The following is a 69431-nucleotide window of genomic DNA, read 5'->3' on the forward strand; positions in this document are numbered from 1 at the left end:
GGCCCCAAGGGATGCCCACCGCTGCCCTGCCGCCGGTGATCCGTAGCGCGGCACCTGGTCCTAACAAGTCCTGAGGGGGGCAAAAGCTTTGCCATGTTCCACACGGTTACCGTGCTGAGGTTGGAGACACCCCGAGTTATTCCCATTCAGCATTCGCTGCTGTAAGATTAATGCTACAATTCCTATGAAAAAAAAAAAAAAGGGTGAACGCCAAAGCCCTGATCTCGTGAATGCTTGGATCTCTCTGTAATCTCAAGAGCGCAAGCAACCACTTTAAAACTAAGCTCTGAATTTTCCAGCGCTTCTGAGATATTGCACAAGTCAAGGCCAGGAGCTGGCATATACAGCTACAGCCCTAACATTGCTCTCCAGAGATCGTTTAGGGCCCAGTTGGTGGCGCAGAACTGTAATGGAAGCAAGGACAACGCACAGTATTTTTTAAGCTAGTTCTAACCTAACCCACAGAACAGCCTGACTTGTGTATCAGATTGTCTCCATACATACATGTCTTTTCCTTTTAAAGTTTTGCACTGAAATCTATTTCCTCTCAAAATAGTGAAGTAGTTTTGTGGCGATTTCAGCCCCCATTTCAGTCACTGACCAAAAGAGACTCTGCTCCTTAAGCTGATCTTTTACGGTAGCTTAGATATAGTTTTATTGTATGGTTTATTCTATTTAGTGGATATTAAATTGCACAAAGCTCATTTAAGCACTAGCTCAAACCATCCAGGGTGTCCAAAAGTGATTACTTGAGTAATGTGTCTAATGTGATTAAAGGTGAAAATCAGCATATGCAGAAAGTGAAAACACTACTGCAATGACAGTGCCAAAGCATCCCGATGCTGCACCAAAGGGCTTGAGGTACAAGGTTCTTTCAATATCTCTGGTCATTATGGCCAACAGCGAGATTCTTGCAGAGGCCAAGAGCTTTTGGAGAAGGCCCAACATGCCAGAAGGTTTCCTGTAATGTTATTTTACTCTCATCAGGTAGAAAACAAAAAGCAGAGATCCAACTCCCAGCACACACTTAATTCCTCAGAGTTCAGAAAATATGAGGCTCTGGACTGCATTCAACATCTATTCTGGGATCTCAAGAGCCACACAAGAAACAAGACAGAGTGTGGAGAGGCCTTCTACAGCAAATGCATTCAGGAAACTGCCTGGGCCTCTGTCAAAACTACTTAAGGGAATTAAATTTTTAAATTAACCTGAAGCAGAGCTTGTAATACTGTTAGTTCTGTGTAAACAGAGATTATTTTCTCATTAGAGTATTAATTCTCAGAAGTGGAGAGGAAGATAAAAAATAAACCTAACTACAATGAAGGTTTAGTCCTGCAGTGCTTACGCACAAAAACAGTTCTTGTCTGAATGAGTAATCCTACCAATTTTAGTCAGGATTTACACATCATACCCTGAATTAGATATATCTAAATCAGTTCAAGTGTATATCCATAGAGCTAGAGGGAGCTTTGATTGTTTTTCTTTTAGTTTTTAATAAGATTCTATGACTTTCCAACCTGACATACAGTTCCTAATATTTTAGATGATGTCCTAGCTCCATGCAAGTCAGTGGCAATTTTTAAGTTCAATTCAGTGTTATTTGAATTCCCCCTTTTGTACTTTATAAAATACATTTCTGTAGAATATAAAAAGGACTTCAGAAGTGATTTTTTTTGGACTGGGGATTATGTTATTATCTTTCTATAACTATTTCAATCTTTCATGGAATTAGTTTGTGAGATAAGCTATTCAAACTCTACCTTTTTCAAGCATTGCAGCAAATACATTTCCTACAAAGAGAAGAGTTTATCTCATTTTAAAACAGAAATTATGTCTAATTTGGGTGAAGAGTCAGCATCTTCACTTTTCTCCTTTGAGCAAAGAGTATAATTAGCTTGTTTATAACATATCCTACACCAAGCCCCAAAATTGAGATACACTCAATTTTGTATCTCTCCTTAGAGTGACAGTCTTGCAACTTTTAACTTCACAGTACTGCAAACTTTTAACTTTTATAAATTTGCACCTTCAAAACGTTTAGACAAGCTTAATGCTATAGCAAAGGCTTTCTTTCATTTGCTTAGTCTTTTGTGGGACTTTCTGGTTCAAATCACAGAATCACACAGAATCACAGAACTGTAGGGGTTGGAAGGGACCTCAAAAGATCATCGGGTCCAACCCCCTGCCAAAACAGGTTCCTCAGAGCATGTTGCTGTAGAGGTTGGCAATTTACTGCTATCACATACTATCTTTCTTATAAGCTCCGTTCCTCGCTTACTGAAAATTAGTTGAATTGCTCTCATATGAAGAGCACTTTTTATTTTGTTGACTGAATTTCTGCAGAATTTGTAAGTTAGGCCAAGTACTTTACAAATATTAACTGATTTATTCTCGTTATACATTTTTACAATTGGTGTATTTTGCCTGTTTGCAAATAGGAATCTGATGCACAGGAAAAACAAAGGCAAAAGTACCTACTTAATGTGTAATGTGAGATAACAGAGAGAATTTTTGGAATGCTCAGTGTTTTGTAGTACTTGGTGTTTTCCAAATACAGCTCCCACTGATTTCAACTGCAGTTGTGATTATTCAACATTTCAACAGTGCAAGGTTCCTGAAAAATGAGAATGAAATACATCATGAAATATGAAAAGTTAATTGAAGTGAGTTGAAGAACCTCCATTAAACACTGTAGCAGTAGTAATACAATCTGGTTAACACAGGGGAATTCAGTTACGTTATCAGATTTTCTTTCTGTACTTGTAGTATTCTGCCATGTTCACTGTATGTATTTTAAAATGTGTTTGTATATATGCGCACATACATACACATACTCTGTGTGTGTCTATATTCATGTGCCAAATTAAATAGGGCTGTATACACAACAGTTGTCTTGGCTGCACAGCTTGATTCAACTCAAAATTCAATATGCTCAGAAAAAAAAAAAAACCAACATGATCATGTCATTAAATCTCTTTCATAATGAATAACAGGACCATTTTTGTTTGTTTGTTTTAGTTTTGAATCTTTCTTTTCACGGTTCTTTCCTACTTTCTTAAAAAGTCACATTGCTGCTGTTAAAGGCACACCAAGGTCTGCTATTTCAGCTGCCCCCTCAAAAGAGCTGGAATCTTTCCCACCCTCACACAGGACACTACCACTTACAGTGGCAGACCATTAGTGGTAGTTGCCACCCAGCTCATCAGCGCCAGAAGCAATGAAGCTCTGCCTGAAGGCTTCATCCGTTTATCTTCAGTAATTACCGTGAGATTCAAGGATGTGGAGATGAGGGTGAATCTTGAGGGAGGGACGTTTGCTGGTAGAAACGAGTACTTCCATCTGCTCCTCAAATTTGTCTCCATCACCTTCATGTGAGACCTCATCACCTCAACCAGGAGCACCACCACCTCAACCTGAGCCACCACCACCTCAGCGTTGGCGCCATCCCCTCAGCGCTGGCACCATCCCCTCATCGAGCACCCCAGCCGCCTCCCCCATCCCCGGAGGGCTGAGGAAGGAGGGGAGGAACCCGAGAGCCCCCTCCCGGCCCTCGGCTCCCTTCCCTCTCCCTCAAGCACCGCCTCTCCCCGCCCGGCGACGCGAGGGGGCCGGCCCGGGCGGCGCAGGAGGCTCTCAGCGAGACGGCGGCGGAGCGGCGCCGTTCCCCCATTGCCCTGCTCTCTCTCGGCCCGGCCGTGTGAGTACCGCCCCGGCCCCCGCGCCGTTACCACAACGAAGCCGGGGTGGGGGGGAGAAGGCGGCGGTTGCTCGCCCGGGGCTGCCGGCCCGCCGGGGTCCCTGCCGGGGGCCGAGGAAGGAGCCCGGAGAGCGGGTGTGTGGCGTTTCCCTTCCCCCGCCTCTGGTCAGTTTTGCCCTCAAATGCCATCTCGAGCAAGGTGGGGAGCGCGTTTCTGTACTGCTGCTGTTTATTTGTGTGTTATTTTATGAGGGAGTTCGCTGTCTCGCTACTTGGGTCGCCGCCTGAGCGACGCGTATGTGGGTGTCCCTCGGGTGCGTGCTGTATGGGGGGGCTCCTGCTGGCCTGGAGCCGCCGGGGTAGGCACGAAGTCAGCCGAAGCGATTCCTGTAAACAGCTCGTCTCAGAGTGTGGTAAAAATCATCGCGAGTTGCGTCTTTGTCATTTCCTCAGGGCGATGGTATTGTAGCCCAGGGCTGTATTTTTCACTGCTGGGTCCCAGGGTGGGAACCAAGTAGTTTGGAAGAATAACCAGCCAGCAAATAACCAGGCACCCGTACGGATTTGTGTGGAAGCCACAGAAGAGGTAACTGTAAATCCTGGGCCTTCCCTGCCTGTCATTTGTGTGGCCCCTGCAGTTGAGCAGAATAACTGAATCCCTTCCCAAGTCTCTCAGCGAGGTGATACAAACAGCAACCTGTGTCGTGCTTGTGAAGCCCCGTTTGTTCTCAGGTTTCCACAACATATTAAGAAAGTCAGCACTTTAAAATATGTTATGCCTTAAGACATACTAAACTACAACTGAAACTATCTTTAATGCCTTGCTGAAGTGTTTCCAGTGTTGTTCTCTTGAATCCAATTTTTTAGAAGCTGGTTTTTGTTACAGTATGCAAATGCTCTTATTTGTCCCTTCATACTACAAAACGTACAAGAAGTATTTAGTGTTTGCATTTGGACACTTATATATTTACAAACCTTGTGGTTAAAAGTTTGCAACGTTCACGGAAACATAGCAGGCAAGAAAGCTGCAGGTTGGAATGGTTATAACAGAAATAGGAGTGCTAAGTTTCTGTTGGAGCTCTGCATTTGTCTGTTACGAGGTGCTCAATATAGAGCATCAAATGTGTTTTGTGCATTATTGCTTATGTGGAAAAAGTTAATCTCTTTCTCCAGTATAGGAAGCTTCTTGGTAGCGATTGATCACTGGAGTCAACAGTGGAGGGAGAAAAAAGTTGCACAGAAAGTGAAATTCTTCAGAGAAACTGTTTGAAGACTATAATGAAGTCATAGTTACTAGAAAATTAATCACCAGATGTTAGTTGAAGAATGGATTCATAAAATAGTCTTCAAATCGTAGGACTCATTTTTTTGGAATGCTTTGAGCTCTTTCAGTGATTTTTCTTAGTTGTTTTGTTGTGCTTGTGTTGTTCCTTTGTGTTTTCTCAGCCTAGATATTGCTTGTAATAGTGTGAAATGGAGAGCGCAGAAAAGGAGACAACAAGGAATTTGGGGACATAAATCTAGAGACTTGACCCAGCAGTACATAGAAGTACTTCTTCAAGGAGGCTTTCAAAAGCTGCAGTAATATCTCCTCAGATTTATGGGAAATGGCAGGCCGTTATGATAACAGGTGTACCCTCAGTGCTTCCACCAGAGCTGCTCTTTAAAGCATTTTTGTTCTTTGCTTTCCTGGTCTCATGCTCAGCCAAGACTGGTGATAGTAAAGGTCTAAAACAAGCCCTATCTTTCTTGACAGAGGTATTTCCCATCTAGCAGTCTGAACTGATGGTGGTGGTGGGTATTTTGCAGTGGTGGTGATTTGGTGGTGGGCATTTGGCAATCTTGAAGCATTTTATTTTAATAACATACTAAAGAGAATCCCAGGAAGCCCACCCAGATCATGATGCATTTAAAAGACAGCCCTACATTCCAGTATTTTACCTGTTTTTCCATAGTAAGGCTTCTCATCTGAAGAAATGAAGAAGTCATAAAAATATAATGCAAGAGGATCTCGAGAGGCCTGTACCTCATTTGCCCTGCACACAGTCTGAGGCAAAGTGCATGTACTGGGACTGAGCGGTAGTTGTTTAAGCTGTTCTTTGTCTATTGATTTAGAGACTGTACTAATGTACTTCCCTCTGCTCACCTGTACCAGTCAGTGCCTCTTCGTCTTGGATAGAAACATCCTCACTGAGAATACGTGAATTACATCTCATCTTCAGCAGCTGTGGAGAATGTGGTCTGCATCTCTTTAAGTGTGTGTGTATTTCCCCAGTGGTGATAACAGCTGTCACAGGTGTTTTTAACAGGTGTTTGGTGCATTGTGGGCACACCATTTGCATTTAATTGATCCGTGTGGAAGGACAGCGTGTGTATGATGTGGATGGTCAGCACGTGGATGAAAATGTCTTGACCTCTATTTGGGCTTTATTTTTGAGCCCTGGCTGTGGCAGGTGAACGTCTGTATATTCTCAGCATTTTTGGCACACATCTCTACTGTTTGCAGTGAATGAGGCAGGAGCACAGAGCAGGCACAGGTGGTTTGTTACAATGTGGGGATAATGGGGCAGTTATTGCACAAATATTGGTGATTTTTTTTTCTTGTGTTTGAGTGGTGTACTTGCACCTAAAGGAAGAAAGACAGAATCCCTAGGCTGGTGCACCAGGGTGATATCTCGTGTAACCCCAGCCTTTTTGAGGTGGATTTGCTCAAGTTTTGCACTAAAGGAGTTGTTTTTTATTACCTTGCAAGCAGTGGACCCTTGCAGGTAGGGGGAGCAGCGTGTGGCATTCAGCCCACGGGTGTGGGTGGCATCACTTCTCCATGTTCACAAGCAGGGCCAGAAGCTGCTGGTGTTTTTATCAGACAGCATATGATTCCTTGTTGTTTATTTTTATTCTAAGCTGCTTCTGTTCCCTCTGGGTTTGGAGGGTTTGCTGACGATTTTCCTGGGTTTCTCAACAGTAAGCAGTAGCAATGGCCTTGTTGCACAGGCATCATCGCAGTCATCGTTTAAGCTCAGTAGCCTCCAACCCGGGCTTTCCTCTCATGAGAATGAGGATTATTAAGGAGTAAAGCTAAACTAACCACTTCCCACAACATTTGCTAGGATGCACTAAGGAAAAAAAAATATCTTTTTGCTTGTTTCTTCAGCAAGCATGTCCTTGTGGCTGGAGCTGGTGTCTTTCCTTCGCAATCCTGAGTCCTCTTTGGCCTCTAGGAGAGCTCAGGAGAGATCTTCCCAGCAGGAACTGTGGCCTCCTCAGTCATCTGCACTCCTTTTGTTTGGTGGGAACATAACCAAGCAACCTTTGCTGGAGAACAGAATTACAGAATGAAGGACATGTAGCAGCAGGGAGCGTGTGTGAGAGTGAAGTCCTGAAGCTACAGGTCCACATCCCTCAGTATAGTTTGGCTTTTCATAGTAGGGGAATGTTTGTTGTTTTTTTTGTTTGTTTGTTTGTTTTGGTTTGGTTTTTTGATCAAGTAGAACTATTTTTTTTCTTCTCCTTCTTGTACATTAACTTCAAGGCCTTTGCCCTGCGGTCATCCAGGGCTCTGTGGTGGTCATGTGCTCTCGTTTACTCAAACAGATGATGGCAATTGACTCTGGTCCAGGAGCTCCTAGTGCCCACTTGCTGAACTGAATCCTTGCTTGGGATCGGCAGGACACCCAGGACTTTCTGCTGGGATCCTTTTAAAGGATTCAGAGTACTGTGGAGCATCTCCAGTGGGTCTGCCTCTGTTTGTAGACAGTCAGAATGCTCTTGTGAGGGCTGACCTGACACAGGTTTGAGAGTTAATAGACTGTATTTTACAGCCTGCAGAGAAAATGCTTTTCCCTTTGAGTATGCAGTGGAGAAAACCAGGGCAAGGGGTGGGGGGGGGGAAGGAAAAGGGGCAGCAATGGCAAAATTTTCAGTGGGGAATTCCCTCGTGGGAAATAGTTTCCTGTGAGAGATTCTTCCTCCTTTGCATGCTGTGTTGCTCTTGGTAGCAAAAACGAAACCTCACATTCAAGAGGAGGTGAGTAGGGCTGGGTGTGCACAGCGAGGCATGTGGCTGGGGGCAGCTGCACTGCTTGATCTCGAACACATGGTGATTGTATCTGAGAACAAACTAAGTTTTAGTTCAGTCTGTTTTACGTATTTTAAGATTCATACTTTATTCTCTTTTCTCTCTTATAAGCAAAACAAGCCCTAATATGTTGTACTTTTCCAATCTTCTTAGAAATTTTGTTGCATCTTCCTAGATGCTTTCAAATTTGCTCACTTCTTGTTTGTGTCAGCCAAAAACGAAGGAGGAGGGGCAGGAGAAAGAGGGGAAGGGCCAGCTTTGAATTAGCTTGCTTTTACATGGTAACTTGTTCACTGATTATCATTCTGCACATGGAAGTTAGATGACGTGATTAGCGTTTTCACCCTCTCCAGGTACACCATAGAATTCGGCAGTCAGCATTAATGAGGGATTAGGATCCCTGCCAGCGGGGCAACAACTAGAGCCAGAGGATTTGGGAACATCCTAACCAACATCTGCCACTGGCAGTATAAAACTTAAATTAAGACACTTTAACCTTCCAGCCCCTTAGCTCTCAAACACTTGGTTTTGCTGTCTGAGATTGGGAGGGTGGGTCTCTGCTCTGGAAAGCTGGAAACTTCCAGCTGAAAGGGGAAGCAGCGACTGTGCAAGCTGGGAGTAGCTCTCTGGGTTTGTTAGTTCTGTCCAGATCGAGTACCAATAATATTTACGAAGGAAAGTTGATAACCTTCATCCAGAAGGTGTCTTCTTATTGCTTCTGATAGGTTTCATGACAGGAAGCCACAGAGAGCATACATCTTCTGAAAATAATTGCAATGGTTATTAGAATTAGCAGTTAATGAGAAGTGTTTGGTCCTGTTGCCAGTTTACTGGGCTTTCAGGATTTCACTTGTTGGTTCTGTATTTTAATGAGTGTTCCCTTAGCAGAACTCTGTACTTCTCACAGACATAAAATGACATTCTGCCCTGTATAGAAAGGGCTGTGTGTGCACAGTTTGTTTATTAAATTAGACGTGGTTCATCAGCAAAATTGCTTATTCTGTATTGCTGCTGCTTGGCAGATTCCAGCTCCCTTAAAGACCTTCTGGCTGCGTGAGGGGAATAGGAACAAAAAAATACCATCTCTTCATCTGTTTCCTCCCATTTGTTTTTAACAGAAACTACAAAATTAATTAAAGTTTAGCTTGTGAATGATCAGGAGTGTCAGTGAGAGAAAGGGACCGATGTAGCGCATCTGTTTCCCATTAAGAAGAAGGCTGAAGTAGTTGCGGGGCTGTGCCAGAACGTGGAAGGAGCGCTTGGCGCTGAACTGACTGCTGCTCCTCAGGCACAGCAAGGCTGATAACTGCGTTTCTTCTGGTAATGGCAGTCCTTCTCCATTAATCAGTTCTGGCTCAGGCTTCACGGAGAACGCATGGTTCAGCGATTTGTAAGTCCCGTGAAGTGGGAAGATGTGCTCCTTGGCTGGTGCTGGAGGTGGGCAGGAGTTTATGGGCCCCTTGCTGCTTCCTGTCACGTTTTGTCACCTATTCTCTGTCCTCTTGCCACTATCTGGAGTTAAATCCCTTCTTCACTCAAGAGGTTGTGTTCTGCAAAGAAACATCTGAGAAGTCTCGGTGCAACCACTGAGTATCTCGTCACCTGTAATATAATCCTAGTTTACTTACACTTCCTGACAGTGGGTTACACAACAGAGTTTGATATTTCAACCTGTACTGGTGAGTCTGCATCCACCCGCAAACCTGGTGTTGCCTTATCCCCTTACACTTCTGTACGTACAGCAGTGCTAACAGTGGGTCACATCCATGTGCTTGAGACAAGTGAAATATGCCACGTGCCCACTCTTACCTATCAGCCATAACTAAGCAATGTCACGTTACTGTCTTCTGATTCTTCTTCTGTGACGTACATTTTCATATATTCAAATGCATCATCCTTTTAGGAAGCTGCTCCAGGAAACCTTGCAGGAATTGGTATGGCAGTTGGGCATTGCAGGCTGTGCAAACTTGCCTGAAGACAGGGATCCCAGTGAGTGACATGCATTGGAAAAGTTTCCAAATTCCTTGTAGCATTTCAAGTTAAGAGTTCCCAAGTGTTTTATTCCTTTGTTCTGATGATCTGCAAGGCTGTAGGTACTTAAAGAGTTTCTCTTAAGCCACCAAAACTGACATTTGCTTGTTTTTTTCCCTAGCGTTTTCAGGTTTATACAACATCTAACCTTATTAAATCTCTTCAGTTCTTTGTCTTCATGGATTTTAAAACCACAGGAGATTCCGTACCTTCTACTTCTGTACCGGCCTTTTTGTACTTAGGGTGCGTATTTCAAATCCCTGAAGCAGAGCAGTATTTGAGAAGTGGCAAGATAACTGAATGACGGTGACCTTTGAAAAATCTTGTGTTTTGAAATAATTTTAAGTAGAGGCTTTCTTGGGAATAGTCTTGCACTTTCAAAGCAAGCTTAGGAATTCCTTTTTCACCCTTGTTTGCCATGGCAACAAATTGTATGGGTTTAAGGGAGAGCACCTCTTGAAATATTCTTGTTCTCCTGCCTTGCCTAGTTGCTTCTACTGTCTTTGTTCTTGGTTTCCTTGAGTCTGAAGAATTTAAAATGCAATCAATAAATACATCAAATATATATATAACCTGTGACAGTAGGAGAAAAGTGCTTCTAGCTAGCTGGGAACAGCGGTCTGTGTTACTATTTCTGTTTTCATTGTATTTTTTTCTTTTTAGTTCTGTATATATCCTAATAACGAGTGGAAACTGTCATATCCCCCCTACTACACACACAATTTTCATAGGATCTAACGCCGTGTGTTTCCATAAGAAGTATGACACGACAGGAGCAGATCTGTAGAGCATACCAGCACTGAGGACCTGATGCATGAATTATCCTTTTGTTAGGATGAGCTGTTATCCGGTCCTGTGGAGTGACTGGTAACTACTGGTGTGGGTGTGCTAGGTTAGTGCCTGGAGCACACGTTAGAGGTTAGTTTCATCTGAAACGAATCAGGTTTGCTTATTGTGCTACACAGCGCATTGTAGAGGACGGACTGCCAAGAAAAGCAGGCTCCTGATCCAAACTAAAAGATTAAGGCTGACACACCCTGCATCTATTACAGTTTAACCTAGGGAGCCATGGATCTTTGATGTAAATTGAAATTGCACCTCCTTTTCATTCTGAAAGTCCACAGTTTGGACCACTGCCTCAGGCAATGTGAGGACCACTGCACAGACCCAAGGTTTCTAAAACAAAACCCAAAGCAATGATACAGAGAGGTTCTAGCTTAAAGGGACAAAACCCAGACGCTTCAATCACATGCTTGCTGTAGTTAAGGCACTGTACCATCAAAAGTGCTTGACAAATTCCTTGGGGATGAAAGTCTTGAAATCACGATTGTTTTTGTTCGTGTGAAGTAATGCTTACTGGCCTAGTAGAAGTACATAAGCCATGTACAATAAAGCAGAACCAAATTTCGTTATAAAACTAAACTATGGAGCTGTCCCTAGCTATGTAACATAATTAAATGCAGAATTATAAATGACAAGAGCTAAGAGAATAAAGAACAAAACTATTATACTGAAAGTGTGCTTGTATCTTTTCTTATGCTAACCTTTGGAAACCTTTTCTGGTGGTTGCAGGAGACACTTGGTGTTTCAGTATGGATCGCTTTGAAGATGTATCAGATGGTGAAGTGGATCATGCTTTCTTTGACAGTGATTTTGAGGAAGAGAAAAAGAAGAGTGAAGAAAATGGTGAATGTATAGAGAAAGAAAGTACAAAGGAAGTGATTCTTTCAGACCCTGATTTGATTGCTAATACAAAGGATGCAAACTGTTGTGAGGAGGAAAGCAAAGAGAAGCAGGAAGATTTGCAGAGGGATCAGTCCCTAGAAAGCAACACAGACCACCCAGTGGATGCTTCATCTTCCTCACTTTCTCCAGCTTCAGAGAACGCAGGTACATCTGGAACAGGATCTGCAGCAAGTAAGGGAACGCCAGAAAGTGTTCTGGCTGGAATCCCCAAAATAGTTAAAGAAGGTGAAGAAGACTATTATACAGATGAAGAAGACAGTAGTGACGATGGCAGAAAACAGAAGGTTAGACCAAAGTCTGCTAAGCAGTCAAACAACGCAAAAAAGGCTAGTAAAAAATACACTAATATCAGTTCCTCCTCCTCCTCTTCTTCCTCCTCTTCCTCCTCATCTTCATCTTCAAGCTCAGATACGGATTGCTCTGATACAGATTCTGATAGCTGTTTATCGGATTCATCACATTCTTCCTCGAAGAGGAATGCTTGTAGTGTGGCTCTTCTGTCTCCAAAACAAAAATTCAAGTCATCAATAAAAGTAACAGAAGGAAAACCAAAGCTTGGTGATTACCTGGAAGAGTCTGAAGACACGGTGACCGATGTAACACCTCTGTCAACTCCAGACATCAGTCCTATCCAGTCTTTTGAACTTGCAGCTTCAAACGACAAGAAATTAAAAATAAAAAGACAAGAAAACGTGAGCCAAGAACTATATGGTAATTTTGAAGAATTTAAGTACAATATAATTTCTAAAAACTCTGAGGCTGGGAAGTCCAATCTTATATGATTTTTTTTTTTTCCCCATTCAGATTCGGAGTTTGACCGCAGATATAGTCGAAAAGTCTTGCATGATGCCATGGACCTGAATCAGCTTTTGAAAGGTGACTCTTACTTTTTTTCTTTTAAATAAAGTATGACATTTGTATGTTGTTGGGAGTAATACAGAACTGAGTTCTAATAGAAGGGAAGGGTTGGGTTTTGCCAGATGTATTGTAAAAATGTTTAAAGTTAAGCTATGTTGAACTCTTTGAATTCTCATGTATGAAAACAGTATTGCTTGTACAGTGGAAAGAAGAAGCATATGTAGGAGCCCATGTGGGTATGTGTACACATAGAAGTAAGATGTACAGTGAATTCCCAGGTAAGATTTGATTTATTAACAAATTGAATACTAGAACTGTATGTGCATTTTAACAAATCATGGCTTACTAGACAATGCCACAACTTATTATCTAAATTAAAACACTAACCTTCCTGATAAAATGCTGGATTCTCAACCTTCAAAGTTGAAAGGTAGTCCAAAACCACATTATATAATAAAGAGAATTCACATTTAATCAAGTATTTAAACTTCAAGTATCTTTTTGATAGCAAAACAGAATTATTTGAATTTTCTTATAAACTGACAGCCTTTTGAAAAATGATAAAGTTGGGTAAAGATACTTGAAAGAAATAAGATCTTTACTAAAAATTTGAGTGGTTACTTCTTGCTAAAAGAGTTACTTCACATTAAAAATAGACTCTGAGAGAGAGATTTGTATCTCTTTTGCTACATTCATTCCAAACCTTTGTTGTATGGGTTGAAAAAGCGTTGGATAACTTCGTATGTGTATTCTAAGATCTACACGATGGTTTTGCTCTTATTTTCATTGCCCAAAGTTCTCAGTAGTAAGCTCTGTAGAGTAAAAGACTCAGCTCAAGAAATCTGCTGATATCAAATGAGGTAAGAATTTTATAGTCTGGTGCATTTCAACCCTAGTTGCTATATTATGGTAGATCTGGCATGATGAAAGCTGCTTGTCATTTTTCTTTACCTTATACCTTGCTAGACTGAGCCTATAGTGAGGAAGGTTTCAAAATATGTTGCATGCATCATCTGACTTTCCTATGAATAGAGATAAGGATTTCACTTACGTGGAAATTCAGATTGTAAGAACAAAGCTGGCCATCAAGAAAGGTAGAGCTGATTCTTGACTCTGGCAGTCCTTGTGCTGGAGCAACTCCTTCCTGCTAGAAAAGGCTTCAACCACTTGTCAAAATGTGATGTTAGAAGAGGTGTTGCTAGGCAATTGAAATGATGATGTCCTGCATCTTTATTTGTTTCTTGATAGCAAGAAGCTATTTAATGACTGGCGACTATGGAAGGATTCATCACATCCCTAAAACAAATGGGTCTTATAGCTCAGAACAAATATTCTCAGAGATGAACTTGTTTGAAGGAGGGAGGTTTTTTCCCCAGACTGAAAACCGGTTCTAAATAACAATAATAAAGATTGAGTAATGAGAAGCAGAATTCATACAGTCTGGCAGTTAATGTTCCTGATTAACATGCATATTACTCCCAAGTGCCTCTCCAAGTTGGCAAGCACAACATAGCTTAATTACTTTGGGTATTTTGAAGTTTAAATGGGGCAGGATTATTAATGGTGGAAAGTAACTCATCTGGGAAAATAGGAGCTCTGAATTAGTGCTTCCAGGTTTTTCTGTCCTTTTTTTGTGTGTGTAAATCACTTTCCCCCACTCCTTCCTCCTGACAACCTGCATGAAATGTCTGTGCCTATCCAGTTCTGATGAACATGACTTAGACTGTTCTCACTTGAAGCACAGTTCTGAGCGCATGAATCAGTGTTTAAATGATCATCAGGATGGCTCAGATTTGGCTTTAAAGTATAATTATTTTTTTTTTCAGTAATCGATACTGATGGAACAGTTTAAAATTGTTTGTCAAGTGTAGCTGGGTCTAAGGATTTATGGCAGTTGTGTGTCTGATTTCTCAAGGTCCCCAGAAATTTGCAGGATTTCAGTGTCATCTGTTACTGTGATGTTTCTAGGAGATATGCAGTGATGCAGCAATTAATTTTTATACAAATCTGTACATTGGTGGTGTGAACACATGGGAAGACCTGAATCTCTGGTATTAGAAAATAAACATAAGAACAAAGAAAGGGTAGAAATCTATTCAAGGCTAATGATGTTCATACAATGAGTTCTGATCTAGAGCAGCAGTCTGGTTATTAAGCAGAGAGGTGGTTCGTGTATCTTCAAATATCATTCATTAAGTATTTAGATGAAAATTTGCAGCTGAATTAGAAATGAGCTACTATAGCTTTTCTTATACACCCTTGATACATATTTGTGCTCATAAAAATGGAATAGTTTGTAATAAGTGTTTGAAAAAAATCCACATTTAGACTAAAAAAAAAAACCCATGCCCTTCTGTCACCTAAAGCTAAGTTTCTATCTTGATAGATGTTAAATTTTAACTTATGCTATTGTGAATAATTTGAGATCTCACAGATAATATAATTTGTTTGAAATCACATGTTCTCCATGCCGTATATTGCTATTTGAATGCTTTTACTTGGAAAAAAGCTCTACCTGCGGCTCTACCACTGATATTTTAGAAATATTTTTAGTGACAAGAAGTGTGAATGAGAAACTGATAACGGTGAGTGACAATACTTGGTCGCTACATTTAAAAGTTGTCTTTGTGTGTGTGCTGTTACTGAGGTGAGCAGTAGTACTGCAGCTTGCAGCGAGGCCTCGATTCACCCCATGGAAAATAACTGAACTAGTTTTAGTCAAAATGGCAGAAACTTACTTGGTAACTGTAGCTGAGAGTGAACTGAAGATTATGCTTGATAGCTGGAGAGGAGCAGGTTCTGCACATTGCCAGAGACAAATAAAGCAATGAACGTAGTCCCTACGTTTATTGTGCTGGAATCAAGCTCTGTTCCACAGGAAAGGAAGCAGCGAGATGAAACGTGCAGTTTTTGGAGCCTCCTGGTTGTGTGGCTGCATTGCTGTGGCTTTGCAGCAGGCTGATGAAGGCAGAGCATGGGAACAGAGTATTCTTGAGAGCAGATGCAACATGAGGAAAGAGATAAGAAGTCGTAGAGCCCAGGTATCTGTAAGCTGCCATGCCAAGATATGGTGTGCACAGCAACTTTCCCCACGCCATTTCTGTTGTATGGAGCCTGCAGTCTGCAGCAGGAGGAGTCTCAGTAGAAACTGCATGCATGGTGAAAACAGACGCTGTGCAAAGCAGACAGACAAACCTGGAGCGTATTGCATCGATTGCTATGGTTTGTTCCCAAATCAGTCCTGCAGCTTTGTGCCACTCAGCTCAGAGCAGCTTGGAGGTGAGGTGGGAGGGAGAGCCCCTCCACAGCCCCCTCCCTGCCCCACGCATACTGATCCCTGTGACTGCAGAGGTGGGAGTCTTCAAAGCAGCCTGAGTCCTGGTGTAACCTAGGCCTAACTGGGCCATATTGTTCAGGTGACTGGAGTTTGATTGCTTATTAATTATCTCTGCATTGTGCATAAAGATTGTTAGGTGTATCCATGATACTGCTTTGGTAGCTCTGAATCCCTGAAGGGTTTAATTGCTTGTTAGTTGAATGACTGTAGCATTGGAGCTGCGGGGCCACACTGTGCTGGAATTAAAATATCTTATCAACGTGGCCACGCACTATTTCAGTTATTCAGCGTTGATAAGGTTTGTCTTTTACAGACTTCTCACTCTTCTCCCCATCTGTGTGGAAAACATGTAGGTGTGATTCTGATTTTTGAAGTAGAAATGTAGTTCTTTGGTTGCTTCCTGGTTTTACATAGACTTTTTTATATATGCACCATTCTTTTGAGTAAATATTGTTTCCACATTTATTATAAACGTTGGCTATTTTAGAAAATTAGAATAAGAACTGACTTAGCATTATTCAACACCCATAATAATAAATGTTAGTTGTCATCCTCTTTTTTGTACTTGTGTGCAGTCTGAACACAAGGAGGGAATGAAATATGCCAATGTGAAGAAATAGTATCCAAAATTTGTTTTTGGAAGTATTTACTTAAAGCTGCTTGTTAGAAAGATGGGAATAGAAATCTTGAGATTTTTCTGGTGCTCTTTTGCTTGATTCTATGTCTTGAACCAATATCCTGCCTTATTTTAAGGAATTCAGATTTTCATAGAGTCATTAAATGGTTTGGGTTTGGGCTGAAAGGGACCAGTTCCAGGCCCTTGCCATGGGCAGGGACACCTCCCACCAGCCCAGGCTGCCCAAAGCCCCATGCAGCCTGGCCTTGAGCACCTCCAGGGATGGGGCATCCACAGCTTCTCTGGGCAGCCTGTGCCAGCGCCTTACCACCCTCAGAGTGAAAAATTTTTTCCTCATGTCTAGTATAAATCTCTTTTAGTTTAAGACCATTCCCCCTTGTTTCATCATCGTCTGCCCCAGTGAAGAGTCCTCCATCCTTTTTATAAGACCCCTTTAAGTATCAAAAGGCTGTTACGCAGATGAAGAGATGTGTTAGACATGGATTGTGAATTAAGCAATCCTCCATTTTCATTTCATTATGCCGCAGACTTACTCTCAGGCTTTAGACAAGTCTTTTAGTTTCTGGAGTTTAGAATTCAGAGTGGTTGGGCAAAAATGCTGTATGTATCTTTATCTGAATTTACACTGGGTATGAATACAGTAGTAATGGGATTGCAGAAGGTATTTAGAGTACTGAAGATTTAGTACTTTGTGTTTTCTTCTCTGTAGAATGGGGTTGATGCCTGCTTATTTTACAGAAGTGTCTGTAAGAATTAGTTTGTAAATCCATGGTATTAGCTATTATTAACCTGAGGAGGTGGTGTGATAGGGTAAGTAGGACATTGGGCCACAGACTGAAGACTGAATTCTGTCCTTGAAGCTGTCACTGACCTGTATGCTCTCTGATGAATCATTTTGCCTCTTCTGTGCCTTAGATTTTCTATTGTGAAAAAAATTATAGATCACTCGCTGAAAAGCACTGTGATGTAAATATCATTACTGTGAAAGTAAAAGCCCCGTGTTTATGAATAAAGCTATTGTAGAAAATTAAATAGTAGCTTCAACTGAACATGTAGCAATTGCTTTAACTTCTTGGCTATAATTTGTGGAATTTGTCTGTACCTGTATATTTGTTCTTTTTCTTATGACATCAAGAATAAATAGCAGCCCTATTTAAGCATACATTTGTAAATAAGAATGTTTTTACTTGAAAAATCATATTTTCTTTTTTTTCAGAAAGCATCAAACCAGGAATTCTCCAAAATATTATTATTTTTTTTTTTAAATATGCAGCATGAAATAATGGATAGACAAGGAAATATTTGCACAGAAGTACTACAGGGGAATAGATTCAGACTGAACCTATTAGACGTTTCTGAGGAACTGTGATTTAATCCTTTCATATCTTTCAGATTTGTCACAGATACGGTAGTGGAGCAGTATAAAACAAAACACCAGGCAAACTCAAAAGTGTAAGCATTGAAGCAATTTAATGCATTTTCCTGCTGGGATTGCAAGATCGTGAAAGATGCACGTTTTTAATTTTAGCCTTAATGCCATTAGGAGAGCTGTATCAACCTGTCCTAATGCATTTGACTTGCTAATTATCATTTGTATTTCGTGTAAGGTTTGGTCTTTTTTAATCTGCAAGGTTGTTTCAATGCTCACAAATTGAAAGCAATAAACAGCTTGTTTATTGCTTCAAAGAAAGTCAGGTGTCTCTCCATGGAAACCAGCTTTCATAGAAATCCCATGAATACCAGAGAAATTTCTTTTACGGCTTTTCAGCAGATGAGAAGTAGCACTGTGCGCTGTGCAAGTCTTTATGCAAATGCTACTACTTGTTTACTCCTCTCCCCCAAGTTACTGGTTTACGGTCCAGATAACAATTAAGTAGTCAGTAGGGATTTAGATAAATTACTTATTACTCATTAGTAGAGTATGGAGATACACAGATAAATCATATTTAATCATATTTAAATCATATTTAATTGTTCCAAGACTTGAGGAGAAGGACAAATTGCAAATGCTTCAGAACCTTAAATCATACCGAATCACACCCGAAGCTTTAGTTTTGCCTCACTTTATCATTGGCCACTGCAAAAGCAGTCAGGTAAACCATTCAAACATTTCTGTGTTGTGATTAAACAGCAGCATAGATATGTTGTTGAATAAATCAACAAAAAGGTTGCACCTGGTGATCTTTTGAGGCCCCTTCCAACCCAAGCTGTTCAATGATTTTAAATAGCTCAAATAATTTTTGAAGCTCAGATACTTGGGTTAACACTAACTGTACCTGAAATACTTAATAGCATTTAAAATAATTGCATTTACCTCTTACGTGGGATCTTGACTCGTGTTGTTGTTTATTGATGGTGAATTCTCCCTGTTTTTGTAGGCTTTTGTTGGCTTCACGTAGGCTTCTGTTCCTGTGAAAGCATGGCTTTCATTGCCATGAAAACTGAAGCACATCCAATGCATATTGGACATCAATTCCTGATATAAATCATATAATTTTGTGTCATAGTAGGTGAGCAGGGAATAGGAACGTTTGACAGTGTAAGTAGTGTCTTATAATAGTGTGGGTTGGTCAGGTTTTCAGCCAGGTGGCTTGAGAGGAAACTATTGCTGCTGGTGATGATCATGAGTTACAGGGTCAGAAACCTCACTGCAGGCACAGTTGAGCACTTCTGCCAAAAGTGATAGTTTGTGACTCTGACCACAGAAATAACGTCACCACTGCTTCAGGAAAACTTGCAGAAACTTTAGCTTGCTGCTTTGTTTGATTGCTCCTGTGGCTTATTTGACCATAGTTTAAGCATCAGGGATTTTATGAATGTCCTTTGCATTCTCCTTGTTTTGTTAGGCAGAAGCACTTGCTCTATATTTGTGATTGTCTTTCAGGAAGTTATGCAGTAAGCATTCTGTTGCTAATCTTCTTTTTTACTATTGTTATTTTTTTAATAAACTTAAACTCTCCTGTCACAGGGTTCCTGAGGAGAACAGTGTTGCAGTTGCTGTGATTTAGGAAAGGATACAGATGAGCTTCCATCAATTAGCGGTTGTTTTGAAGTGGTATTTGAGGCTTAAATTCTTTGTTAACAGAGCTTAACTCAGTAAAACACAATTCCGATTTGTTAATTCTGCAGCTCAAAGAACAACAGAACAACAACTCTTAGTGTGTTGACTGATCCAATGACCTGGTGAATTGCAGCACCTTTGCCGCAGAGAGCTGCCTGTGAAATTTCAAAGGCAGTTCTTCCTTAGGCCATGCAGAAGGTTAGCTATAAAAAGATCTGTTGAGGAACTGAAACAAGTAGTGAGGAACTAGAGACTTTCAGATTAATCCTTTCTCCCTAGCCTCTTGAGGAAAATTTGCTGCTGCACTTACTGTATCCGATCTGAAATTTGGTGCAAAATTTGTGAGTCATCTAAACTCTTGCTAAGTTGCTGTATTACAGAGATTGGGTTTGGGCAGTCATCTGCTCAGGCTTCGCTAAGTAACTTTGCAGCAGTTGTTGTGGCCTTAATACTTTCCCTTTAATGTGTTTTTTGTTTGTTTGTTTGTTTTTTCAATTTGTGGTTTATTTAATTCTGTCATTGTTAGCAAGTGTTTAACCTCAGGTCTAGTCAGAAAGCTGTTGGCAGCAGTGAGGTCAGTTTCTACACTAAGTAAATGTAAATAATGTGTATAGCTCATACCTGTTTATTAGGAGTGTGCACTCTCCACCAAAGTATAGCTAGTTGCCTTATGGAGAATTTAAGCAATCGTTTGCTGGTGAACACATGAAACCAGTATTTCTAAGTGTCCCAATTCAAAATGCCATTATGGAGTTTGACTAGTTCACACCTTTCACAGAATTTGTAATTTGCAGAGAGCTGTTTAGAAACTTAAATGTCTTGTGTAAGAGACTGCATTAACAATAGCATTGGGGCAAAAAACAGGGTCAAGACAACAGTTGAACAACTGTTCAATCTATGAAATGCAACGGATGTAAGGCAAAAGATGACATTGTGTCTTTTATAGCTTTGTAATAAAATTATCAATTATGTAACTTGGCTACACCTGATATGTAATAAATGCCTTCTTCAGGTGGTTGTACAAGTCACTTTCTACCAACTGTGTACTGCAGTGCTAGTTTTGCGTGTTCCCATAAGGATATTTATTTTTTTTACACTGAGAAGTGTACCACTGCTTGATGTTACTCTGTGAATTGTGTGGTGCTAGTTATTTTCTGTGTATTTCTTCTTGTCTCTTGTAGGTTTATCTGGATATGAGTCTTACCCCAGGTTTGTCTCCCCAAACGGATTTGATAGCTGAACTAATTTTCCTTTGAATAACTTACTAAATTTTAAAGACTTTTATCAAGACACTTATTTTTCCTTAATCTGTTGGGTGGCACACTTGATCTGTGGTATTTTGCATTGTGCCCCTGATTTGAGGTGACTTGCACCTTCTCTTGACTAATAAGAAGGTATTTGCTTATGTAAACGGCCTTACAGTTACGGTGCCCTGCGGGTAGTTTCTGCATATACCAGCTAGCATACTGACGGGGCAAAGTTACTAACTTCCAGAGGGATTCTAAAACAAACCACTTGGATTTTGATTTCTAGACACTGCTTCTAACTCTTAAATAAAATGCAATAAATAATAACAAATATTTGCTGCATCAGTTCTGCAATGAAATCAGTTGAGATACTGCAATAACATTTTTTTTCAGTTTTCTTCCAAAGTAAGAACATGCTCATCATTTTCGGAGGCTTTAAGCTATTAATGGCTGCCTCCAGGTCCCTCACCCCAAAATTGCTGACATGGAAGTGTTTCCTGAGGAAATATTGTCATGTGTCTGATTTCTTCTTTCTGCTTTGCTCAGGGCTTCTGCTTTGCATGTGCTGGGCTTTTAGGGGTAAGAGTGAGGGAAATCTGGAGGCACTGGAGTAGTGTGGGGTGTGGTTTGAGGAAGGTTTAGGAATAGGTCAATTGCTAAGCTCTGGTGAAACCACGATTAAATATAACTACCTCTGGCTGAGAATGAATCTTGCTAGTTGTTACCTCATCTTGTGAATGTGCAAGTCTGTTTGGCTGCGTATTTCTAGGTGTGCATTCTTTGCTTTTTGTCTTGAAACCACATGTAATAGGTTAATGCCTGTTTTTAAATTGCCATATCCTAATTATTTCTTCTTCTGCTACATTTATTTCTCTCCATCCATTAAACTTAATTTTCATCTTTCTCTTTGCAATTCCCGCACCAGCATGATGTAGCATCACTTCAGGAGCAAAGGATCAACAAAATCACTTCAGGAAATGCATTTTGTGCCTCTGAGTCTTGCTTCCCCAATGTCAGTTTTCTATCTTAACTACCGTTTCTGTTCTGCTCCTCATCTGAGACAGATATTTAAAATATCTTTGGAACAAAGCGTAAATTGCTTTCCATGTGCAAACATCTAAATATTCATTTATAGTATAATTCTTGGATCTGTGAGTTATTTCTAGTCCTGGCTTTCTGAAGCTGTGTTTCCTATTGACTGGGAAACTTATGTTTGTGTTGGTACCACAGCTGATTCTACTGTCAGGATGATTATGTGCAATGTTAGTGCGGTGCTGTGTAACAGTAGCACCATTAGCATATATATCTGTGTGTATATATAATTGCCTATTCTGATTGCTGGTGCCATAGTAACTAAAATAAATATTTGAGAATGGAAGCTTGAGTGTATTGTGTCAATGCAGAAATCGTGCAGGCATACTGGTGATGGTAGAGGTCGGGGTGATCGCAGTGAAAGGGTATCAGGAGCACTGACCATATAGGAAAAAAGGACAATGCACATTTAAGCTGATTTACATTCTTATTCCTAAATAACAAATATATTTATCACAAATACAGAATGTGTGTATACTTCTGGTGTTCTTGCAGCAAGTTCAGTTGCTCTTTGTATCCATTCAATTCCTCTGAATTACTTGCTCTACATGGGGAGAAGGGGGTTGCTAGTCAAAAGAAAGTAGTTGAATTTTAAAAGCAAAATTAGACTTGATTTTTTTTGTGGTGAAACTTGTGTAAAATTAATGTATTGAGGACAACAGAGCATCCCTGAAAAATCCTGAAATGCATAAATGTGGAATTCAAATGGAAGGAGGGAAAATGTACCAGGGCTTTTCAGGCCTGTAAATAAATCCTAATAATAGAACACAAGTTTTTGTTTCTTAAACCTATTTTACTTTTTGCCATTTTAAAGCTTTTCTACAGTTGGAGAAGAAGGAAAAACAGAAAATAACCTTTGATCAGCCACCTAGAGGAACAAGGAAAAACTATTCTTTCACAAATGAAGAAGTTAGACAAATCGATCGGGAAAACCAAAGGCTGTTAAAAGAACTGTCCAGACAGTCTGCAAAACCAAGGAGCAGAAGTACCACCCTGAAAAAGTCGGCTCTGCCACCTCCTAAATTGTACCACAGCGCCCTCAACAGGCAAAAGGAGCAGCAAAGGATTGAAAGAGAAAACCTGGTGAGTTCTAAGAACTGCTTTGGATTGGTAAATCGAGGACTGTTTATTGTCAGATATATCATTGCTAAATACTTACAAAACTGATCAGGCAGCACTCCTAGCTTTACTGCAGTCAGTCTGCAGTGTATTCTCATTACCATGCTGTTTGCGTAATTGTTCAGATGCTCTTTTTCCAGATGAAAAATAGGTTTTTCTTTATTTGAGCTTGCTCTACTTGAATGTAATTCAATTTAAGGGGAATTTTTGTTTACGCACTCATAATTTTGGATAGCAGTCTAATTCTATTCATCCTACTCCATGCATCATGATTACTAGTCAAGAAGAGGCTTGCAAAAAATAAAGCAATCAATATGATAGCATCAAGCCCATTATATTTGAAACAGGGAGGATACCATATGAATGTCAATTTTGGTTTCTAATAACTTTATAGCTATCCATCATTTTTAATATTTTTAGCTCTCTGCTTTTCACATTATTTGAATATACGTGGCAATCACAATAACTTATTTTACTGAAAACCAGAAATTCAAACCAATTTATAAGGATATTAGCAGAGCTGACAAATAATACTAGTTTTAATAAGATTTTAAGTGATTGCATTGTATTACAGGTAATGACATTTTCATATCATCTAGTTGTTAATTAATGTCTTCTAAAAGGAGATGAAATGTAGCTAAAGAAAACAATTAAAAAAAAAAAAACCTTTTCACTAAAAAAAGTTAAAGAAAATTTATAGTGGAAGCACTATAAAAGAGCAAGTGGTCCTTGCTCTTTTTCTTTTACTAGGTTGCAATTTCCTTTTATATGAATAGGTAAAGATTTCAACATGGAGGAAGCCTAATTGTCCTGTTCAGAAAAATCCATTACATTTTAGTTTTTCCATCATAGACATCTCAGTAGTTCAAACTTTCAAAGTGGGAAACCATAGATTACAAGTGACCAAAAGAACTTCACACACTGAAGGAATTTGGCACAAATGTGTATTATAGATATGATATTTCTCATTGTGGGGAGGGGAGTATATGTTTTTCGGCTTCAGTGGTTTTGAGATGGTAGAAGGGCTTTCCTCATACGTTGTAGATGGTTGTTCTTTGTTGAAAGTGCTGGAAGCAAGACTTGCTCTTCCATATGCACACTGATCATCAGAGTGGATTCTTAGGCTGCAGGGAAATGCTGCATCAGCCACATACCACCTAGAAGTAATATGCAATATTGATTTGATGGTTGCTTTGATATTAAAGTACATAATATTTTATAATACACTTCTCTTTACTCAAAGCCACACACTTATTTTGTTTTGAAATATTGCAACATTTTATCCAAGAATGTCTTGCTTTTACAAGTTCTGGATCAAAAATTCAGCACAGGTAAATGCTGCTAGTCATTTCACATCTCTAGCCTACCAAACTAGCAAGATCAGTGGTGGTTGCTTGTAGTCCAAAAAATAATATCCTTTGGTTACTTAATCATTTATGCTTTTGTTGCGAATCATTTACTGCAGGGACATGAGTGCAAATGTTTAACTTCAAAATAATTCCTTAGAATTTAGGTTAAAATGTCATGCTATTTTTAAGCAGTAAAAACACTTGGTCTATTCGTTCCACCAACCTCAGGATGATGCATTTTCTTTTTTGAAGAATGATTCACTAGTGCATCTTAACATTTCACTTGACACTGCTTTCACATTTGAGCAATTCTGTTTAAACACACACACACAAAAAGATTAAATTACATGTGCACCTGGAGCAGCGCAGTTGTAACATACTGTTTATTTTATCCCCTTTGTTGGATAATAACTTTTATAACTTCTTTTCCTGACATTAATACCTTGTCTAGGCAAAACTCCCTTGTTCCACTGGTATGCATGTGGAGTGATGCCTTTATTTACTGTTAGCAGAAAGGCAGCTTGATCTCTGGTGCAGGCATTTGGCATCGAGGCTGATGCAGGGAAAGCAATTCAAATATTGGAAAGTCACAGAGAAATCAAAGCACTTCGCTCTCCAGCTTTGTGAGAGGGGTCAAGGAGATACAGGGAACGTAAGTTGCTCCCGCAGACTGCTGGGAAGAGCTACAAAGGAGAAAAAGACGCGTTGCTCTGAAAAACAGGAATTCTAAGTCAGCGATTTAGCTATTTATGGGAAAACACAGTTAGCAAAAGACATCTGTTAAAATGAATGTCACGGTTTTGTACTTGCTGCTTGAGCCCGTTTTGGTCACTTATTTGAGCTGGCAAGACCAGAGTGCGGCTCTTGCCAGTAGAGGACGCTGCTGACTGAGAAAACATCCTGCTGCCGTGCCTGAAGGTACTGCCAGCCCTGTCTCCTCTCCGCTGGGGAGGAACCTATTATACACGACACACGTGTCCATATTAGACACACGTTAATCACGATTTCTGCCAGTTAATCATGATTTCTGCAGAGCTTCACGGGCTGGGAACTATGCATAATTTGAACTTTAATGGTTTATCGTGTGATGCAAAATCTGTACTGCTATATAAAGGTGGGTGTTTGGTGGCCTTTAAATACAGATATGCAGCCACTGCACCATTTCTCCATCAGTTCATCTACACTTAGAAGTAATTAAGGTCTAAGGGTTGGCTTTTTTTGATTTTGTTTGCTTTATTAATCATCCGACTAGGATGTAGATGTGTTAGATGACCAAAGTGAGCTAAGCTACTGCATTCAGCCCAAGTTCCTAGGGGACAAGTGACCTTTGAAGCTTACACCTGAAGTTTAGTGGAAAAGACGGTGAATGTGTAGTGCAATTCTGCAATCCTAGCACTAAAGCTGTAGGCTTTTTGTGAGCAAAACTGTTACGGTCTGCTGATTCCTGACCACTGCTGTGATAATTACAATAAAGACTGACTAATTGCCAGGTTGAAGGAAGGTTTTTGGTTATTTAGCATGCTACTCAATTTTGTGGTTTTTCCTTTTTTGTACTCGAGACTATCTTTGTGTGGATGCCAACTGCAGGCAAGCGTGCCAGTTGTTCAGTTAAAGACTTTTCTCTCGATTGAAGAACTTTAAGAGGTTTCTCTCTTAAAAGTACTCGATGGATGATGATGTCTAGAGTTTGTGAAGTGAGCTAATTAATGCAACTGAAGAGTTGAAGAAAATTGCAAATCCTTGTGCTAAGAACAAAAAGCTGTCCCTGAATGCACTGTTATCTCCTTCACCCTCCCCCACCTGGACTCTGCAAAGGGACAGTGTGGTCAGTAGTATGAGTGACATTAGAGGAGGCATAATATAAATAAATTTGAACAGCTGTCAAGGCACACTGGTCAGCTGGTCAGAATTCAAAGGAGGTGAAACCGAAGCCTTCACGCATTTAAAAAGCAAAGTAAAACAAGAAAAAGTGGCATATTTAACCTTTTCTCTGGACTCAGTTTGGGAGTGCTGTGTTTTCAGTATTTTATCTCTTCAAGATATCTGTAGAAAAGTATATGTTGAGTTTCTTTTTTCTTTTTTCTTTTCCTGACAGCATTAGAATTAGATCTAGTGTTCTGCTGCCCAGAGCTGAACTAAGAGCATTTATCTTAGCCTACCATATAGCAGCTATCTTTTAGCATAGTGTCAGGTTCCTTTGTTCCCCAATTGTTGGCAATGTGACATTTCCTTCTGTCACTGACAATATGTATTTTAGTGTCTTTACGGATACTAGTCTGTCTCCAGATGCCTCGATTTACAAAGAATTATCCTGTTCCTGGAAGATAATCGTGCAGGAATGCTTTATGGAATTGCACCTTTTTTAAATCATTATTCTACTTTTATTGTAAACTCAGTATCATAGTAAGAGAAGATGATGGAGGGAAATAGAAGCTTTGGGAGGCTTTTGGCCAAGCTAGAAATTAATGATATATCATTTTGCATGGGAATGGGGAGTATAGTAGTGAAAATCATTGACTTGCTGAATGCTAACCTAATCTTGTTGAGCTTGAATTAGGAGCTCTGAGCAGCTGCAATGTCGTTAAGAGCAGCTAATGGCATCCCTGCAATGTATGTGCCTGTTAATCAGTTTTCTCCTTAAATCTGATCAGGAACATGTCTTTGTTTTGAAACACCTGGATTATGTCATGTGGCTTGATTCTTTGCTTATTAAGGTCAGTGACAAAATTTCTATTACTTTCGTGGTGCAGGATTAAGGCTACAGAGATTTAGCGCTTCAGAACAAGGCAAGTGGCAGTGTTCTGCAATCCATTTCTCAAAATGCTGTTTTAACGAGAACATAATGAAGGAATTAGCAGATTTAAATGGGTAATTGAAAATGAATCTTATTTGTTCAAGGTACTCGTACAAAGCAATTCCTTGGTTAAAGACCACAAGGCTTGCTAGTAAAAAAATACAGGGATTGGATTAGTTCTGGTTTATGGATCTTGTAGGTCAGGGCTGCCATGTCAGTGTGTCGATGAGTTCATTGCTCTATGCAGCAGGCCCTTCTCCAAGCTACAAAAATTAGAACCACAAATAGTGTTTAAATTAACATGCCCTCGGTACAGTACTCAGCAGAGGGTAAGGGTACCACAGGAGCTGTTCTCTAGTTCTCTACAAAACTTTTTCTTAGAACAGGGAGGGAACCACTGAAGCACCACGTAATCTATATCTGCTCTTCTCATATCTAAGGATTGTGTGAAGTCCAGCTCCAACCTGTTCAGAAGGTAATGTTTTAGTGCTGAGAGTGGTCTGCTTCTTGCTTTAGTAATCAGGACTGAATGCTTGTCGAAATACAGGCATAAAAGTAAAAGCAGGAAATTGTATTTAAACTGGGGTTAAACAGGCATAAGCAAATATGTGTTGAGAATTGAGCTTGAAATTACTGCAATATCGAGGTATGCAAATTCTGTGAGGCTGTTACAGTTGCAGTACGGACTTGAAACATGCTTGACCTTCACAGGAAAAAGGATGTTGCTTCTACAATTCAGTTTACCCATTTGTGAATGAGCTGAACACTTTGAGAGCTTCAATTTTTAATACAAAATAAACAAGTAATCTTTGCAAGTCTATATACGTGTTGGTATGTTAGATGGTGATAACTTGTGTGCAAAATGTGGGATGTAACAAGTCTACCATTTTGTCTTCTGTAACTGGCTTCAGTGAAGAGCTATTTCTAGCTGAAGTTCTTCCTTTGACTTTTGCTTACTTAGGTATTTCCACTTGACTGTGAACTGGCTGGCACTCGATGCAAGCACTTGTGACATATTACGTCCGAGCCAAAATGGCTTGTCCTTTCTCTTGCGCACACTGCAGGTTTCCAGTCCCCATGCATAAACTACCAAGAGCTTGCAGATTCCTATTACAGTTAGACGAAGACAACTGACATCTTGTGAATGCTATTCCATTTACCAAATGATTTTCTGTGTCTTTTTTTGTTCTTCTAAAGCAAACAAACAAAAGCAGACAAAAAAAGAACCTATCATCAGAAAAGAAACCTGAACAGGACCTGTGGGCAGATGAAGAGGGGGAAAAAATCATTTCATGCAAAGTGCAGTTTAATTGTTAGGCAGGTTCTTGATGTCTACCACTTAAGTATGCATCTAAATAATACGTTCTTAATTAGTAGAGGTATTTTTAGTACTTTGGAGATTTGTGTAATTGCAGTTTGCATTGTCTCTCATTAATAAGATGCATGTTGTAACCCTGATGATGGTTGTGTCCCTGCCAAATGTGTGTAGGCTATCACTTCAAATTAAGCTAGCGGAGGGAGTGTATAGATCTGTGAAAAACAAGCACTGAAGGCTAGATGTATTACGGATGTCAGGTGGTTGATTGGAGGCTGTGTGTAGCAAAGTTCTTCTGATTTTTTGCCATCACAAAGTTGTTTTCTTTAGAAAAATTATGGAAAAATCTTAAATGAATGCATCCTGTTTCAAGAGTAAGTAGTTAGGAGGTATGAGAAACTGTATCTTATAAATACTATGTAAGTAACTGTTTTGATATGATGTTTGCTGCATGAGTGCCATGGTTAATCTCAACAAGCGGAAATGACGTCTGTGACAATTTCAACTATAACCTTGTAAAAGTACATTATGGATAAAAGATGTACATAAAATCCAAAAGAAATATGTAATTGTGCTTTTCTTCTTACAATTACTTTCACAGAACTGAGGTCAGTAGTTCTCTCTGGGGAACTGTTCTAAATATGTTTGCAAAGCAAAAAATCAAAATAAAACAAACCTCTCATCCTCCCCCAAACTTACCCATCTCTTCTTCTAGAGTTAAACACAGTAGGAATAGAAGAGCTCATCTTGTCGTCTGCCACCTTCACCAAACAGATGTCATTTCAAGTTATCATGATGTGCAGTGTACTGTGGGGTACCAAAGATGTACTCAACTCTGTCTTTTATTGCAATGAGAAAAGTATTGAATGTGAGCAGAATAGTGTGTCACCAGTGGAGTTAATTGTGTTGGGAAATGCTAAAAATTGTTGGGTTTATTTTTTTCAGTTAAAATAGAAATAGCAGTCTCTGAATGTTTTTGTAGCTTCTTGTTTGTTCTTTTTCTTGATGATGCTGTTCTTTGATATTAAGGCTTTTCTGAAGAGATTGGAAGCAGTGAAACCAACAGCTGGTATGAGACGTTCTGAACAATTGATGGACTATCAGCGCCAGATGAGCTATCTAAGTTCTTCACCATCTGTAAAAAGAGGAAAGTCTCCTTTCAGCCAGCTTAGCCCTTCCAGTAAGTACTCTGAAGTTGCAGATTCTAGCATTTCTTTACAGGTGTTTCTCTCATTCGTAATTCAGAATTACAAGGCATTTATTATTAAGAAAAGCAAAAAAAGTTTTTCTGATACAGAGATGATTAAATTGTTATTGTTAATTATACCAAAAATATGGTGACTGAGTTGTTAACTTACCATTCTAAATTTCTAATAAATCATTTTGCTAATAATCTTTGCCAAAAAGGTGAAAAAATCACTGTTGTAAAAAATAGTAACAACAATAAATAAATTTCAGGTTGCTAGTGCTTTTTATTGAAAGGACAAAGCAAAAAAAAAAAAAGGTTCATATTGTTATTTAGAAAATGTAAATCTACTGATAATAGCTTTGTTTCTCTTAGAAATTGCGTGCATTTGGAAGTAGGTCATGTATCCTCATGGATCCATCCCTATGTCAGGTTAAAGAACCACTGCACTATGGCATGTGCTTGATTTTTTTGTTCTGACTATTTGCAAACAACTCATAATGTTGGTTTTGGATTGAACTTAGAAATTGTTTTGTTTTTTCTGGAAACTGTGGTAATGATATTTACAGTAATATACGATGAAGTTTTCTGATATACCCAGTGTAAGCATTCTTACTGTTTTTTTTCCCCTTGTGGGTTAACAGGAGGCACTTCAAGAGCATCCACTTTACCAAGTACAATGAGCCAGAAGACTGAAAAAAACACTTCTGATCCATCTGGTGGGGCATTACAGAGACCTAAGCCCACTAATGTTCGTGCTGCTTGGTTATAAGTGTGCTACGCCTCACATTCTGAGATGTTCCTCGGATTTCTATTTTTAGTGCTTTTGTAAATTCTATGTGCAAAAATATTCTATGCATTGTTTAGTGATTAAAAATGCATTGTATATGGTATAATTGCATATAAAATTGTTTTTATGCAAACACTTTCACTTCAGTCAGTGTTTCCTGTGAGAGGAAGTATTTATGAAAGAGGAAGAGGTATTTAAACAGAATAGAAATCATTAATTATTATTTTATTGTCCGATTATAAGTGGAATTTGTATCCATGACGTGGAAGGACAGAATTGCTGCACGATAGGACTTAATTCCTAAATTGTCGCTTTTCATCCTGGCTTCAGGTAAGTCTTCTGAACTTTTAGGTCATGTTCATACGACTGAAAGAATCTTCATTTTACAGCAGCATTGCAGGATGAAAAGTGGATTGTATATTCCTGCATGGTTAATTAGAATACCGAGGCTGCAGAAGGTGTTATTTTGCCATGGTTGCAGATCACCCCAGGTGATGAGCGTTTGTTTTGTACTCCACAACGTGTCTCTTCCAGAGAATTTTAGAAGTTGTATTGGGACCTTTGCGTAGGAAAGAAGCATTTGATGGTATTTGAACAACACTGGGTAACAGAGACTGATGTTTGAAGTGAAAAACAGTTTCAGATTGAATCTAAGAGTAAGTTTTAGATACTTCTCAAGCTAGAGAACAGTAAGCAAAAGAAGTATTTCATGGCCCTTCTTTTGCAGACCCATCTCAGTGGGGAGATAAAAGCTTGAGCTGCAGGAAGCTTCAACATCTGCTTTTGAAAGCAACTATTAATCGCTATTTGAAAAAAAAAAAGTGTTGAAAACAGAAATAAAATCTCATGCTTCTTAACCTATTTTTAATGTTATGTTCATATCAAATATTTGTAGTAGTGTCAGGCTTCCTTATCTAACATCCATTTATAAGGGGAACAAAGTTTAATGCTGTTGGCAAATAGTACATAATAGGCTTTGTTTCTATACATGAAGGCAAACTTAGTGAGCTTATTTTGTAGGACTGTAGTCTTATAAAGAGCATAAATTATGATGCCAGTGTCCATGGGTATTGTTGGAACCCTGCTTGCTTACCCAGCTTCTTCCCAGGAGAGATGCAGGAAATCTCTTTGTGTTATGTATAAGGAAAAAAGCTGTATTCAATAATGCCAGGTCTTGGCCTTACAAAGAAAAAAGAAAATGTATCATTCTTTGCTCATGCTTGCATGAGGGCTTCAGCTTTCAGGTATTCTGCATTGTAATAGGCTTTTCGCTTGGTCCTGTATGACAGTTTGGCAGAGCTTCTGCACCTGGTGATCTGCAGATCAAATTTAGCTGTTTGACAATATATGAAGCTTTAATTTTAAGCAGCATTGTGGCAAACAGATTTTATTACAATTATTATTCATTGATAGGGACTGTAAGGCATTTTTTTGCATAGTGCTGCTGTATTTATTTGTACTCTTGTGCTAATTAAAATTATTCACTATTTAAAGATTTTTGTCCTTGAATGTGAATAACAGTTTAAATACTTCTGAATGTTCATATAATAATTCTCTTCTGTAAAAGAATTCACGAAACAGAATACTTCTAATCGCTGCTTCTTATTTTATTTAACTTTGGTATGAAATACTGTCAATTTTGTATGTCATTTTTGTAAACTATAAGAAATAAAATATTTAACATGAAGTGTTTGTCAATGCAGTGACTTCCTAAAGAATTTGACATGTGATACTAAATTGCAAAGGATGTCATTGGAGAAATGCTTCATACTACCTGTAGTCAGGGAAAATGCAAAGAATCACTTAGATATGTTTTACTTGGTAGTGACTGGTGCAGTGTTTTTTTGTTGTTGTTGTTTTGTTTTGTTCTTTTTTTTTTTTCTTTAAATAAGCCATATTGACAGTCTTAATTAAATTAGATAACTTCATTAAGATTTTCATGACAACAAATTCTACTTCAGGTAGACGTATTTCTGTGTTTGTTTTTTTTCCTGTAGGCTGTCACTTTTATGTTCTCTTCTACCTCTTTCCCCTCCAGAAGATCTCTTCAACCAAAAACTGCAAGCTCTTCATACTTAAAGCAAGTCACCACACTGAGCTGACATAGTTTCAGATGGGAACCAATTTCCTTGCTAAAGTGACAAGATTGCCAGTTTGAGTGACAACACTGGAGCATTGATTTCACTGCAGTGAGAAATGGACTGTGATGCCTCTCATGTTTCTGCTCTGGAAGCATCCATGCTTCATTGTGGGCTGCCTTTCTTCCAGGAATTGGGTCCTGCTTTGTAGCCCTTCTGCAGCAATGGAAGTTTTAATGAAGGTCCTAGCTGAGATCAATGACTATAAGGACGGGGAGCGATGATGTGTTTGTGCTTGGATAGCTGAAATAGGAAGGGTGTTTTACCAAGCAGACTGGTGAACCCTTCAGAATTCTATTTTAATTCAAGTGAATCCAAGAGATTTGAGCTAAACTGGTAGAATCACACAAGGCCATTCCTCATACAGAGTTTACAGGCTTTCCTCTGTGCCACAGCCTGTCTTCTAGTAGACTTTGCAGGCTTTGCTGAAGAACCTGAGGCATCTCTGCTGTTATCCCCTCACTCAGATGAGCATTTGTCTCACTGTCCCAAATCAAATGGCTAGCTACCTTTTTATGTCATCTTCTATGGCATATGCAGACTTAGCACTGGACTGAGTTTTCCTGATTGTCAACTAACGAGTTTCAGGATAAACCCCTGTAAAAAGCCTTGAGACTTCTTCTAACAGATCACTGATAACACTTTCATCTGATTGTTTCTCCTTGTTCTCACTGGTTAGTAGATAAAAATAGCATTCTGCCTGCACAATCTGGGCAGCTCATTCAGTCATCTGGCAGATGAGAGCTGCTGCTTTTCTCTGGAGCCTAGTCTGCACATCAGTGTGGTAGAGATCAAGGCAGCCTCAAGGCAGTGAGGTCACTTATCAGCCCTTCTAGCAGCTGCATCATATGTAGGTGATGACTGATATTTCCACTGTGGTATATCAGCAAGCCAGATGGTGAGGGGTAAAAAGGGAAATACTTTATTTTCTTATCGTTCTTATGTAGGGAAATGGATTATTTTATGGATCTGGTATGCTGCATCTGATGCTCAGTCTGCGGTGTCTGCCTGCTCAAAGTCTTGAGCAAAACACTGGGGATGTAGCATGTCACTTCCACCTGGTGAAGAAGTCCAGAGCTGTCTTCCAGGACTGAGACTGTTTGAGGTCAGCTTCATGTTTCATACCAACAAGGATTGCTGATGTTTGTGATGCGGTTCTGGTTTGTCTTCTGGATACCTGGTTCTAATGCCTTGGTCAGGTAAGCTTCTCTAATATCTTCTGGTAACTTTCCACCTGGCCAAAATGAGGCAGCATTTGCCAGCAGTGATCCTTGCAGCTGTGTCACTTCTGGTTCCAGAATCACTTGTGTTATTCACCCAAAATGCTGTTCTTCATTATTATCGTTGAAAGCTCTGATATATGGAAAATTGTTGTTCTCTCCACTGTGTTATGTGGTAAGAGCTTGAGACAAAAGAAGTCTCAGTTCTCCCCACAGTGTCTCTTAAAATTAGAATGTGTTATTGAGAGTTTTCTTGTTTAAAGGGTCAGAAAGGGAACACAGGGCTGAGATTTGCCACCTGGGGCATGAGCAGGAAAGTGTGCTTTGATGTTTCTTTCCCTTGTACCCTAGGTTGGTTAATGGAGCTCTCTGAGATTATCATAGTAAAAGTAACTGGCATCCCAGCACGTGATTTTCTGGTTTTTGAATTACTTTGCAAGTTGTATGTGTTTTTTTTTTTTGTTTTTTTTTTTTTTTTTCTTCTATGCCCCATGGTATGTCTTAAGCTCTTCTTTTTGTTTGTTTTTAAGAACCGAGGGCTGCTCCTTCCCTAACAAGTATAGGGCAGAGAGTAGAGGTCTTCACCTTCAAAAACATAGGGAAGAGTCTATCTGTGGTCATAAATTCTTCCCTTCACTCTCTGCAGTCCTGCTCTCAGTGCTCTTTAGAGATGTGTATCCTTCAGAGCCAGCCTGAAGGTCCTACCTTGTTCTCATCCAAAAGATGTGTGTCTCAGTTCCGTCCCCAGGTAGCATGCTTTCTGGACCGAGGAGTACCATATATACTAGATGGGCTTTGTCTTCCCGTGTTACTAGAATATATTAGCAGGCTATCCAGGACAGGCTTCCCTCTGTTCAAGTGTGAAATACAAGGGAATAGTGATTTTGACATTGACTTTATGGTGTACCTGTCTGTGAGGTGCAAATGGATCAAGGCAGGGGTAGTGTCTGTGGCCCAAGCTCATTTAATTGAATTTTTGACATTGTCAAAAAGACTGCAAAATCATCAATTTGCCAGCTGTACAGAGCTGGATTTAGTTTACACTTTGAGCAAGTGTTATGCACATATATCAGTGCTGCTTTTGGGGGAATGGCTATTTAATTAAGTTCAAAACTGTCATACACCAAATATCCTAGTGGAAAGTAATGCCTGGAATTTGCCACAGGCTGTATATATGTATAAGCATGTAAGCAGAAATAAGGAGCTTCTTGCCTGTGTTTTCATAATGTATTATTTTACCTACCGTCTCTTCCCCAGTGCAATTTTCCTGTCTCAGTGTTCCTCACTTTTCAATAGCTTTCACTTTCCCTTTGTTTATGTCATTTTATTTTTTTCTGAAATATTCCAGAATGTTTCTATCCTGGAATTCCAGAATATTTTTTAATTATTTTGTTTAGACCCATCTGAAATTTCTTTTTGCTTACTCTTCTTTCATTATTCATTCACACATAAAATTGCCCCCCAAATTTGGTACCTTTTTTATATTACAGTTTGACATTGTCTTTGGTATTGTTGTAGCCAACTAGGATCTTCTCTAAAACATCCAAAGGCCATAAGCAACCTTGTCAGTGAGGTAAATGAGAAATGAATGGTTACAGTGTGTTTGAAGGATTTCTCATAAAGAACCAGTAGGAATGTGTGGAGGAAGGAGAAAATGAAGAAAAAGGGCAGAAGCAAGCAGGTAAAGGTTTCTGAGACTACTGCAGTAAGCACCTGGATTTTCTTCACAGTCATGTGGTTCAATAGGTTGCAACCTGGTCATTTGCTACTAGGAAGAAAACACACCACGGATCTAACAACATGTTTAGATATTGACCGTTAGGGAAGGGAGAAGAAAGGACTAAACCAGATCTAAAGAGGCACTGCTCCTCATAGGAAGAGAAGAAAGGAAAAAAAAAGGAACAGAATAAGCCTAAAAGTTCAAGGTAGAAGCTGTCTCCCTTTGTCAAGAACTGTGATTTAAACAAAGAAGCTGAAATACATCAGACCTCATCTAACATGTACACTTCCTTCGTCTGAGCAGTCAAAAGTGATTGCTACCTATTCAGGTAATTCAAAAATCAAAACTAATCTATAATTGTTGGACCCATTGCTTCTATTCTTCAGGTGCATAGATGTTACCTCCATATAATATTTAGTATCTCATTCCCGCTTTCAGGTGGAGGGGAGGTGCTGGTCTGAAGCTACAACCACCATAGTAAGGGATAACATTCTTTGCATCATGTTGCTTTTGCATATTGTATTGCTCCAGCTTTGACACACACAAGCAATGCTGGGAGATAAGATGTGAAGGAAAGGCAGCTTACAGCAGTTATGGTACCTGGAGGAACCTCCTGCTTCATGCTGTGATAACCCTTTCACTAGAAAAGTACTGCTCAGTCACCAATTCTACTAGTAACTGCATAGCCTTTTACCTTCCACTACCTCTAGTGTGATTCCAACATTGTTTCCACCTTTTTTTCTCTCCCCTAGGATACTATGATAGATGCTCCAGAACCTTGTCAAAAAAACACCTCAGGATACCTCACTTCTGCATATGAAATAAAAAGTGTAGCTGAAATAAACTATTTAACTGAAGACTATGCAAGTGTTAAGTCTTCCTGCTTTTCTCAGGTGGATACATAGACTACATATAAACACGTTAACTGAATCACTGAACTAGCAACAACTCACTTGCCTTCCTTTGCCCAATTAGAGAGCCTGTTCTGCATTGGGTTCACAACAATCCAGCATCTGAAGTTTAAAAACTCTGTATGGGCATGTTCTGATCTCCCTGGTAATTAATAAGTCAAGTTGTTAACTATATTCCCAACTACACTATTACTGAAATAATTTGGAAGAATTATAGAACACTTTTTCAAGTTAAAAAAAAAAAAGACTTCACTGTGAGCCAAGAACAATTCATCTACGTTGCCCTGTATTAAAGTATGAAAGCAGCTAAGGCCAGCTGGTAGTTCAGTCTACATGACAACTGGCTGCAGCATCCTCAAGCTCAACTTGCTTGGGTTTGCTATTAGAATTACCAATAACTATTCTCCCTACTTAAAGCTCCATTAGAAAACTTCCAAGAAAGTTAGTCAGTACCAAGCAGTCATTAGTAGTGTGCTGATTAGCACATCACCTTAAAGATCATGGTTGCAGTGTGTTCAGTGTACTGAAAACAACAGGAAAAGTTCATGAATATATTAATTTATTTCATGATTTCAGTTTTAGTTCAATTGAACATCAGAGCAAACAACTTTTTGCTTTGTGAAGATATAGGGCAGTTTTGACACAGTATTTCCACCTTCTACAAAGTATATTTTAAAAACATCATTATGGTCTTGACCACCATAACTTGTCAGTGAAGAAGCTGCAGTTATAAACTCACAGCCTAGTGTTTTAATATAGCTTGTATTTCCAGAAATGCTTTATATTAAATATCAGATCAAAAATACATCTTTAGAAGAAGTCATCTTAATCCATGTCGTAGTGCTGTTGGGTAGCTAGAGACATTGCTAAGTAAACTAGGTATTTCTGAAGATCTCATTAAGAGTTCACATTATTAGATTTTAATCTAGGTGTAGACCACCTAGGTCTTGTGCATAGACAAAATGCATTACCCAGAATTTGGAGGGGTATTAAATATATATACAGGTTCCAATACAAATGTTAGAGAAATTTTCATACAAAATGCACTGTGCTGTAGTGGACAAATTTTAAATAAATGCCTCCTCATCTCAAACATATCCTATTCATAACTTTCATTCTCAGTTTCCCTAGGAAATATTTTGTTGTCCATTACATCACAACAAGTTTTAAAAAAGTTGATTGAGAACAATTGAACTAATTATGATGTTATGTTTTAGACATACTTCTTGATTTCATCATAAAGTACTAATACAAAAGCTCCGCCCATGCCTCTCAACACATTCGACCAGGCACCTTTGAAGAACGCTTTCGAACCTTCATCTTTAGCTATCTTCTTCCAACAATCAATTGTGCCCTTGTACATAATATCAGCTGTGGAAACAAACAAATGTCAGAAGGCAGAGTCAATTTCAAATTCCCTGTATTTTAAAAATAAAGCGATAAGTAAAGCATAACCAAGAATTTGAAATTAAGTTCTTAGTTTAGGAATCATCATTTTAATTTGCCATAGGAAAATCAAATCAACTCTCAACCTCTTAAATGAATACCACAGAAATAACGCACAATGCCGTTCCTTTTTGTAATTAGGATTTCTATAAAAGGGCCATTGGTTTTCCATAACAAAATAACCCAGACCTCCCAACGAAGGGACACTTTCCAATGCTAGAACACCACAAGAGTAGACTTATTCTTACCTCCCTTTCGGCCAGACTGCATCATCATCCTACGTCGCACGGTATCAAAAGGGTATGAAACCAGCCCTGCTACTGCCGTGACAGTCTGGGCAATCATCCAGCTCACTACGATATGCACGTTCTTTGGGTCAGGCAACATACCTGTCATCAAGAACAAATGACGAGAGTCAGTACAGAGGGAAAGGGTGGTGGGAAAGATGACTGGAAGGAACCAGCACCCACCAACCCCAGGAGCTGCTCAACCTAAACAACAGGAACATGCCTACAACTTTTCCCTCTGTCCATATTTGACCATGAACAGGTGCAATGACTGAAATGAGTTTATAGGATTGTTGGATTTTGTGATATAGAGCCTACTTCGTGCTCCTGACCTCTCTTGGAGAACCTCTCCTCATGTCATGAAGTACAGGGAGCAACAAGCCATCTGTACAAGCCTTAAGAAAACAGAAATAAGAAGAGAAACTATAAGGTGTCTGGAAACACACTGCAAACCCATGGCTTCTGCTCAGAGCAGCAAACTGAGGAAAGCCAAAATGCATTTCAGAAACACCTGTGCTTATTCCAGCAATAGCACCCTGAACTGGTACTAAGCCAAGCCCTGCTTGTCCTCACAGGGCAGCGTGCCCTCGTGGGCCTTTATTTGTCAGATCTTCCCTCGTGTTCACCGCTCCATCCACTTCTTACCCTTGGCCGTGTCATAAACCCCGAAATAGGCTGCTCTGTAGATGATGATGCCCTGCACAGACACACTGAATCCTTGGTACAGGCCCTTCAAGCCGTCGGACTTGAAGATCTTGACGATGCAGTCGCCCAGCCCCGTGAACTCCCTCTCGCTCGCTCCTTTGCCCACATCAGCCGCCAGCCGGGTCCGGGCGAAATCCAGCGGGTAGACGAAGCAGAGGGAGGTGGCACCCGCGGCGCCCCCGGACGCCAGGTTCCCGGCGAAGTAGCGCCAGAACTGCTTGTGCCTGTCCACTCCCCCCAGGAAGATCTGCTTGTACTTGTCCTTGAAGGCGAAGTTGAGGGCCTGGGTGGGGAAGTAGCGGATGACGTTGGCCAGGTTGCCCCTCCAGAAGGAGATGATGCCTTGCTCCTTGGGGATGCGGACGATGCAGTCGATGATGCCCTTGTACTGCTTCTCCGCCGTGATCTGTTTGCTGGCGTGCTGGACCTGGGTGGAGGAAGAGGAGGAGGAGGAGGAGGAGGGGAGGGAGGGCAGAGAGAAGGACACAGCGCCGGTCACCCCGCGCCACGGCCGGCCCAAGGGCAGCGCCTCCGCCGCCTGGCCCCGCTCCCGCTGCCCCGGGAGCGTAACCGGAGCCGGCCCAGCACCTGCCCTTATTTAGGCACGCCGGGACGAGCCGGGGCCAGCCGGGACGAGCCGGGACGAACCGAGCCGAGCCGTGCCGAGCTGAGCTGAGCTGTGCTGTGCTGTGCCGTGCCGGCACCACCCGCATGCCCGCCCCGCCGCGACCCCCCCCCCCTTTCCTCCAGCACCCCCAAGGGCAGCCGGCGCCCCCCGAGCCCGCTCACCTGCAGCAGCAGCTTCACCCGCTCGATGGGGGCGACGGCCGTCTTGGAGATGGCGGCAGCGATCCCCCCGGCCAGAAAGTCCTTGAGGAAGCTGAGCGCTTGGTCACCCATCTCGGCAGCGGCTCCGTCACCCCCCGCGAAGCGCCCACCTCCCCTCCCGCCCGGCCAAATGGCCCCCGGCCCCGCACCGCCCCCCTTATAGCCTGCGGCCTCTCGCGATAGGAGGAGGCGGCCCCCCGGGGCGCGCCCATTGGCCGCGACCCCCCGGCGGCCCGCCCCCGGCGGGGGGCGCGAGGCGGTGCCGCCATCTTCTCCCCCCCCCCTCCCTCCTCGGGGCGGTGAGGGCCGGCGGGCTCGGGACGTTTAAAGGGCAAATTAAAGTTATCTGGTGGCCGCCCGGAGCGCGGCGCCAGAGCATGTGCCCGCCGTATTAATAGCTCCGGGAGGCTCCGCGGGGGACGGGGGGCCTGGCAGGGACACGGCAGTTCAGCGTTTGGCAGAAGCCGGGGGGATGAGGGCGATGTGAAGAAGCAGGAGGGTTTGGGGACGATGGCTTCGTGCGGGGGCTCGCACTGCCACCGTGTCGTGTCCTCACACTGAGGGGCTGCATGGTCCCCTCAGGGGGCGGCAGGGTGCTGTGTGGGTGCTCAGACACACCAGGAGTGTCCTCCCCAAAGTGAGGACGGGGACAGCTCCTCTGTGTCCGACACCCTTCAGCATGACCTCAAACCCTGCCGGCATGGAGCTCTCGCAGTATCCCCGCGTGCCCCATGGCCCGGCTTCCCCACAGAGGGCACAGTGTGTCCTCCTGCATCGTGCCCTCCTGTCAGCCTGGCAAGGTCAGAGCCTCCGCAGGAGCTGCAGCCGGTCACCTCCAGCGCACAGAGGGAAGGGACCCCGAGAGGCACGTGCCCGGCAATGCTCGAGTTGCTTGGCTCGTGCCAGTTGGGAAAGATCAGTGAAGGCTGCAGTGAAACCCTGCCTTCACTCAGCACCCAGCACACAGTGAAGTGCACCAGTCCCAAATGAAGATCACACGCCTTCCTCCTTGCTTTCCGTGCTTCTCCTGTGTTCTTTCTAGCTGGCTCCCCTAAGAGCTTGTAGTTCCCTGTTGGGTGACTTCATTACATGAAACACTCACATAAGAGTCTTACATACACAAAACACTTACATGCAAATTGTACCGATGAGTTTACCCTAAAAAGGCATTCAAATGTCTTGTAGGACAATGTTTTGCTGAGGAATGCTGAGGGCAATAAGGTCAGCTTTAATCTGGTAATATAGTATCAATAATGGAAATAGGATTCACCTTAACGTAGGTGCTAAAAGATTGGCCATTCCACGAAGAGACATTCCCTTCAGGACAGCAAATCTCTTCTCGCTGACGTGTATGTTAGCACGAGTCAATAAGGCTGTAAATTTGATCCGCAGGCTCTCTTGCCCTCTGCTGCTCTTGGGTCTGTTGAGGTAGAGGTCTTTTCTCATGAACCTCAGCTCTGGGAAACTGACAACAGCTGTAACATCCCAAAGTACCCTTTGCACCTTAGCTATCAAGAGCAGATGGAGTCTTTTCCCTGCTTCTAAGAAATGGAAAGAGGTTGCCTCAAGAGACCTTCTTCTCAAGCAAGGACTAAAAGCGGGTACAAGCAGAAAGCCTAAAATTAGGCTGGGAGTTGAGGGGTTTATTGTTAAACATACGTAGCTACCTGCTGCTTTTGACCTTCCCTTTTTCTTCCTCGTACTTCACTCACCAAATCTAGTGTCTCCTCTTTTCACAGGACAGTAAATTTAACACCTCAGGGCTCCTGCTGCTGGTCTCATGCAGCCCCACGGGATGGCAGTGCTCACAGCTGCTGCCTGGCTGTCCCTACTTGCTGAGGTCTCCTCGGTGTGTGCCAGTGCCCTGCTGACAGCAGGGTGACAGTGGGTGACAGCAGCGTGGTACTGGGGAGGACAGGGAGGGAGGATCTGCATGGGAGGGAAGGTGTTTTACCTGCTTCTCCTCAACATTACCATAATTCCGGTTAGCTTTTGATGTTATTGTTACACATCATCATCCCGTTCCACAGAAGCTCTCCAGTTTGATATATATTTCTGTAGCAGTGATGCTCTTTACCCACAGCTGCACAGCAATGCAATGAAAGTGAATAGTCACTTTTTCTGCTGGTGATCTCCCTTCCCAGAACCCCGATGCCTAGTTTCAAGGGACGCTCAGCTCTTAAACTGTGTTATCGGTGTTAAAAGCAGGGTTAGACCAGGGCATGTGCCTGCTGCTCTGCTTGCTTGCTTGCTTGCTTTCGTTTTTTTGTTCCAAAATTCCTATTTTGGATCTTCCCCATGTATGACAATCAATCTTTTTAATACTACCTCTGGTAGGAAATCAAATGGGCTCTGTAAAGGACTTTTCACTAACAACAGCAGCACCACCAAGCAAGGATAAGGATTTCTAGTATCTGGAAATGTCAAATGCCAAAAAAAAAAAAAAAAAAAGAGCTTATTTTTTCATGGAATTAGTTGGTGTTTAGTGCTGTGATACTTTTTTCCCTTTTGGGCTAAAAATAATAACCTAGATCCCTAGATATACATTTTCAAAAGAGATTAGTGACTGCATTGTGCTTTGATGTGTGAACAGCCAGCTTGAAACACTACAGGAGATCAACTTTCACCAAATATTGTGTGTCCTTCTTTAGCTGAAACTCTAGGAACCTTAGCTCTGAGGCTAGAGATGCAAAATTTAAAAGTGTTTTCTCAGAAGTCAGCAGCCGCGGTCTGACAGCAGACACAAGAGGGAGCACAAGGAAGCTGTAAAACCACGCTGACCCCCAGCATAGACAGCGGTGTGTGGACAGTGTATTGCAAGGTGCCAAGAAGATGGCTCTGTTTTGTTTTGTTTTGTTTTGTTTTCAGGAAGGATTTGTGGTGTTCCCATAAACTCTCCATGTAAAAGAGTGGTTTATGTTTGTGGTCAGTTCACCCTAATTAAGAGGAAAAGCATGGGAAATAGCACAAGAGTGACAGTTTGGAAATGCATAATGAAGACTAATTTTGTGGTCTGACTGGTCCGGTCTGATACATGAAGCTCTAGGAAGATATCCCGGTCAGAGACGGATACTCAATGATAGGCTTAGAGGGTGATCCATGGTGATAATAAATGAAGGCAGCAGGAAGGATGGAGGATGGGAAAAGATTGAAATCTCTTGTTTTTATTCACACTGACGAGGTGCTTCATAGACTCCTCAGGTTTTTAGGCAGAGGTTAGAGAAGATTGCATTGAAACAGAAAAGTTTAATCTGAATTATCACAGTAGGAATAATAGCTCAGTTCATGCTCCTGAAGGAGATTAAAATTAAAAATGTACAGGGAAGAGGCATGAAATGATATCAGATGTCCTCAGAGACAGTGAAAGCAGCAGATGCAGCAAGTTGTCTTAAAATAGAAAATTTACAAGAGATTAAGACAGCCCAAAGAGGCCAAATGGGAATGAGAGCTGAGGAAAAACAACAGAGCATTAAAAGTGGTGAAAAGCAGCCAGGTTTCCAGTTACACTGAAAAAGGAGAAGAAAAAGTGAGGAGGATGGCACAACTGGAAGGGGAGGCAATTAAACGTTCTTGGAGGAAGCAAACCTGATCACAGGTTGGCCAGGAAAATGAAGCAGAAGGCAGACTGAGGTATATGTGTGATAACCTGAATTCATACTTCAAGAGACAGGAATGGAGAGCAAAAAGCAGAGAGAATCCACAGTCAAATCTGTGCTGGAGAAGAAAGATGGGGCAGAAGGAAGAGGACTGAGATTATATGACATCATATCAAGCTGATGAAATGAAAATCATAGAAAAAAAATGAGAGGACATGAGAAAAGACATAGCAGGCAAGGAATGAAGTCAGGGAAGGATGGGACAACAGAGATTTGAAACAGCAACGGTTGCTACTAACCACATCAAGGGAGCGGGACACCGAGTGATGGGTGCAGAGTAAATGATCAGGCCAGGGCAAGGAAAAATGGGGATGTCTGCTATATGGTGTCAGCAAGGACATCACCATGAAACCTGAAGCTTCATGAGGATGTGTGAAAAGTTGTGAGGAAGGCAAGAGAGTCAGCTGAAATTGCAGAGGAAAGCTTATAAAGAGTCTCAGAGTGGCCAGCTGACAGTTCTTTGGACGAGAGACGAGCGGAGATATTGCTCAAAAGAAGAAAAAGGAGCGATGAGGATGGTGAGGAAGTTGGACTGGGAGCACCCCAAGCGTGAGAGTGAGGGATGGATTGGGAAATGGAAGTCCTTCTAGGAGACTGGAGCTGCAGAGGAAGAGCTGGGGTGGTATCCAGGATGTGTGGACAATGAAATGTAATGGGCCTGTAAGAAATACTTAAAGTGTATCTTCCAGCAGCAGCAAGGAAAGAGAAGGAAGGGAGGTGCAATGGGCAGGACAGAGCAAGAAGGCAAGGAGGGTGGAGCAATGCTAAGGGCTGGAGAGAGTGGGGATGGAGAGATGGACATGCAGCAAATGTCACTAAGGGTAAAAAGGCAGAGTAAGAGGGAAGGTTCAGGTCTGGGCCTCAGGAAGGTTATTTAAGAAACAAGAAGGAGCAGCTGAAGGAAGAAAAGGGAGATAGAAGTCAGTCTTTACTCTGAAATGAATTTCACTGTATGACTGTATAATAAAATATGTGATATGTTTTAGACAAGGAGCATAACCATATTGCTTAGATTTAGAATGTAGGTAATTCTTCCTTAGAGGTCTCCACATACCTTGAAAACAAAAATTGTATTTCATGCTAAAGGTATGCATTACAGTCAATAATTAATGGATGCTGTCATGAACATTTACAATGCTTTAGAAAATCTATTCCTTGTTTGATCTGTAATGCATTCATGCTACAAAGAAAACAGAACACATTCTGGACTATGGTAAACTCATTAATGAGAGGCATTGTGGACAGTTTCTATGTCATATGGATATAAGCAAGTTAATAATCTTTTAGACTTCATACTTGTTGATGTACTGTTTATTAACTCTTTTTGTTTGGTAAATATATATTTTGATATGAATAATTACTTCCTATCCTCAGACTACATTTGGGAAAAAAAGGCTAGGAAAGCCAAAGTGACTTGCTCAAGGTCACTCTGTCAGCAAGGGGCAGAGTGAGGCATGAATGCAGGTTTCCTCATTTTGCCAGATCTCTCCTGTAAATGCTGTTTGTGTGTTGTTTTGTCTTTTTTTTTTTGTTTTGTTTTGTTTTACCCCCACCATCTTTATTTTATTTTATTTTATTTTATTTTATTTTATTTTATTTTATTTTATTTTATTTTATTTTATTTTATTTTATTTTATTTCATTGTAAAGGCTCAGGATAACCTGCTGAAGTTGGAATTGAGCCTGAAGCAGAGGGAGTTTTGTCAGCAGCAGGATCAGCTTGCTGTCACAGTCTGTAATGCAGCTTAGAGCTGAAGTGGATGAAGTAGGAGTCTGCTCAAATGTGTGTAAGTAGGTAGATGGGGTAATGCACATCCTGAAATCTGGTTTTGTATTTGAATAACCACTGTAACAAGGGTAACTTTGAACTGTAGTTTCCAATTTAATTACTTTTGCTTTATAAACTCTGCCTTCTGTCTGGTTTGCTGTGTGAAGGTTTGCGATGCTCTCAGTCAAACAGAAGAGGTTAGCTGGCATAAATTTGCACAATTCAGTTACCTGCTAACATCCTACACAAGTATTACTAAAACTGTGCAGTGTTACACACACTACCTCATTGTTGTTCAGAGTTAAATAATAAAGTACATAGTTAACAATTTTCTTGCTGACACTAATTTTATTTTCAGATATTGGTAAGGCACACTGAAACAGTTTCTGACAGCAATATATTTTTAACTGAATCACAGCTTTGTGCTGTCAGATAACCTGCATTACAATAGCAAAATAAGATGATCATATTTTTGTATTACAAGACCAATTACAAGCATTAAGTGTAGATGTTACTGTTACACATATTTACAACAGCTGTTACCACAGCAATTTTAATAGGAATTTGAGTTTATTTTCAATTAAGCAATGAATGAACAAATAATATTGCTCAGTGACTTCTTCTCACTCTATGTACTGGATAATCGTTCACAAATACATTATTATTATAACACAAATAGCATTAATTATATATGCCAGACACATTTTTATAATAAAATGTAGTATTAATCTCTCTGTACTTTGCAAGAATATGACAAATTAAGGTCAGCTCTGCACCACACATTGTTAAAAATGTAGCTATGTGCAAGGATATGGAAAAAGCACACCCCTGATTTACAGAGCTACACATGCATCTCTCTGTCTATAGTATGGAGATGCAATTTGTACTGACAAAGGAGTTCTTTTTCTGATACAGGCTATTTCATTTGAGGAGGTACTTTGATTATGCTAGTAAAAATTATGTTAAGGGACTTGGTTAATAGAGAGTTTAGCCTTATCAGATATGCCTGATCATGTAACAGTTTACCGTATTTGCTCCCACACTTGTGCTGTCCCTGTGAATGGAATACCCCCACATTGAAGCAGGAGATAGTAGTTGTTAAGAATAGATGTGTATGTCTGCAACCTTATTTCAGGTTGTGTTAGAAAGGAAGGAGTATGACTGTTGTTCCAGAAAATATGGTGTTCTGATTTAACTGATCAAAACTAGAACATTCGAAGTGTCTATAGGCATAGTTAGCTTCCAAGAAGTCATTTCAGTAGAAGACTGGAAATAAATTAGAATTTACCTAGAGCACTGTCTGTTGAAGTGATTGGAAACATACGATTACTGATAGAGAACTTTTTTTTTTTTTTCACCGTCTGGAATCCTTGGCTATAGCAGGCAGTTTTCTTCACAAACTGTTTAAACTAGGCAAAAGATACCTTTGAAGAAGATACCCAAGACTGATTTAAAACAGCAAATGGTGTTTATGGGGTATCTTACTGCTTCAGAACTCACTCTGGAAAAGATGCAGTTCCAGAAATTCCTTCGGCTTTGAATTTGCCCAGCTGAGCCGGTGTACCAGATATGAGAGGGAAGAAATGATGGGGATGGAAGCAGAAGTCAGGAAATAATTAGATTACGTGCTATGTTACCTCAGTGTGACAAAAACATAATCTGTATTTCAGTCACTCTTAGGGCAGCACTGTTTTTAGGGATACATCTAGTGTAGGAGCACAGGAGAAGCACTACCTGTCCCAAATTCAAAGGGAAAAGAGACCTTTTAGTAATTTTTTTTATAAGTCATAAGAAAGAAAGGAGGGTACTCTATTAATATACATTCATAAATGTTGGCATATTGATTGAAATTAATGTATCTATCGGGTACAGTTGTATTATAAGGAAGTATCAATGAATATATTGCTGTAAAAGGGTCTTAAGGAGAACACTCTTCACTTCCTCCCTTTCTCCTCCCTGTCTAAAACACCCTCATTTCCAGGGAGTAGCAGGGATCTCACTGACACAGCTTAGGGGAAAACTAACCTAAAGCTGTGCACTTTCTCCTACTGGGCACTGCTCAGCAGGGGAGGTTGTTCTCAGCTCTGACCAGTAGTAAAGGGGGTGGAAGGAGGTCTCCTACATCAGAGGGTGACAAGCAGGCATTTACATAGGCTTCTCTTCCCTGCCGCCTCTCCGCTCTCCAGCAAGTGTGGGTTTATTTTAGCATTGGCCTTCTGAAGTGGGATTATTTTTCCCTTGAATAGGTCGGGCTGGGACAGCACCCAGGATCCATGGCCTTCCATAGCTGGGGTGACTCTGGAAGCCAGAGATACCTACTAAGTAGACAGGGCCTCTAAGTGCTGGGCCTGTGCCCAGTGTCAGAGGAGTATCCTGGAATAACCTTCCTGATAAACAGCAAAGCCAGCCCTATGGAAGGGTCTTTTAACCCGAACCAGGTTATAGTACTGCCCTCTGCTGTTAGAATTCCAGAAAAATTGAAAAAGGCGACGTTAAAATTCCACAAAATATTCACAAAAATGTGATTAGGAAAGCCTCAGCATGTGAATACGTGAATTATTTCGTCTTCTCATTTCACAGAGTGCTTCAGCCAGTTGGAACTCACCCACATCTCTTCGCTAGCACTTAAATTTGTAGCAACAGAATACAGCTAATAATTTTATTCTTTTTTTAGCAGGCAGAGTTTTCACAGCTTTGCAAAGCAACTTGTGCCCCAGAAATCATACTGTCTGGCATGATGTTTGTATTTTAGTGTGCACAACAGATGCAGAGGAAGAAATTTCTATCAGTAAATCAGACTTTTGTAACTGATATTTTTCTTATTATTACATAGAATTGTTGAATCCCTTACTTACTAGCACTTGAGATAAAGTTGTGTAGAAAGCTACAGTCTTCCAGGATGACTCTTGTTTGAGTAATGGGTGCACAGAGGTGCCTGGGACTTTTTTCCCATAGCTAATCTGTGAATCGTTGTGGAAGCAAAACGGAAGTAATGTGATATTTCCATCAGAACTGGAGGGAAATGCCATCAAGGGGCATTTCCTAGTCCTAATGCCATGCAACCTTGCCAGACTTGGAGCACGGGTAGCCCTGAACCCTTGCACAACTGCAGATATCCCTGGCAGCTTTTAAGAGCTGTGCTTGAGGCTCTGGCACATAACAGCTGCATCTAGGCTGATTTCAGGACCCTGTTGAAACAAATGGGCTTGTGGTATGTGATTCAGGGAGATCACTGCTTCACTTCACAAAATATGTTATAATATTAAACCTTGATTCTCATCTTAGTGTTTGCCTCAGTCACACTGTCCATACTCTGGGGGTTTCTGATTTAGCTAAAGAAGCTTGATTCTCAGTATGGCTTAAGGAGCACAACTGGTGGCTCCCTTTCAAAGAAAATTCTCAATTTCTGACCAGTACCTAAAAATTGTAAAAAATATAAAATTGTTGTATTCTGCATTCAGCCCCTGGTAGTAATAACTGTAAATAAAGGCAGAACAGATCAATAATCCTGTGACCCTACTTTAAAAAAAAAAAAAAAAAAAAAAAAAAAGTAACTCTAATCATTAATCCTGTCTGCAATTTAACAACTTGCTGTACAGAGTACAGATGTTTGTGGTAACCTGTTTATGCAACCAGGTCATGAATGTTAAAATAAGTCAAATTTTCTATCAAAATACATGTATGTGTGAGCTAATTAATGATTTCTTGAAGTGTGATTTCACTTTAGGAAGTGTCTTTAACAGTGTAGCTGTGAGGTTCTTCACTGGCTCCCCCTGCCTTCTGGTGAATCTTTTTAACATTCAGAACTGCAGCTTCAAATGTCTTTTCCAGATGAGGCGTTTTGTTATTGTGTTACAGACAATAATCAGGCCAGAAGTCTGGGCCAGTCTGGGAAAAGATACTGAACCAGTAAAAGTTCCCATTTAACATTCCCTTTCATTTCATTACCTTCATTTCCCAGGCTCCCAAAGCAGAAGAGAGAGGAAAGAGACTATACTGTTGGCTGGCTGGGATGCTGATCTGCACAAACTATATTTGCACCTCAGCCAGGATGGCAGGAGGACCAGGTTGACTAGAACAATGGTCATGATTGCCACATAGGCCAGGTCTTCCCTTTCTTTTTCCCTTTCCCCTTCCCCCCTTTTTTTTTGTTTTGTTTTGTTTTGTTTGTTTTGGTTTTCTTACTATGAGTTGCTCTACAGACCCTCATCTATCTTCAATCCTTTACAGGAACAGACAAACCACAGGCAGAGTGGTCGATAGAGAAATCCTCAGTCCCTATCTATTACCTTTACATTCCTCCTGCAACATGAAGCTGACAGATAACTGGCTTAAAGAGCCAGGTGGAAATATTCCTTGTGGAAGAGAATCCTTGACAACTTAGAAACCTTGGCATCTGGCTACCCAGATGGGTGGGTATTCTGCCGAATTCTGCCCAAGTCACAAGAAACACCAGCCATTGGGCCCCAGAAAGCTGCCTGCTCTGTTTGCAGAATGCTGCCACTGCCCTACAGTTGGGGTTTAGCATGGCTAGAAAACATTTGTGTGAATATCACATGATATATTTATTGCTGATCTTCTGATCTGGAGACTGGGGGCTTTCTCAGTGCAATAGTCTTTATTCTGGAGGAGTTCTAGTCACAGGGGACTGGTTCAGAAGTAAATGTTTAGTTTGAAACATGTCAGTGAAGCATCCTAAGTGATTCACTGCAGTACTGGGTTGTATGAGATCTCTGATATGTTGTTTATTTAAAGTGGTATTTTTGTAAGCACCATTAAGTCTTCTGCCATTCTTGTGCAGTGCGGAGTATTCTGTGGGCTGGAGCTGTGTAATGGGAGGGAGAAGGGAGGTAATTTTCCACTTACCATGTAGGGTAGGCAACATATTTGAAATGGAGTTAGACACTTTCTCCAAGTGATGGTATCTCTGGTTAAAATAGGTCAATCCTTTTACTAACCTAGGGCTCATTTGCTTTCAAGGTGTATGAAATTGTGACTTTTTAGTGTTATTTTGTCTTTTAATTTTTCTCAGAAAAAATGACAAGTTGAAGAGAGGTGATTAGTCAGCAAGAGCTTCAGGCAGCAACAGCGTGCAGGTGAGAATGATTTTCTTTGTTCAGAACCATCTACCAGTGGGGACATAGAATTTTAGCTTCCTAGCAATGTTTCCTCAAGCACCCTTTTTCACAGTGCCTGCAGCTGAATTCATTCAAGGCATACATGTTGTGTTTCTGTATAAGGGAAACTATGTGAAGTAACAAGATGATTTAAGGGGCAGGGAAATAATGAATTTTCTAGTTCATTTTTCCTTTACAAACTGCAGCTGGATAATGCTCTGCCACCTCCCCATCCCCAGTATCTCCAACATACTGATTGTTCTGAAGACTGCAAACCTGACAAGTTTTTCATTATTCTTAGAGTGCCTGTTCTTGTGTATCCTGGTCAGTCATGTTAGAGATTCTTAGCCTCCACCCAGAACAGTTAGGTGAGATGGTACTTATGTGGTATCTGTAGCTTCAAATTGTATAGGCGACCAAGTGTCCTGTATCTTTATGTGGAATATTGCACAACTGCTTGGATTTATTCCCATTTCAGTCAGAGCAGTGACAAAGAGCAGTAGAGCAGTTCAGCTCTGCTACTAAATAAGCAACATCTTGGTTCTCACCAATAGCTATAATTTATGTAGTGTTAGGGGGATGGTTGGACTTGATGATCTTAAAGGTCTTCTCCAGCCTAAATGATTCTATGATTCTATGATCCCTGCTTCTTTCTACCTCACTTTTCTTTTGGGCATTCTTAAAGGGACCCATTCTCTTATAACAGCAGATCAAAGTATTTGTATAAATGGCTGTAAGATACATGATCTCCGTGCAGAAGCAGATGACTCGATGCGTTACCACCCAAAAACACCTCTGGGTTCTGGATTGCTTTCTCAGCCGTCAGCTCATTCAGTTTAAAGACAGGTGAGTGCTCACTAATTCTTATCTCATCTTTGTGATCTAAAGAAATATTCTGAGGGAGAAAAGAAGTTTCTACCATCTTTGAAGCCACCAACACTGAACACAATGCTCCTTTCTGGAAATGAAAAGATTTGGTGGAAAGCTAAGTCTATGTGTTTGAGTCCCAGTGGGCACAGCAAAACTATTCTCTTAACTGCCCAGTCAGGAACAGCAGCGTAAGACAAAGCAACACAGTAACAACACTCTGAGCTACAGCTTCACCTTGTCTTGTAGGTGCAATTTCAGCACCTTGTTTCATTATCAACAGAGCAAAAGACTGAACTGTCAGCTCTGAACTGCTGGTGAATATCTGCTATAAAAATCTAATTGGACAGGTGGAGTTGAGGGTTGATCCCAGCCAGCAGCTGAGCACCCACACAGCCACTCACGCCCCCCTAGGTGAGGCAGGAGATAATACAAAGAGGAAAAGCAAGAAAATTTGTGGGTTGAGATAAAGACAGTTTTATAAGTGAAGGACAGAGAAAAAATACAAAGTGGTGCAAAGGCAATCACTCACCACCTCCCACAAGCAGACTGATGCTTAGCCAGTCTCCAAGCAACAGCTCCAGTGACTACCTAGGGAAACACTGCACCCCACCCCCAGGTTTTATTGCTGAGCGTGACATTTTATGGTATGGAATATCCCTTTGGCCAGTTTGGGTCAGCTGTCCTGGCTGTGCCTTTCTTCCCTCCTAAATTCTTGCCCCTCCAAGTCTATTTGCTGGAGGGGGGGAGGGGATAGAGTAAAGAAAAATAAAAAGCCTTGATGCTGTACAAGCACTGTTCAGCAATAACCAAAAAGTTGGTGTCTTATCAGTGTTTCAGTCACAGATCCAAAACACAGTAGCATATGGGCTACTCTGAAGACGGTTGACTCCATTTCAATCAGACCCAGTACAACAAAGCTGCTTGACATTAATGTATAGTGGATCTGAAACTGAGGGTACAGTTTCATAGTTGGCATAAAGATCTTGGTGTCTCAATGGCAGCTCTCAGTTCCTTCTCCTTTCCAGTCACATGTTCCCCACCTCCTCTCAAGTCAGCAGTAGCAGTCATGCAGCGCTGCAAAACACGAGTTTTCAGCACGTCCTCAACAGGGAGTTGAAGCTGTTACGTAGGCATGAGCATGAGAATGTCTGGCTGGGGCCAAGGAAAATGACAGAAGTGACCTTTCTGGAATAGAGGTGTCAGTTTGTGACATAGCTGGGTGTGACATAGTTGTACTGTGCTTGTACTTCAGCATTCTTATATACCCCTCATTAATCTCTTCCACCTCCACTCACTTCCTTCTGAATGACTGCTATCAGCATGTGGTCTGTAACTCCTACTTTAGCTTTAGAGCAACTAGGTTGAGAAAACTGTATATGGAAGAAAAGTATGCAGTGGTTTGGTTCTCTGAAGATATGATTCATGAATCTCTCATTGACACTTAACTAGAAAAAGGACTTCATATTTAATGTATGCTACAGAACTGCATGTAAAAGCTGATCCTGTATTTCAATGTAATATGGATTGGGGAGATTCGTTTTTCACTTTGCATTTTTCCTTACTCCCTATCTATATAGGTCTTGAGAATGTGATTTGTAGTGTACAATATTTTGCAACTTCTTTGTAATTATTTCTGATGCATGTAAATGAGGAAGTGGAAAGGTTTCCATGGGAGGTTTGCCTTCTGAAAAAATGAAATGGTATTTTTGGAATATCGTTGCCACTAGATGGCAGGGCGCACTTTAGATAAAGGAACATCAAACAAGCTGTATTCAGCACTAATTTACTCTCAGTCTGGCAAATCTGTCATTAAGATTATCGAAAGTTTGGCTGGAGTGAATAGAGGGTGGAGTAGTGGATAGAACTGTAATTATGTTATGAACCTTTGACAGCACTGGCGTGCAGTTTTAAATTTTCACCAGTACAATATATATCTTAATTGAATTCCACAGAGCTTGCCATAATAAGATAATAAAGACAAGCTGTGCTTTAACTGCAATTAAACTGCAAGTCAGTGTTGGTGAATTTGTTAAAGAAATCTCTGCCTCTTGTACACGTGCCACACTTGCTGTGCCAAGTTCTGAAGTAGTCAGGCTGTCCTTGAAGTTAATTGCAGAGGAGACTGGCTCAAGTGATGTCCTTGGAATCTGGCTTAAAATAGTTTGGACTGGCAGTTTGCTGCAGGTGGCAGATCCAGGTAGCATCTAAAAGAGTTTAAGCATCTGATTATCACCCTTTCACATCAGTTTTGTCTTATTGTAACCCTACTAATTTCAACTGAATGAAATTTTTGTAATGATGCTGAGAAGCAGGATGCTTGATTCAGCTACAGTTGTTATAGTCTTCTGCGTACTGCGATGACAAAGTTATGTCTGTTTACTGATCCAAAATACATAGGTCCGTCTGGACAAAATGGGTGTAATGCCCCTCTGTTCTCACATGGAACATTACACATTGGCAAGTGGAAATGACTGCACTAAGATCAGGTCTGTATCACTGAGCCTGTGAGCTAATGAGAGTCTAAGGTAAAAGATGTACCAAACTGGACGCATCATTTAAAAATCATAGAATCATAGAATGGTTTGGGTTGGAAGGGAACTTAAAACCCACCCAGTCCCACCCCCTGCCATGGGCAGGGACACCTCCCACCACACCAGGCTGCCCAAAGCCCCATCCAGCCTGGCCTTGAAAACCTCCAGGGGCATCCACAGCTTCTCTGGGCAGCCTGTGCCAGTGCCTCACCACTCTCTAGTAAAGAATTTCTTCCTTATATCTAATTTAAATCTCCCCTCTTTCAATTTAAAGCCATTCCCCCTTGTCCTATTGCTACACCCCCTGACCAAGAGTCCCTCTCCAGCTTTCCTGATGGCTCCCTTTAGGTACTGGAAGGCCGCTATAAGGTGTCCCCAGAGCCTTCTCTTCTCCCCAGGCTGAACAAAAACAGCTCCCTCATCAGTCTGTCCTCACAGGAGAGGTGCTCCAGCCCTCTGAGCACCCTTGTACCCCTCCGCTGGACCCACTCCAGCAGATCTATGTCCTTATGTCGGGCGCCCAGAGCAGAATGCAGGGCTCCAGGTGGTGCCTCATGAGAGCAGAGCTGAGGGAGAAAATCCCCTCCCTTGCTCTGCAGCTCACACTTCTTTTGATGCAGCCCAGGATGTGGTTGGCTTTCTGGGCTGCAAGCACATATTGCTGGCTCTTGTTCCTTGAGCTGGCAGCCAACACCCCCAGGGCCCTCTCCTCAGGGCTGCTCTCAATCCGTTCTCTACCCAGCCTGTGTTTGTGCTTGGGATTGCCCTGACCCAAATGCAGGACTTTGCACTTGGTCTTGTTGAATCCAATGAGGTTTGCACAAGCCCACCTCTCAAGCCTGTCCAGGTCCCTCTGGATGGCTTCCCTTTCCTCCAGCATGTATGATGAGGAGTTAAGATTGAACTTATTTGCTCTTTTTTATTTTATTTTTTATTTTTCTGGAATAGTTTTTATACTTAATTACACACACAACACAAAAAAAAAAGAGTAAAAATCCATTAATTTTTTTCAAAATTTGTTTGTCTGTAAAAGGAATGTGGTTGAAATTATTGGAAGTGGTGTAAGTTTGATGGAAAAAATACTTTGTGAGCTTCTAAGAGGGGCATTGTTCAATAAATTACCTTATATAAAAGACTTTTTGGAATGGGGTGTGATGGGACACATTATGCATTTTGTTATCACATTTTGAGAAGCAACTTACTTGCAGTATTTACCACTGGCTAAGCTTTGTAGCAAATAACACTGCTTAATTCAGTTGGATCATGACACAGATCCTTGGACTTTAATAACGAAATACAAGAAAATTGTGCCCAGCATTGCCAACACTAAGCTTGGGAATGATTTAAGTTTGTTTTCAGCTGGAGAGGGCATCTGCTTGCCTAGTCTGTTATGCTAGGATATAGCTGCCTGCATTGCACGTTCTGTGCCTCATATGCTTCTTGGTTTATACTTAGTTCTCTTATCTGCCTTACTCGCCTGCATGTAAAGGCAGATTTTAGAGTAGAGTGGTCAGATTTGAACTGGGCTTTAACATGTATTTTTCCAGGGTATCAGACATGAGGTATCTTGTGCTTCAGCAGAAGGTCCTGTATTTTTAGCATCCTTGTGGGCATGAGGGAGCAGCTGCAGCGTACAGATCCCAGCTGTGAGGAGAGCAAGCAGCCCTGGGCAGGGCTGGCAAAACTGCAGCTGGTTCACTGCTTCTTGCTGAGAGAGCTTGGTAAAACTGCCCAATGAAAATGAATTGAGGAGCTGCAGCTTTGGACCATGTAATGTAAAACTTCTGGTTTGTGCTAACAAAACTATTTCCAAGTTAGTTATGGCATTTTTTATTATTATTATTATTTTTTTTTAATCTTTTTCCCAAGGGAAAACATCCTGTGTGAATGGAAAGCTATTCTTTCTACATCGTTACTTTTATTTATTTATTTATTTATTTTGTAATAAAGGTTCTCTTTTTCTACACATACCATCAGAATGGCTTCCTTTTGCTGTGTTTGGTTCTAACTTCAGAAATGTGTCCTAACATCTCCAGCTGTTGTTCAGGGTTGGGAAACAGTAGCTCCCATACCCTCCAGGTACCAAACACTGCAGTTCTTGCATTGGGAAACTGCTTCTGAAATATGTCCTTTTCAGCAAGGAATAATCTTTTATTGTCTCTGGTAGCTTCTTGCCCAGCCTGGATTTTTCGCCCATGGTTTATAGGTGTGGCAGTGTTCCTAGGATCAGTCAAAGCAGTTCACACCCTCCATTGCAGGTAATGTTGACAGTCCTGAGGAAAAGGGCTGGGCTTTGCATTATCCTCCTTCACAGGTCTTATAGAGGTGATGGCTGGCTGCTGTCAGAGCAGTAGTGAGGAGATGGAGCTGAGGCCTTGTGTTTCCCATAATAACTGTACAATTTCCAGGGTGAGTCATCTATTGGCATTTGGTCAACTGACTGACTTCTTGGGGCAGGTGCTATGGAAGCCCAGGAGCTGAGAAATGCTTGCAGCAGCAGATCCTTACAATGTTATTGCAGATATCTGTTTTAACATGAAAGGACATCTAATAGTCACACATATTTTATTTTTTTCCATTTTCATTTGCTCCCAGTTCCTGGCCTTTCCACTACCTGTTCAGCAGCAAGGGAGACTGCTGCTGTGCAATACAGGCAGGTGGTGACAGCCTGCAGCATTTTAACCACTGCTTTGTTTAGACATCCTCTGAGTGGGACTGTTAGAGTACTACAGGAAACATATGCTAGCATTGAAATAGCTTTGCCTGATGCACAGACTTGAGATCTGAGAGATCGCTTTAGCAAGGGCAGAAAGATATTGGGCTAAAGGGGTAGTTAAAGACTCATGGCATGAGAGTTTATGAGATCTGGTTTCATTTCCTAGTGTTGTGTGACTGGACAATCTGTTCTGTCTGCAGCAGGCAGAAGTCAATGACTGTAAAACCCATGAGTTTGTGAAGGACATAGGTACTAGGGGATAACAAAAGGTCATGTAACCATCTGGACATACTGAACATTCTGATTTCCATATCTAAGGGCTGGATCAACATCATCTAAGATACAGAAAGAAAGGATACACAGTTCCAAAAAGTAGTGGACAAAAAACACGTGTTGTTAGCTCTTTGATAACACACATTTTTGACACAGTAAAGACTCAGTATATATGACACAGATCTGGTAGTCTTCAATTTACCCCAAAACACTGTGGTGTGTGCAAGCCCCCTCCCCAGATTCTGATGGGTACTTAGCTGAATGTTAGACCTCTTTTCTATAGGGAAACAAAAAGGAGCCAGGCACATGTGGTACTACCTTTCCTTTTTGTGCTGCTGTTACAGAGTGAATTTTTCTTGCTTTGATTATGTTTAAATAGTAAAATTTACAAGAGACTTTGGGGCCAAATTTTAGAAGGTGATTAGCTGCCTTCCAGCCATTGGGTGGAGGCCAGGCTCTCAATAGCCTCTAGTGTGAGCCAGTGTCCATGGCAGTTTGTTGCCTACCAGCAGGCTCTGAATGGCAGGGGACAGAAAGAGCCAGGAGAGCTTGGTAGGGTTGTCCAGGTATTGGGTTAAGCCCTGTCTTGCTGCCTGTGCATCTTTCTCATTGACACTTTACTTGTTCAGCATTCTAAACTTAGTTTTTACCTGTTAGGTTGCTTCTTCAAAAAAACTGCCTGCCAGGTGTAGACTGGTGATGTACGTCTGCTGAATCCCTTGGGAGTGACAAAGGGATCGAAGGGCCAAGTAGGCACCGACACTGCAGATGTGGTCACACAGGCACCTGTAGTGTTTGTGCCATGAGTGGTGGAAAAAGGGTAGGTTTTCTGGAGAGGACTGGAAACTGTGATTTATGCCAATAAAACTATTTTAGACTCTTCTTGAAGTTTGTTGTTAAATTCCCTTTTCATATTTATTTAAGTACTCACCCAGATTTTGTTGTTGTTGCTTACTTTAAAAATGCTAAAGAGAATCCTTCTGATTCCTTTGCTCTTTGATTCAGTAATGTTGCTATCACAGGTAAGATACCTGGTGATTGCTTGTAAAATGCACAAAATTTGCTGAGGAGGAACCATGTTTTATAAGCAAATGCAGCATGTAGAGAATTAGTGCTCTGCATGCCAGAGCACTAATTCTGGAAACCAATTTCCAGAATTAGCTCCACATTTTTCACACAAATTTTTGCACATAGGAGCTGTGCAGCCGTGTACCTCACAGCTGCCTGCTATTTCTCAGCAATTGCATATACCTCTGCCTGGCCTTGTTCCCTGGACAGATCTGAGGTCACACTGCTGGAATAATCCCCTTAGTTTATCCTTCTGGCTATATTGTGCCCTGTTTGAAAATTCCTCCCACTTACTTCTCTGTACAATCAGATCAGTATATACATCTCTTGCTTCAAGTGCCCAGCACAGTTTTAGGCTTGCTTATCCCTCTGACCTGGTCTACTATCTTATTTGTCTTGCCATTTCTGCTTCTGCAGCATGCCCTTCCTCTCTGCTTGCTCTCCGTGCTTCTTCCCAATTGCCTTTGTGCAGAGATTGTGCTGTTTGCATCTTTTCTCTCTTCTGCTAACGACTTCTTAAAAACTTGCTGTTACCTTGGCAGCCAGGAGTGGTGTCTTTATAGGTGATTAAAAGACTCTTCAATAACTCTCTGAAGAAGTTGCTGGATTTCCCAATGTGCCTAGTCTTCCTCTCTGTCCCTTTGATTTAAGATGGGAGATGCTTTTATCTGAGGATCTTGGAGATGTTAAACATATGATAAAATGGAAATAACAATTTCCCAATCTGCATGTGCAAATGTAGGTACTGGTACGACAAACCACATGTGGCTTTTTGCAGGTGCTCCCTTTGCCAGGGTTCTGGGCTTCTTGCCAAAGCATTTTCTCTCAACCTCACTGTTAACCAGTCCCTTGCGTTTTGCATCAGCTTCTGTCTAAATAGGCTTAGCCCTCCAGTTAATAGATATCTTTTTCTCAAGTCCTGCCCATTGCACCTGCCTTTGAAAATGTGCCCTGGAGAACTCAGTGATTCATCTGTTGTGTGCTGTTGCTGTTTGATTAAATCATTGCTTAGTTTCAGGTGGCTGCATTTGCATGCTGGAGCACTTGATCCTCCTGTTTACTGCCTTTGTATATCTTGGATATGTTTATAAAGCTTAAGGGGGAAGTTCAGAATGAAAAGTATAATATCAGCGTTTGGGATAACAAATGGTATAGGCCATACACACTCTTCATTCAATGCTTTTTCTGTTTCCACATCAGTGAGCACGAAGGATGTAATGTAGTCACAGCATGTTTCCAGAAATCCTGAGATCAGTAATGTAAAATAGGTCTTTGGAATTTTAATAATGGAAGAAATGTCAGTATGCAAAGTTGGTGCAGCGTTGTTCCTCCCTTCCCCCATTTTACTCCCTTATATCACTCTGTATTTTCTGACTTTGCAGATATGACATAAGGTGGAGATGAGGCACCCTTCAGAACCCTGCATTGATTCCCTCTGTTCCAACAGGATTCACCACCCCACAAAATAAATGTACACAGGCATACTTTAGAGCAGACCTTCAGGATCAGCTCCCAGCTCCCTGGATATGCCTTGGGAGCTTGGGGTGCTTCAACATTGCAATGACTTTGACATCACCTAGGAGGGACTGTGGCACCCAGAGGTCATTGGGTTCTTTCCAGACAGCTGCTTTTCCCCAGCCAGGTTCAGGAAGGAGTTGTGTGCAATCAACAACACTACAGTCAAAACAGTCTGAAGGGCGTTTAGTACTACCAGAGACGAAAAGTGAAGCGTTCAAGAAAGCGTGATTCTGACCCACCCTCCTGATTGAAATGACATTATTTAGCTCATTAAATGGTACTGGTATTTTTCTCATAAAATACACTTGTAGACAGTCGGGTATATGGCTGGTGTTTATGCAGTGCTTCCATGTGTATGAAGTCCCTCTTGGCAGTAGACTGTTGAATAGCTTTCTTGAGCAATGAACTTAGCCAAACCTTTTTTTTTTTTTTTTTTTTTTTTTTTTTTTTTTTTTTTCCAGCAGCCTCTACACGTGTCTTGATATGGAGAGCAGGTTGAGACATTCCTATGAAAGCAATGACATGAAATGCTCAATGCCACAGTGGCATGGTTCATTCCGTGTTAGTGAACTGCCTATCTGCCTCAGGCTGCCAGCCAACAACAAGTTGTCAGCCTCTCCATGTTAAATGAAGTAAGCAGTTATTCAGAGCTATACTGAACCTATAGAGTTGGGAAATATCCTCAGTAACAAGGTGTGATAAGGTTGGGTTCAGTACCAAGAAAATCCTTACATATTTTCCTATCGATTTTTGTTTTCATTTGGTTACCAGAAGTAGTGAAGATTTTTCTCCCTCCTTTTACATTTCTTGGTCATTCCTTCTTTTACATCTTCTTGGTCAAACAAACAAACAAAAACATATATATATTTTTTTCCATACAAACACATACATGGAACAATCAGAGCACCCATCTTTTGCTATGGAGACAGAAAAATAATATAAGCCAGAGCCCAGAGAGAAGTCTTCCTAATCAGTGACTGGAAGGTTATTTATTTGCAGCTAAAGGTACTGGAGTGATCTGTGTGTGAATTTCTATCTGTCTCTGAGATTTACAAAAACAGCAAATGGTATGACTAGAAGTGGGGCCTCCCTTCAGTAGTTTTACTCTATGAGAGGACCAAATGGATAAGATCAATTTCTTAGATTATTTTATTATTCTTTAGATCACTGCAATTCTTTAACGGCAGAACAATGTTACAATGTTCAAAGAGCTTAATTTTGCTTTTTGATCAGATAGTTGTTTTGCTGCTCTCCTGCCTATCTGAAGATAGTCATATAGAATATAAAAAAAAAACAACAAACATTTTCCTTCCCCCAGATACATGTATTTGCTATGAAAACACATACATGTTGTATTAAGTGGTGTTCTTTTTCTTCCTCAGATCTCATGTGTTATTTTACGTAGAATCTATGTGTGACTATGCACAAAGATATGATATAATAATAAACAGTAATAAATCTATCTGTTTTAGTTGCAGATCTACAAGTTGGCCAGTTTACCCAGCTTTGGTTCTCAGCAGAGTACCAAGCTGCTTGTGCCTTACATACAGCCTTTATTCCTTTCTGGAATGGCGTCCCCTGATGCTAACGATGGAGACAAGGATTTGGAAATAGCAACAAAAAAAATGAGATTTAATTTCATTGATCATGTAAGTGAACAGATTTTGTCCATTGATCACATATGCAAATAGGTAATCTTCAAATGATCTGTGCAATGTTGTTTAACCCCCGCTGTTGTTTAACAGTTACAGATTCCTGAGAATTTGTTCTTACTGGAACTCCCCAGCCAAGTTAGGTTTTCTATTCTTCATGGGGAAAAAATGCTGCATGTTTACTTTGTTTATGCGTTAAGCTTCTGTAAATGCACGTGTCTAAATGAGAAGTGAATGTAGATAAGCAAAGTTGAAAGGCAGTAAAATAAGTACTGTCAGCTGAGGGCAAACGAAAAAGCAGCTGTATCTGCCCTCCTCAGCACACTTCCTAAGACATAAAGCAGGGTAAATGAGTCATTTGCCAAGCTCCAAACCTGGGAGTCAGAAATCTCGAGGGAGCTGCTATGCAGTTACAGACGCATGGCACTCTAACAGAACTTTTTCTTGAGTTACATGAAATGGGAATGCATGATGATGAAACCAAAGCAACAAATAAATATTACCTTTTGTGAACCCTTTCACCGCCTTGCTGAGAAGAAAATATATCCCACCAAAAGTGAGCTGAGTTTTATCAGCTTTGCAAAATGATGAATGAATGCCTTGTTCTTTATTATTGCTTAAGTCATTCCTGTTTATGCCAGTATCTCAAGGATTATGTTTTGATTGTTCTGGAGAGGTGAAAACACTTTCTTGCTGATGAATAAACACCGCCACTTTTAAATATTTGTATGCAAAATGTCTTTAAAGCCTTTATGAAATGCTTTCCAAAAGCACTAAGAAGCTGTTTCCCCGAAAAGACAGTTTTTCTCTACATTTTCTTTCATGCTAAACAGTCCAAATGAAAAGCCTTTCAGAGTTAACTAGTTTAAGCAATACCAGTGTTTTAGTGTAATGAATAACTTTTTATAGAGGACAATTGCACACAGTTCAATATGCTAGTATTTCTATTTCTGTGCCTCACCAATGCCAGGACTCTAGGGTAGAATTTCTTTCTTTGAGAATGCTGAGGCGATCAAAACCCTGATTAACCTCTGATATTCACGTGGTGCTCTTGATCTGGAGGACCGAAGCAGTAACAAAGAGTTAATGGCAGCCATATGCTCGGGGTATTGTGGGTACTGTTGACCCAAATGTGAACTCCGCCAGCCAGTGCTGCTAACTGCTGTTTGTTTCAGGTTTGGTGTGGAGATTACTGATGAAGAGTTTGAGCTGCTACTTGACAGAATCCCCCTTGATGAAGATGGAAATGTCACATACCCCCGGTTCATGGCCAGGTTTGATTCCTGGTATGCAGCATATGCATTTTATTCCTCATTTAGGAGTAGAATTATTTTTAATCTAAGAAGCTCACATTACATTTCCAAACTGATTCTCATTTCTTAAATATGCTCCTTTATGACATATTTCTTGCATGCAGTATGCTGACTACATTTAAAATTAGCTGATGTTATGGGTATATATTGTTTATAACTTAGTTTCTTTTTAAATGTTTTGCATGTTTTAGAAGACTTCAAAGGTATGTAGCATACCTCCATGGCTTTCTGTAGGCTGGGAAATATAAAAGCTAATTATTAAAAAAAATAATAAAAAAAATATTAAATTTACTTAATACTGCTCTAATAACTTGAAGCATTTACAGACCCTATATGTAATCTGAAATACTTTTGAAATGGTAATATTGGTTAATAGAAGCTCTACTCAGCCTCCAAGGCCCAGATACGCATTAGAGTTTAATTAAAATAAAGGAGCATTGGGCTAGATAGAGGTAGTTTATCACTTTCTGGAAATGAGGACTCTTTTCCCCAGACCGGCATGCCAATAGCAGAGTAGAAGCCAGTGACGTTGCTGAGGTGAGTGCAAGTCTCTTGTAGAATCTGGGACCGGAGAAATCCATTCCACCCATAAGTTATGGGGAAATAAATTCCAACACTTGCATGAACACATACATTTTAGGTTGCTTGAAGGAACTGTGAACGTTGCTTAGCAGGCAAGGGTATATCTAGTTTGCATACACACTTGAAGGGTTCCTGCACTTCAGGTAACAATCCAATTAAACATTGCAAAGGTAATACAACTGCTTTTATCTTCCTGTCCCATTAATTGCTTTTCTACTTTCAATCTCCTCCTCTGTCCTTGTCTTCTTGCTTCAGGAAGCTTTGGGGTTAAATTCAGTTGTCCACGTGTTTAAACATAGGGCTGTCAGATATGACACAGGATTCATGAGGTGAATATGCCCTTCTGGAATGGTATCCCATAGGCAATCTCCAAGAGTGTCACAAATGACCTTTGAATGTCTTTGGGTGGGCTCCTGTTTCTCGCATACTTTTACTGCCAAGGCCTCCTCCCCAGTTCTTTCTTTTATAGTCCTCTGATTGGGTTGCAGCTATCTTGGATTTAGTTGTGCTTGAATTTCTGTGGTGTCAGCTCCAGGAATATGCCCAGTTCTTCTGTGGTAAGGATGTAAATAGGGGACATAAATATGATCTAGCAAACCTGACCAACCTTTGAGAAGCCAAAAGCTTCAGAAATAAAAGATACAGAGAGGAACAATACTGCACCTCCTTCTTCCTCTCACTGTGCATTCTGCTGCAATAACTCTCCTCTATGCTTCTTGTCTTTCTCACACACACATTACTTCAGGTCCCATGTCAAAGTACATTCTGAAATGAAGAGAAGCTGATGTCCCTAAAAGATGCATCTTTGCAGGAGTGTCTTACCTTTATGCATCAATTTGTAGGTTAAGATGTACCTGGAGACCACATTTATTTCAGTTTCTAATAGCTGTTTTCTTGGGTTTGCTTACAGTTAAAGCAACATATTTTCCGCCCAAATGAGCTGCATTTAGCACAGGATCTACTTACTGTCTGTCACTCTTCTTGAAGTATATCTGTAAGAATACGCACAGATACACATACCCCTTTAGGAGACCTATCACTGAACCCGTATTTCAATAGTAAGAAGCTATGCTATGTAATACTCTTCAAACTGCCAGGAAGACCTCAGGAATTTTCTCTGGTAGTTAGCATGCAGGCTCGTGTCTGGCATTCTTTTGGCCAGGGGGCAAAACAGAACACCATGATTTGTAGAGACATGTGGGAAGCCTAATTTTTACTAACCTAGCTCTGCCAACTTCAGGCGCTTTGCAATGCTGGGTGAGTTGGGAGCACGCACTGTGTGACATCTACCAGAGAACCACAGGACCAAAAACAACATACAGGGCTTTGCTGTTGAGTTTCAAAAGTCAGTTAAAACACTTGGCCCAGGTACATTAAACAGTGAAGGAAGGAATCTACACTAATCGGCAGGTTAAAGACACTTGTTATAAATAGGAGTGCACTGGGTGGAAACCCTGGATGGGTAGCATACATTTGCCACGGAAAGTGCAAAAAAAAGCTCATGGGATTATGAAGGCTCTTTTTCCACAGGTCAGTCAGGGACCTACAGACATGCGCAGCCTCATATCTTCCCACAAAAAAATGATGGGACCTGAGAAGTTGAGCTGCCATCTGTTGCCACCTCTTGCCAGATCTCTTACAAAGAGATCTCCACTTTCCACAACCTCCACCGATCTGAATGGTTGACTTCACAAGTTGAGTTTTGTATGGATCAAGTCTGGTATAACTCCTGTACAATCAGATGCTACCAAAAATAGAATTAGATTAGACTTGTGGCCAGCAACATTGAAGCTTCTTTACCAGAAGATCCCAACATACCAACATTGTCAGGCTGAAAGGTAGATGATATATATGAAAAAGAGGATGAATATTATAAGGAGGAGTGGTCTGTCTTGTTGCAGGTAAAAGAACTGTTAGATTAGAAACCCAGAATAAGATTGGTGTGAGGAGACAACTAGAGAGAATAAAACATGATTGTGCAGTGATGAAGTGCTTTCTCTGCAGACAGTTTTTGAACTTATCAGTCTCTTTTCCAAGTCATCCTTCAGCATGCCCTAAATATAGCAATTTCAAAGATGATTATCATGTCTACACTTGTTGCTTAGAAATAATTACTATTTATACAGAAATCATTATACCTTCCATGGCACAATTCCATATTTGAAAATGATCCAAGCAAGTAATTATATACGCTTATTGGCAATATTGTTGCTCAAGTTGAGTGGGAGAGAGTGCATAGGCCCCACAGCATAACTTAGGTAATAGGTCTGTATTTCCTTCGTGGTGAGAACGGGGGACTGGTTTCACTTTCATCACCCACCCCCCACAATGTCTTTTCACCTATAAAACCAGATGTTGCTTTCAAGTTTTGTCCCAGATTCTCTCCTGTATATCATGGGTTGGCCCCAGCCAGCAGCCAAACTCCCACCAGCTGCTTGCTCATTTTGGAACTTTCTTGCTTGTTTTCTCTTAGGGCAGGAAAAAGCTTGCTGCTTCATTCTTTTCATAGAATCACAGAATCACTGCGGTTGGAAAAGACCTCCAAGATCATCTGGTTCAGGCATTGCCCTACTGCCAATGTCACCCACTAAACCATGTCCCTAAGCACCAGGTCATACCTGTTCATCTTTAAATAACTTCTGTGAAACAGGAAGTTAAAAGAAGCATTTAGGAAAATCTAAGATCATTAATATTGCAATGAAGACATTTCATTTACTGAAATAACATTTTAGTTGGGCATTCAGTTTTCTAAAATTTAGATGTATTATTTATCTTCGAATAAGGTGTCACTTTGCTTGGAAAAGAACATTCTAAAAGATTCAAGTTTGGCTGAAGAATGGCTGTGCATTGGCGGGTGATGGCTTCCCCTTTCATACAGCCATCCATTTCCTTCATCCCTCCCTCGTTATCCAGTCAGGTAGGTCTGGTACAAGCCATAAAGATACAGAGTGAGCCCCAGGAGACTCAGCAACTGAACTATCCCATCTCACAGATATTAACAAGAGAAGAAAATTTGCACTGAGTGTAAGCAAAAGATAGTTTATGAGTCTGAAGGAATATAATCAATAAGGATTATGTGGAAGCCTTTGTCCTTAATCGTGGATGGACTGTACGGAGGTTTGGTGACGAATGGTAAAATATATCTTCCTTTGTTATAATGGCATTTTATACCAACAGGAATGGTAAGTGGATTAATAAAGACACAAGTAATTAAGAATCTGCTATACATATATAAGTGAATAAGTGAGACAAAATTTATAAGGAAAGGTAATAGTTTATACATTAATATATATGTGCAATTTATATATTGGAACATTAGAAAAGAATTAACTTGTGCTCAAAGTTGGTTTTGTTTTCTCCAACTGCATTGGTTGACCTAATCCAAGATATCCATAAACCATGCCACTGTTACCCTAATGCTGCAATACATGTGCATCTGATACTAATCGTGCACACTGTAGACTTTATTAGCTATGCTATAACAGTGTTCACTGCTCATAGACTCCAAGAGGAGGAAGATACCCTGGAAAGCAAACATATCAGTAGCTAGCTTACTATGAGGGTGACAGAGCACAGGAACAGGTTGCCCAGAAAGGCTGTGGAGTCTCCTTCTCTGAAGATATTCAACGCCCCCCCCGGATGTGATCCTCTGCAACATGCTCTAGGTGACCTGCTTCTTGGCAGGGGGGTTGGACTGGATGATCTCCAGAGGTCCCTTCCAACCTCGGCCATTCTGTGATTCTTGGCTCCTACTGCCCAATCTGCAAGTTGTTGACTGCAGTGATAGCTTGCTGCTTGCATGCACAAGATGGAAGGAAGATATTATGGCAGAATCAAGGCACTGGTTGCAATGTTCCTGCCTCTGACTTCTTTCCCTGCACAGTATATTAATAGGGGTATAGCCTGTGGTTCAGGTTTCTTGATTTACATTTAAAAATGACACTTTGGATTCCTTGCCTCTTACAGTGGTGCTTTCTTGCTACTGTTGCCTTGTGAGTGGCACAGATTCAGTATTTGAAGGAAGATTTGTTCATTGCTCGTATAGTATGTGCAGTGATAAATTACGTACACCAATTATGTAGGATAGGGTTTGAGAAGTGCTCAGCATTGACGCTGATGACAGTAAAAACTGTGGTTAAACCCCTTCTAGCTGTTATTTTTTCAAATCAAGCAGCTAAATAAGAAATTCTTTTGAAAATCTGAAGTAATTTGCCTTAGCTTTTTTGTTGGTGTTGTTATTATTATTATTCACATACTATAAAAAGAGGAAATCAGAGTGCTAAAATACCATGTGAGCTATACCCAGCTGATTGCTTCATTAGTCACTCTGACATCAAGTCACTCTGGTGAAAAGCAGGAGCCAGATAGCTCTGCAGAATAGGATTTTTTTGCCTCGCAGATGAGCTTTTTAAAGGTTGTATGATGTTGTTTTGCTGATGCTGATTGAGAAGTTATAGCATCACCCATAGACCCCAGTGATTTAGGCATGGTTCAAACATACAAGGGAATTCTAATCTGTACTCCAGAGCATAGGCATGTTAGCTAAGCCCTGGTAGTTTGCTGTATCATTTGGCAAGTTCCATTGGTAGCTACAGCCTATGCTAGATTTCAGAAACTGTGACAACAGGCAGGAATGATGAAGGATGAATGTCAGCCTTCAATGTCCTACCTGAGAAGAAGCTAAGCGAGAGGTTAGCTACAAGTTAAAACACTCCCATCCTTCCAAAACCTCATGTGTTCTTGAATCTCTTACCCTCTAAAAATAACCCTCTTTTCTCCATTGTCTCCCCAAATCCAAATTAAATGTAGGAGGTGAGTGTACTGGTCTTCAGACTGCCAATCATCACACCTAGATTTCTCTTTCCTGCCCCGCTGTCAGGCACAACCCCCTGCTGCCTGTGGTGTTAATGCCTGAAGTAACTAGGAAAATAAAACTAACATTCACATTTTTAAGGAAAAGGTACAGCATTGAAGAGGCTTTCAGGGTAGGGCATAACTGCATTACCTGAGTGTTTCCTAGGCTCCCAACCTTAGATGCTATCGTGCTGGGGAAACTTGGTGTGCTAGCTCTAAGGAACAGCACGGAGCGTAGAGTGGAGTGGAGACACCACGGCTAGGCTCTGTAATCAGGTGGGGCCTCGATTGTTCTTGTGCACAAAGCTGCACTTTTTGCCACCCTGAGCCAAAGACCTGTCATGTTTTGACAAATGCTGTACCCTAGTGTACTTTTTGCTCATTATAATATCATTATAATACCAAAACACACCTCCATCCCAAAAGCTACCTGCCTCCAAGGTGCGACCACCCCTCACTGAGCATGCGCCCTGAATTTCTCGGAGCCTATTACTTTAAACGGAGACGGGAAAACTTTACACCAATCATAACTAAGATATGCTTGACTAGAGCCACTCAAGCTCCACCTAAAAGATAGAAAATAATATAAATTGGCCCAAGAGAGAGGGGATGTTAGGAAAGATACCACCGTCAGGGGAGATACCATCCCGAGGAAATACAACATCCTTAGGACCTCCTGACTCCTGGGGTCAGTCGGCGGGCTGAGCCTCTCTTCCCCCCCCATTGGGACGCCTTTGGGTGAGATCTGAATACTTGCTTATAAATCTCTATAGAGTCTTTAATCCTTTTAACGTGTTTATTTCTAGGCTGCGCACCTGTGACACCTGTAAACACCTGTAACATCTATAACACCTGTAACATCTATAACATCTATAACACCTGTAACATCTGTAACACCTACAACACCTATAACACCTGTAACATCTGTAACACCTATAACACCTGTGTATTTCATGCATACTAGCTTGCTTTTGCAGACAGTCCCTATCACTGGCAATCCAAAAGAACCTGATTATCTGTTGCTGTAATAAACCATACTTGATTGCATTGTGATAACTCTCATTAAGTGCAACGAGGGTGAGGGTGGTTATCCGTGATAGTTCAGTGTTCTGAATCCAACCAGACCCCCAGACGGTTAATGCGTTTTTGGTGAATGTCTGAACGGACCCCCAGACGGTTAATGTGTTTTTGATGAATGTCCGACTGGTTCAATACCCTGAATCCGACCAGGCCCGTAACGGTTAATCAGCTACACCCCTTAACACGACATTGCCATACCAGTGGGTTGCTTTTTCCTTCTGCAGTTTTGGCTGGGCCCGTAGGTCAGACAGCTACAATACAGCTTCATTTTCTTTCTTGGTTTTCTAGCTTTAGGCTCCTTTTTTCCCCTCATTGCCTGCCAACAGGCTTGGAAAAATAAATAGCGTAATCAAAGTGTTAAGTTGAAAAAGGAAGAAAGAATGAAATACTTCTTTTCAGATATGATTTAAATGCTGCAAAATTTTGATAGGGCAGAAAAAGTCTGGCAGAAAGCCAGACAGCAAGGAGGCTCTCATACTCATAGGAGACAGAGCTAGAGGGAGAAAGAGAGGAAAATGCTTGCTGATGTGGAGAACAGAGAGGTAGGCAGAAAGACTGGGTGAATGAAATGGGTCAGAGCAACACTGTGTTACAGTCCAGGAAGAGTTCCTATTAGAGCCTGAAAGCTGAGACATTTGAAAATGAAGCTGGTATGCTTTGCTCTCAGTCTGAACAGTAGCTCGCTCAGTTAGCTCACACATGCCACATCCAGGTCCATCCCTAAGCTGCACAAGGCTTTCCATCAGTGCGAGAAGTGCAGCCAGACAGCCTGGGCTCATCTAGGCTGTAATTGTCAGGAGATGGAGATTTAACCCTGAGGGATGGGCTTTAAGTATACCACA

General features: G+C 41.0%; 2 protein-coding genes across 3 annotated transcripts; one reads left to right on the forward strand and one right to left on the reverse strand.

Moving 5' to 3' along the window:
• Positions 1-3593: 3593 nt before the first annotated feature.
• CFAP97 (cilia and flagella associated protein 97) lies at positions 3594-32024 on the forward strand. 2 transcript variants are annotated; one of them, XM_084286153.1, is made up of 6 exons: positions 3594-3697; positions 11379-12263; positions 12357-12428; positions 22599-22867; positions 29391-29541; positions 30192-32024. In XM_084286153.1, the coding sequence occupies exons 2-6, from the start codon at positions 11399-11401 to the stop codon at positions 30317-30319; spliced, it is 1485 nt and encodes a 494-aa protein (XP_084142279.1). In that variant the 5' UTR covers positions 3594-3697; positions 11379-11398; the 3' UTR covers positions 30320-32024. The 2 variants fall into 2 exon arrangements, with proteins under 2 accessions (XP_084142279.1, XP_084142280.1); XM_084286154.1 differs by lacking the exon at positions 3594-3697 and adding an exon at positions 3794-3896.
• A 4844-nt stretch (positions 32025-36868) lies between these two features.
• Positions 36869-39712, reverse strand: SLC25A4 (solute carrier family 25 member 4). Its single transcript, XM_084286855.1, has 4 exons — positions 39554-39712; positions 38705-39191; positions 38021-38161; positions 36869-37697 (listed from the first exon to the last, which is right to left on the reverse strand). Exons 1-4 carry the CDS (start codon positions 39662-39664, stop codon positions 37540-37542), a joined length of 897 nt encoding a protein of 298 aa, XP_084142981.1. The 5' UTR covers positions 39665-39712; the 3' UTR covers positions 36869-37539.
• Positions 39713-69431: the final 29719 nt, after the last annotated feature.

Source organism: Netta rufina, assembly GCF_964035555.1.
Source record: "Netta rufina genome assembly, chromosome: 4".
In the NCBI taxonomy this organism is placed as follows: Eukaryota; Metazoa; Chordata; class Aves; order Anseriformes; family Anatidae; genus Netta; species Netta rufina.

Excerpts from the sequence above, each read along its gene's own strand:
- CFAP97 (XM_084286153.1), top strand. The coding sequence starts at position 11,399 with ATGGATCGCTTTGAAGATGTATCAGATGGTGAAGTGGATCATGCTTTC. Across the intron at positions 12,264-12,356 it reads CGTGAGCCAAGAACTATATG|ATTCGGAGTTTGACCGCAGA; the intron begins GTAATTTTGAAG and ends TTCCCCATTCAG. Across the intron at positions 22,868-29,390 it reads GGATTGAAAGAGAAAACCTG|GCTTTTCTGAAGAGATTGGA; the intron begins GTGAGTTCTAAG and ends TTTGATATTAAG.
- SLC25A4 (XM_084286855.1), bottom strand. The coding sequence starts at position 39,664 with ATGGGTGACCAAGCGCTCAGCTTCCTCAAGGACTTTCTGGCCGGGGGG. Across the intron at positions 38,162-38,704 it reads GGTTTATGACACGGCCAAGG|GTATGTTGCCTGACCCAAAG; the intron begins GTAAGAAGTGGA and ends TCTTGATGACAG. Across the intron at positions 37,698-38,020 it reads GCAGTCTGGCCGAAAGGGAG|CTGATATTATGTACAAGGGC; the intron begins GTAAGAATAAGT and ends TTGTTTCCACAG.